Raw genomic sequence first — 72089 nt, forward strand, 5'->3', positions numbered from 1 at the left:
CCTTTTCTCCACACCCTCTCCAGCATTGAACGCTTGTAGACTTTTGGATCACAGCCATTCTGACTGCTGTGAAATGGTACCTCATTGTGGTCTTAATTTGCATTTCTCTGATAATGCGTGATGTCGAGCATCTTTTCATGTGTTTGTTAGCCATCCATATGTCTTCTTTGGAGAAATGTCTGTTTAGTTCTTTGGCTCATTTTTTGATTGGGTCGTTTATTTTTCTGGAATTGAGCTGCATAAGTTGCTTGTATATTTTTGAGATTAGTTGTTTGTCAGTTGCTTTATTTGCTATTATTTTCTCCCATTTCAAAGGCTGTCTTTTCACCTTGATTCTAGTTTCCTTTGTTGTGCAGAAGCTTTTAATTTTAATTAGATCCCATTTGTTTATTTTTGCTTTTATTTCCAGTATTCTGGGAGGTGAATCATAGAGGATCCTGCTGTGATTTATGTTGGAGAGTGTTTTGCCTATGTTCTCCTCTAGGAGTTTTATAGTTTCTGGTCTTGCATTTAGATTTTTAATCTATTTTGAGTTTATTTTTGTGTATGGTGTTAGAAAGTATTCTAGTTTCATTCTTTTACAAGTGGCTGACCAGTTTTCCCAGCACCACTTGTTAAAGAGTTTCTCTTTTCTTAATTGTATATTCTTGCCACCTTTGTCGAAGATAAGGTGTCCACAGGTATGTGGATTTATCTCTGGGCTTTCTATTTTGTTCCATTGATCTATATTTCTGTCTTTGTGCCAGTACCATATTGTCTTGATGACTGTGGCTTTGTAGTAGAGCCTGAAGTCAGGCAGGTTGATTCCTCCAGTTCCATTCTTCTTTCTCAAGATTGCTTTGGCTATTCGAGGTTTTTTGTATTTCCATACATATTGTGAAATTATTTGTTCTAGCTTTGTGAAAAATACCGCTGGTTGCTTGATAGGGATTGCATTGAATCTATACATTGTATTGGGTAGTATACTCATTTTCACTATATTGATTCTTCCAATCCATGAACATGGTGTATTTCTCCATCTATTAGTGTCCTCTTTGATATCTTTCATCAGTGTTTTATAGTTTTCTATACATAGCTCTTTAGTTTCTTTAGGTAGATATATACCTAAGTATTTTATTCTTTTCATTGCAATGGTGAATGGAATTTTTTCCTTAATTTCTTTTTCTACTTTCTCATTATTAGTGTATAGGAATGATGGTGATTGCAGCCATGAAATTAAAAGACGCTTACTCCTTGGAAGAAAAGTTATGACCAACCTAGATAGTATATTCAAAAGCAGAGATATTACATTGCCAACTAAGGTCCGCCTAGCCAAGGCTATGGTTTTTCCTGTGGTCATGTATGGATGTGAGCATTGGACTTTGAAGAAGGCTGAGCACCAAAGAATTGATGCTTTTGAACTGTGGTGTTGGAGAAGACTCTTGAGAGTCCCTTGGACTGCAAGGAGATTCAGCCAGTCCATCCTGAAGGAGATCAATCCTGGGATTACTTTGGAAGGAATGGTGCTAAAGCTGAAGCTCCAGTACTTTGGCCACCTCATGAGAAGAGTTGACTCATTGGAAAAGACTCTGATGCTGGGAGGATTGGGGGTAGGAGGAGAAGGGGACGACCGAGGATGAGACGGCTGGATGGCATCGCGGACTCAATGGACGTGAGTCTGAGTGAACTCCGGGAGATGGTGATGAACAGGGAGGCCTGCGTGCTGCGATTCATGGGGTCGCAAAGAGTTGGACACGACTGAGTGACTGAACTGAACTGAACTAACTGAACTGAGGAATGCAAGGGATTTTTGTGTGTTGATTTTATATCCTGCAACTTTACTATATTCTTGATTAGCTCTAGTAATTTTCTGGTGGAGTCTTTAGGGTTTCCTATGTAGAGGATCTTGTCATCTGCTAACACTGAGTTTTACTTCTTCTTTTCCAATTTGGATTCCTTTTATTTCTTTTTCTGCTCTGATTGCTGCGGCCAAAAATTCCAGAACTATGTTGAATAATAGTGGTGAAAGTGGGCACCCTTGTCTTCTTCCTGACTTTAAGGGAAATGCTTTCAATTTTTCACCATTAAGGATGTTTGCTGTGGGTTTGTCATATATAGCTTTTATTATGTTGAGGTATGTTCCTTCTATTCCTGCTTTCTGAAGAGTTTTTATCATAAATGGATGTTGAATTTTGTCAAAGGCCTTCTCTTCATCTATTGAGATAATCATATGTCTTTTAATTTTCAATTTGTTAATGTGGTGAATTACATTGATTGATTTGCAGTTATTGAAGAATCCTTGCATCCCTGGATTAAAGCCCACTTGGTCATGGTGTATGATCTTTTTAATGTGTTGTTGGATTCTGATTGCTAGAATTTTGTTGAGGATTTTTGCATCTATGTTCATCAGTGATATTGGCCTGTAATTTTCATTTTTTGTGACATCTTTGTCAGGTTTTGGTATTAGGGTGATGGCAGCCTCATAGAATGAGTTTGGAACTTTACCTTCCTCTGCAATTTTCTGGAAGAGTTTGAGTAGGATAGGTGCTAGCTCTTCTCTAAATTTTGGTAGAATTCAGCTGTGAAGCCATCTGGACCTGGGCTTTTGTTTGCCGGAAGATTTCTAATTACAGTTTCAATTTCCATGCTTGTGATGGGTCTGTTAAGATTTTCTATTTCTTCCTGGTTCAGTTTTGGAAAGTTGTACTTTTCTAAGAATTTATCCATTTCTTCCACGTTGTCCATTTTATTGGCATATAATTGCTGATAGTAGTCTCTTATGATCCTTTGTATTTCTGTATTGTCTGTTGTTTTCATTTCTAATTTTATTTATTTGATTTTTCTCTCTTTGTTTCTTGATGAGTCTGGCTAATGGTTTGTCAATTTTATCTATCCTTTCAAAGAACCAGCTTTCGGCTTTGTTGATTTTTGCTATGGTCTCTTTTGTTTCTTTTGCATTTATTTCTGCCCTAATCTTTAAGATTTCTTTCCTTCTACTAACTCTGGGGTTCTCCATTTCTTCCTTTTCTAGTTGCTTTAGGTGTAGAGTTAGGTTATTTATTTGACTTTTTTCTTGTTTCTTGAGGTATGCCTGTATTGCTATGAAGTTTCCCATTAGCACTGCTGTTATAGTGTCTCACAGGTTTTGGGTTGTTGTGTTTTCATTTTCATTCATTTCTATGCATATTTTGATTTCTTCTGTGATTTGTTGGTTATTCAGCAGCATGTTGTTCAGCCTCCATATGTTGGAATTTTTAATAGTTTTTCTCCTGTAATTGAGATCTAATCTTAATGCATTATGGTCAGAAAAGATGCTTGGAATGATTTCGATTTTTTTGAATTTATCAAGGGTAGATTTATGGCCCAGGATGTAATCTATCCTGGAGAAGGTTCCATGAGCACTTGAGAAAAAGGTGAAATTCATTGTTTTGGGGTGGAATGTCCTATAGATATCAATTAGGTCTAATTGGTCTATTGTATCATTTAAAGTTTGCATTTCTTTGTTACTTTTTTGTTTAGCTGATCTGTCCATAGGTGTGAGTGGGGTATTAAAGTCTCCCACTATTTTTGTGTTATTGTTAATTTCCCCTTTCATACTTTTTAGCATTTGTCTTACAAATTGTGGTGCTCCTATATTGGGTGCATATATATTTATAATTGTTATATCTTCTTCTTGGATTGATCCTTTGATCATTATGTAGTGGCCTTCTTTGTCTCTTTTCACAGTCTCTGTTTTAAAGTCTATTTTATTGGATATGAGTATTGCTACTTCTGCTTTCTTTTGGTCTCTATTTGCGTGGAATATCTTTTTCCAGCCCTTCACTTTTAGTCTGTATGTGTCCCTTGTTTTGAGGTGGGTCTCTTGTAGGCAGCATATATAAGGATCTTGTTTTTGTATCCATTCAGCCAGTGTTTGCATCTTGGTTGGGGCATTCAACCCATTTACATTTAAGGTAATTATTGGTAAGTATGATCCCGTTGCCATTTACTTTATTGTTTTGGGTTCAGGTTTATACACCCTTTTTGTGTTTCCTGTCTAGAGAATATCCTTTAGCATTTGTTGGAGAGCTGGTTTGGTGGTGCTGAATTCTCTCAGCTTTTGCTTGTCTAAAGCTTTTGATTTCTCCTTCATATTTGAATCAGCTCCTTGCTGGGTACAGTAATCTGGGTTGTAAGTTTTTCTCTTTCATCACTTTAAGTATTTCTTGCCATTCCCTCCTGGCCTGAAGAGATTCTATCGAAAGATCTGCAGTTATCCTTATGGGAATCCACTTGTGTGTTATTTGTTGTTTTTCCCTTGCTGCTTTTATTATTTGTTCTTTGTGTTTGATCTTTTTTAATTTAATTAATATGTGTCTTGGGGTGTTTCACCTTGGGTTTATCCTATTTGGAACTCTCTGGGTTTCTTGGACTTGGGTAATTATTTCCTTCCCCATTTTAGGGAAGATTTCAACTATTATCTCCTCAAGAATTTTCTCATGGTCTTTCTTTTTGCCTTCTTCTTCAGGGAGTCCTATAATTCGAATGTTGGAGCGTTTTTATTGTCCTGGAGGTCTCTGAAATTGTCCTCATTTCTTTTAATTCGTTTTTCTTTTTTCCTCTCTGATTCATTTATTTCTACCATTCTATCTTCTATTTCACTAATCCTATCTTCTGCCTCCGTTATTCTACTATTTGTTGCCTCCAGAGTGTTTCTGATCTCATTTATTGCATTATTCATTATATATTGACTCTTTTTTATTTCTTCTAGGTCCTTGTTAAACCTTTCTTGCATCTTCTCAATCCTTGTCTCCAGGCTATATATCTGTGATTCCATTTGATTTCAATATTTTGGATCATTTTCACTATCAGTATTTGGAATTCTTTCTCAGGTATATTTCCTATCTATTTCTCTTTTGTTTGGTTTGGTGGGCATTTCTGCTGTTCCTTTCCTGCTGGGTATTCCTCTGTCTCTTCATCTTGGTTATATTGCTGCGTTTGGGGTGGCCTTTCTGTATTCTGGGAATTTGTGGAGTTCTCTTTATTGTGGAGTTTCCTCACTGTGGGTGGGGTTGTATCAGTGTCTTGTCAAGGTTTCTTGGTTAGGGAGGCTTGTGTTGGAGTTCTGGTGGGTGGAGCTGGATTTCTTCTCTCTGGAGTGCAATGAAGTGTCCAGTAACTGGTTATGAAATGTCAGTGGTTTTGGAGTAACTTTGAGCTGCCTGTATATTGAAGTTCAGGAGTGTGTTCCTGTGTTGCTGGAGAATTTGCATGGTATGTCTTGCTCTGGAACTTGTTGGCCCTTGGGTGGTGCTTGGTTTCAGTGTAGGTAGGAGGTGTTTGATGAGCTCCTATCGATGAATGTTCCCTGGATTCAGTTCTCTGACTCTCTCAGGATTTGGACTTAAGTCTCCTGCTTCTGGTTTTCAGTTTTATTTTTACAGTAGCCTCAAGACTTCTCCATCTATACAGCACCAATGATAAAATATGTAGGTTAAAGATGAAAAGTTTCTCCACATTGAGGGACAGCCAGAGAGTTTCACTGAGTTACATGGAGAAGAAAAGAGGGAGGGGGTAGTTAGAAGTGACTGGAATGAGATGAGGTGGGATCAAAAGAGAAGAGAGCAAGCTAGCCAGTAATCACTTCGTTATGTGCACTCCACAGTCTGGACTGCTCAGAGATGTTCACGGAGTTCTACAGGGAAGAGGAGAGCGAGGAAGTAGACAGAGGTGGCCAGGAGGATAAAAGAGGGAAATGAAAAGGAGAGAGACAGATCAGCCAGTAACCAGTTCCCTAAGTGTTCTCCACCATCTGGAACACACAGAGATTCACAGAGTTGGGTAAAGAAGAGAAGGGGGAGGGAGGAGACAGAGGCCACCTGGTGGAGAAAAAGGAGAGTCCAAAGGAGGAGAGAGTGGTCAAGCCAGTAATCTCACTCTCAGCTAAAATTGGGTACTGAAGATTGGGTTTTTAAATGTACAAAATTGACAACAAATACCAAAAAGCAAAGATTAAAAATCTAGAGTAGAGGTTGGATTTTCAAAATTACAATATTAAGGAAAAGAAGAAGAAGAAGGAGAAAAAAAAGCCACAAGAATTATTTAAAAACAACAACAACAACCTCAAAAATATATATATATACGGTGTTTGCTTTAAAAATAGGGTCTTTTTTTTGAAAAGTAATAGTATGTTATAAAAATAAAAATTAAAAGAGAAATAGAGGACTTAAAATTTTTAAAAAGTTAAAAAAATACAAAGAAGAAAAAGAAAAGAAGAAAAACAATCACGCAACAACATCAACAACAACAAGAAAAGAATGATTGTAAAGATAGTAAAGATATATCTGGGACTTTCTCTAGTGTTGTGGGCATTGTGGGGTCTCTTCCAAGGCGGTTCCGTCTGTTTAACTTCTTCTCTTTGCTGGTCTCTTCAATGTCTGATTTCTGCCCTGACACAAGGGGGGCAGTAGTAGACACATTTTTTTTTTTAGACTCACTTGTTCAGTCGTGCTGTGGGGAAGGAGGGATGCTGCAAACAAATAATACTGGCATGTGCTCGCAGTGTCTCAGCCACGCTGGGCCTGCCTCTGCTCATGGCTCATACCACTCAGGCTCTACATTGCTCTGCCAGGAACCGTCTGAGGCCGCCCTAGGCTTGGCACTCAGGTAGCCCTCAGAGGCGCAGATTTGGTTGGGCCTGCATTTTGTGCCCTTCCCAGGTCCGCGTAGCTCAGGTGTTTGGTGAGCCTGGTCACTGTGACTTAACGCATTTCCTGTCCCTGCAGCTCAGTTTTCTGGGTGTACTGCTGGCATCCCTTCTCAGGAGGATGGTGACTGTCCAGAACCCCAAGAAGTCTCAGTTAGCAAAGAAGCCTGCTTGCAGTTTGGTAGATAATCTCTCTAGGGTTGCGATGGCCCACTTCCAGCCCTTCTGGCTCTGGCTGCCTGTCACCGGAGGGGCATGGTCTGCAGCCGGCTATTTCTGTTCCATCCTTTGTTATGTGCACGGTCCTGGCGGTGTCTTATGTTAGAGCTTTTTGCGTGATAGCTATCCCACACTCTGGTTTGCTAGCCCAAGTTAGTTCTCCCTGGTTACTATAGGGCGTTCCAGCCCGATTCTTAAAAAGCACTGCAGCCTGCACCTCCCTGCCCAGCCCCCACTTGCTAGTGGCGGATGCAGGCGTCTGCGCTGTTTCTCAGCTGGGGGAGTTACTGTTGGTCTCGTAATCTGTTGGTTTTAATTATTTATTTATTTTTCCTCCCTGTTATGTTGCCCTCTGTGCTTCCAAGACTTGCCACAGACTCGGCAGTGAGAGTGTTTCCTGGTGTTTGGAAACTTCTCTCTTCCTAAGACTCCCTTCCCGGGACAGGACTCCCTTCCTGGGACAGAGCTCCCTTCCCAGGACAGAGCTCCCTCCCTACCTCCTTTGTCTCTTTTTTTGTTTTCTTTTTGTTTTTTTATATATTTTTTCCTACCTGTTTTTTAAGACAATGATCTGTTTTTCTGGGTGTCTGATGTCCTCTGCCAGCATTCAGAAGTTATTTTGTGGAATTTACTCAGCGTTGAAATGTTCTTTTGATGAATTTGTGAGGGAGAAAGTGGTCTCCCCATCCTACTCCTCGGCCATCTTAGGACCGCCCTCTGACTGGTTTTGTTTGGCAGATTTAGCCGTCATATTCATTGGTTTATAACTTTTTATCTTCATCAGTAATTGTACCTTTTCTTTTACATGATGTTCCTTTATCCTGTTAGCACTTTCAATCTTAAATTCTCCTTCTTTACATTGTTATTGCAAAATTTATGTTCCTTTTAGTTTTGATTACCTTGGAGTGACCATGCCAATCCTCTTTTTTTTTTTTTTTTTAAGGAATTATTTTCTTTCTCTTTTAGATCTGGTATAAGTTGCTACTTATGCTTGAAGTTCAGGAATTTTTCCAGGATATGTGAAGACTCATCTTATCAGCCCTGTGAGGAACTTATTCACCTCTTTAACTATGAAGAATTTATCTTTCCTCCACTAAGAGAAAATTTCTCATATTATTGAATTGTTACCTCTTCTCCATCCTTTCCTTTATCTCTATTTGGGATTCTTATTAATTGCATACTAAAACGTCTGGGGTGGTACTCAAATGGTTTTGGATTTCATCATGATTTCCAAATCTTTATAATTAATTTTTGTGTTTAGAGATTTGGAGAAGGAAATGGCAGCCCACTCCAGTATTATTGCCTGGAGAATCCCAGGGATGGAGGAGCCTGGTGCGCTGTCGTCTATGAGGTCACACGGAGTTGGACACGACTGAAGCGACTTAGCTGCACTAGCAGCAGCAGAGATATTTGTTACTCAGGGTTTTCCTACCGGTTGTTTCTGATCTCAGCTGTGCCTACTCTCCCTTTCAATATCTCTCCAGAAACATAAATAGAAAATCATTTGATTTTGTTCTCAAAAGAACTTTCTGTTTTATAATTAAATACTTTTACCCCCATTTATTTAGTTAGTTAGTTAGTTAAGGTTGCCATCTGCTCTTTGAAGGAGTTCTTTTTTGATTAAAGCTACCATTTTGGGTGATCAGACCCATCACTCTCTTTCTGACTTCTGGGCTCACCACACTTTATTGTTATTTTGCCACTTACTCATGAATCTCTTATTAGGGTTTTCTTGATAGCTCAGTTGGTAAAGAATCTGCCTGCCTTGGAGGAGACCCAAGTTTGAGTCCTGGGTTGGGAAGATCCCCTGGAGAAGGGGAAGGCTACCCACTCCAGTATTCTTGGGCTTCCCTTGTGGCTCAGCTGGTAAAGAATCTGCCTGCAATGTGGGAGACCTGGGTTTGATCCCTGAGTTGGGAAGATCCCCAGGAGAAGGGAAAGGCTACCCACTCCTGTATTCTGGCCTGGAGAATTCCATGGAGTGTAGAGTTCATGGGGCCGCAAAGAATCAGATATGACTGAGCGACTTTCACTGATGCACTGACATGAATCTCTTACTTTTAGTACCCAGCTTTAAGTATGTATTTAGTATCTATCAAAAGCTCCCAGCAAAAATCATATTTATCAGTGAAATGTAAGAGGAATTCCCATCAAAATCTTAAACCAAGCAGAGGCCATTATCAAGGTCACTATATTGGTGATAATAGCTAATATAATAAAACAAGAAAAGAATTAAATCACATTGGTTAGAAAGGAAATGACAAAACTGGCATTGCTAACACACGATATCATCTGCCCTCAAAATTTGAATAGAAATCAAAATATCATTACAACTGAGAAGAGAATTTGTCAAGGTGGTCAAATGTAAGATTTAACATACAAATCTTAGATACTATTCATGAACAGTAATAAATATTCTTAAATGTCTAGAAATAAATCTGCCAGGTGATAACAATACAGTATATAAAAAGATAACTCTACCAAAATGAAAAGTGGATGAATATACAAAAGAACATGCACAAATTTTAGAAGAGAAAATTCAATGTTGTAAATATTCCACTCTACACATTATTCCTTAAATTCAATACAATAATAAATAAAGTCTACATTGGTGTTTTCATATGAATTTTTATATAAACTTGAGAAAATACATTTAAATTTCATCTGGAAGAGGAAAAACACAAACAAAAAAGTATAGCCAATATAATTTGTTGTGTTTTAGTTGCTACATTATGTACGACTTTTTGCTACTCCGTGGACTGTAGCCCACCAGGCTCCACTGTCTGTGGGATTTCCCATGCTAGAATACTGGAGTGGGTTGCCGTTTCCTTCTCTAGGGTATCTTCCCAATCCAGGAGTCCAACCCACATGTCCTGCATTAGCAGGCAGACTCTTTATCTCTGAGTCACCAGGGAAGTCCTAGCCAATACATGTTGTTGTTGTTGTTCATTCGTTAAATTGTGTCCAACTCTTCATTACCCAGTAGACTGCAGCACATCAGGCTTCCCTGTCTTCCACTATCTCTCATAATTTGCTCATTTATGTCTATTGAATCGGTGATGTTATCTTACCATCTCATCCTTTGCTGCCCTCTTCTCCTCCTGCCTTCAATCTTTCCCAGCACCAGGGTATTCTTCTGGCTCTTTGCATCAGGTGGCCATAGTACTGGAACTTCAGGCTTACCATCAGTCCTTCCAGTGAACATTTGGGGTTCACTGGTTTGACTGGTTTCATCTCCTTGCTATCCAATGGACTCTCAAGAGGCTTCTCTAGCTCCACAATTCAAAAGCATCATTTCTTCAGCATTCAGCCTTTTTATGGTCCAACTTTCACATCTGCACATGACTACTAGAAAAACAATACCTTTGACTATATAAACCTTTGTTGACAAAGTGATATAAACCCAATGTATTATTTTCTTTAAACAAACAAACAAAGTAATTAGTAACTTGTCTGGCCTGATAACAAACTTTACTCTAAATCTACAGAATAAAAGCAATGTGACAATAATTTCAGAAAATACAAATTAAAAAATCAAATAGGCTGAATGATCCAAATGCAGACCTGTTTTCAATGGGAAAGTTAATATATAATAAGTATGACATTTAAATCAAAGGGATAAATTGTTTAGTAAAATGTACTGAGATTGTTAATTTTGCATTTGGAAGAAAGATAAATTGTTAATTTTTTAAAATTTATTGGAGATCAGTTTCCCTAGGAAGGAATTTTCAAGACAGATTTGTTGGCAAGAAGTTTATTGAGGATTTGCTCTCTGGATCAGTACCTGAGGGGTATGAGAAAGAAGCAGCAGTGGGCAAGGAAGAAACTGGGCTGCAATTTAGTCTCAGTGGCTTTGGCCAACCCTAAGTGGAGCCTCTGAAGCTGAGTATCCAGCACTGAGGTAGGAAGAAAGTGTACTACACAGGGATCAGTCATTGGATGCACGCTGCTCCTGGAAAGGGGGCGTGACCCTGAGCAAGGCAGCTCTCCCCAGCTGAGGGCAAGTATTTCATGGAGAGCTGACACCACAATATTCACAAAATGAATTCCAGGTGTACCTAAAAACTATCTGTAGGAAATAAAATATGGAATGTGAATTTTTTTAAGTAGAATATATTTATAATCCTAGGGTAAGAAGGTCTTTCTAATGATAGATTGATTAGCTGACTTAGAGTTGAGAATGTCTATAAACGTATTATAACACAAAGAAAACCAAAGGACCGATTGGAGGAAAACATCTGCAGTGTATTTTAATGAAGGCATGGTGTAAGGGATATAACAAAAAGTAACATTACTTTCTCTCCCAGTGGACATATTAAAGATGATTTAAATAGGAGAAGCTTTTATGGGTATCATGACTTTTCTGTACTATGTTCATGTTAAGTCAAAAACACATTCTCATTTTGGTCCAAGATATTAAGACTTCAAACTTCTCTCTTAGATTTCTCCTGCTCCTCCTCTGCCTTTATGGAGTCCCAGCTCTTAGGGAAGGGAATATGGTTGTGGTTTTAGACCCTGCATGATGGTAAAGTGGAAAATTAAGAAAGGAATGGTAAAAGGATAGAGCAGGGAAGTTCCTGTTTAGCTAGGGGTGGCCTCTGTCACAGCTAATGTCTCGTACTCTGGGTCTGATGTGTTTGAAGGAGACCCTCCTGGGAAATTTGGTGTGGTCTTTGGAAACCAGGATGATCCTCCCCAACCCCAACCATACCTTTTATGACTCTCTGGTCCATACTTCCAGTAACTGGCAGACCCCTCCTCAGGGGTCACACAGGTGGACTCCCACCTCCCTGTAGCCCTGTGAGTGGGAAGAAGTTATTCTTCCAATGCAGCCCTTTATATTCTCTCTCTTTTCCATCTCTCACCTTCTGTACATCTTGAGCAGGAGACAAACAGCAGTCATATTTTTCCTAACTGCAGCCTTACAGGCAGCATTGCTCACTTAGATGTGAGGAGAAAACAGAACCATTTACCCAGGGTCAGGGTTGGGCAGGAATGGAACTCACATAAGAAGCTCTCCTAAGAAATCCCTTACAAACCTCTCTGCCCATCTTCTCAACTCCTGTGGATGAGGTTGGGTGTATGTGTTTCAAAATGGACTCTCTTTGAAAACATCCCTTCACAATACATAATAGAAAAATGATTAAATCTAGAACATATAAAGAGCATCTACAAATCAACCAAATTAGAGAAGACAAATATAAAAGGGCAATTAAGGGAAGAAAAGGTTCTCAAACTCACTGATAATCACCAGAATAGAATTTAACCCAACTAATGCTTGGATTATCAGAAACAAAGAAATTCAAAGAATCTAGCTGGACAAACATGTAGGAGAATGAATAGTCTCATTTATACCAGTGATGAGTTGTCAATTTGACAAGAATTATTAAAATATAGAGTATAATTTGACTATATTATTTAAATTTTAAGCCCTCATACCCTTCAATGTAGCAACTATATCAGAAGTGACTGTATTAAGTTTTCCCAATAACGAGTGAAAATGACTATCAGAGATCAGGAAAATATGTAGAGCATAAAAGAGATTTTTTTGAGGGTACATATCTAGTTTGTTACTATCAAAGTTCTATCTGTAGCGTATGCTTTACTGAAATTTCTATAAGAATGTATTCCTGTAATACTATGTACTTAAAATATTTTAAGAGATTATAAAAGTTTATTATTGTTTTATAATAACTTAAGTACAACAAATTCAACATTTATTTCATAAGACATAAAATGATGTTATCAGTACACTCTTGCTCTATTCCAGGCTACTGGCTTCAGAGAATATAAACAACACGTTTTTCATGATCCTTTTATTGCAGGCAAATGATTTTTAAAATAGAAGAATTAGAAAAGCAAGACATTTCTTTAAGCCCAGTAGGTTTCCCAATTTCACTTGGCCATTACCTATATTGCCTTAAGATTATAAACACCAGATACAAGTGGCCAATAAACACATGAAAAAAATTCTCAGTATCATTCAAATGCAAATCAAAACTACAATGAGGTATCACCTCACGTCAATCAGAATGGCCATCATCATTGAAACATCTACAAGTAATAAATGCTGGAGAATCTGTGGAGAAAAGGGAACTCCCCTGTGCTGGTGGTGGGAATGTAAATTGATATAGCCACTATGGACAACAGTATTGAGATTCCTTAAAAAACTAGGAATAAAACAACCATGTGACTCAACAATCCCACTACTGCATATATACCCTGAGAAAACCATAACTGAGAAAGACACATGTACCCCAGTGTTCGTTGGAGCACTGTTTACAATAACTAGAATGTGGAAGCAACCTGGATTCCCATCAACAGATGAGTGGATAAAGAAGATGTGATGCATATATACAGTGGAATATTATTTAGCCTTTAAGAAGAATGACTCTGAGTCCATTTTAGTGAAGTGTTTGAACTTAGAGCCTCTAATATAGAGTGAAGTAAGCCAGAAAGAGAAAAATATCAAATATTAACTCATATCTATGGAATCTAGAAAAACAGTAGTAGTCAAAGTATTTGCAGGGAAGGAATGGAGACACAGATGCAAAAACAGACTTGTGGACACAGTGGGGTGAGGACAATGTAGGATGAATTGAGAAAGTAGCATTGACATATATACACTATCACATGTTAAAATAGATGGCCAATGGGAAGCTGCCATATAACAGAGGGAGCCCAGTCTGGCACTCTGTAATGACCTAGAAGGGTGGGATGCAAGGGAGTAGGGAGGCTCAAAAGGAGTGGATGTATGTATAATTATGACTGATTTGCCTTGTTGTACAGCAGAAACCAGTAAATATTATAAAGCAATTATTCTCCAATTAAAAAATAAACATCATATACAACTCGAATTCCACAATTAAAATAGTTTCTATAGACCTAAAATGGAGAGCTAATCTATGTTAAAACCATCTTCTAATTAAGAAGGGTCTGTAGAGCTCATTTCTCCTTTCTTAGAGTTGTTTTCTAAGAGATCCTGGGCCTCACAATCATGTTTTACTACAGGATCCTGTTCAACCTGTTTCTAAACTTGATTAAATCTGAATGACCCAAGATCTATAATCGGACTATGTCTTCATGGGTGAGCTTGAGGGACACAAGAGATTCAGGACAGGTTGCTTGAACAGAGAACAGAGAAGCTCAAGAGAGAAAACAAACTAAGACATGTATTCAGAAGGAGGCAAACCATTCTGCAAAGACAAGGGTAAGATTAAAGTGGACACACAGAGAGAGGCTGAGAGGGAAATAGAGAACAGTTGCCTGGGTTCATAGTGATTTTCCTTGTGTTAGAAATAATCACAATTAGTAGTGACACTGGACTTCTGGGTGGCTCAGATGGTAAAGAATCTGCCTGCAATGCAGGAGGTGCAAGAGGCTTGAGTGCAATACCTGGGTCAGGAAGATCCCTTGGAGAAGGGAATGGCAACCCACTCCAGTATTCTTGCCTGGAGAATTCCATGGACAGATGAGCCTGGTGGGCTACAGTCCATGAGGTCTCAAAGAGTCGGACATGACTGAGCAATTATCACTTTCACTTTCTGTAGTGATACTGAGCTGGCAGTTGTTCTAACTATTTTACACATGCTGTCCTCTCTCTTTCAATTCACATAACATAAGATGACCAAATACTCTTCAGTACAGTTCAGTTCAGTCGTTCAGTCACGTCCAACTCTTTGCGACCCATGAATTGCAGCATGCCAGGCCTCCCTGTCCATCACCAACACCTGGAGTTCACTCAGACTCATGTCGATCGAGTCCGTGATGCCATCCAGCCATCTCATCCTCGGTCGTTCCCTTCTCCTCCTGCCCCCAATCCCTCCCAGCATCAGAGTCTTTTCCAATGAGTCAACTCTCGCATGAGGTGGCCAAAGTACTGGAGCTTCAGCTTGAGCATCATTCCTTCCAAAGAAATCCCAGGATTGATCTCCTTCAGAATGGACTGGTTGGATCTCCTTGCAGTCCAAGGGACTCTCAAGAGTCTTCTCCAACATCACAGTTCAAAAGCATCAATTCTTCAGCACTCAGCCTTCTTCACAGTCCAACTCTCAAATCCATATATGACCACAGGAAAAACCATAGCCTTGACTAGACGGACCTTAGTCGGCAAAGTAATGTCTCTGCTTTTGAATATACTATCTAGGTTGGTCATAACTTTTCTTCCAAGGAGTAAGCGTCTTTTAATTTCATGGCTGTAGTCACCATCTGCAGTGATTTTGGAGCCCCAAAAAATAAAGTCTGACACTGTTTCTACTGTTTCCCCATCTATTTGCCATGAAGTAATGGGACCAGATGCCATGATCTTTGTTTTCTGAATGTTGAGCTTTAAGCCAACTTTTTCACTCTCCTCTTTCACTTTCATCAAGAGGCTTTTTAGCTACTCTTCACTTCCTGCCATAAGGGTGGTGTCATCTGCATATCTCAGGTTATTGATATTTCTCCTGGCAATCTGTATTCCAGCTTGTGTTTCTTCCAGTCCAGTGTTTCTCATGATGTACTCTGCATAGATGTTAAATAAGCAGGGTGACAATATACAGCCTTGACATACTCCTTTTCCTATTTGGAACCAGTCTGTTGTTCCATGTCCAGTTCTGACTGTTGCTTCCTGACCTGCATACAGATTTCTCAAGAGGCAGGTTAGGTGGTCTGGTATTCCCATCTTTTGAAGAATTTTCCACAGTTTATTGTGATCCACACAGTCAAAGGTTTTGGCATAGTCAAGAAAGCAGAAATAGATGTATTTCTGGAACTCTCTTGCTTTTTCCATGATCCAGCGGATGTTGGCAATTTGATTTCTGGTTCCTCTGCCTTTTCTGTGAGTATGGTTTCAGTGTGTCTGCCTTCTGATGCCCTCTTGCAACACTTACCACCTTACTTGGGTTTCTCTTACCTTGGCATGGGGTATCTCTTCACGGCTGCTCCAGCAAACCACAGCCACTGTTCCTTACCTTGGACAAGGGGTATCACCTTACTGCCACTGTTCCTGACCTTCAACGTGGGATAGCTCCTCTAGGCCCGCTTGTGCCTGCGCAGTCGCCACTCCTCAGGTTGCTCCTCTTGGGCCCCGGCCCAGGCCTCAGGAGTGGGTGGCTCCTCAAGGTCACTGCCCCTGGCCTTGGACGCGGGGTAGCTCCTCCTGGCCACCGCCCCGACCTTGGACGCAGGGTGTCTCCTCCCGGCCACTGCCCCTGACCTCAGACGCCGGGTAGCTCCTCTTAAAATCCTGAAAGATGATGTTATGAAAGTGCTGCACTCAATAGGCCAGCAAGTTTGGAAAACTCAGCAGTGGCCACAGGACTGGAAAAGGTCAGTTTTCATTCCAATTCCAAAGAAGGGCAATGCCAAAGAATGCTCAAACTACCACACAATTGCATTCATCTCACATGCTAAAAAAGTAATGCTCAAAATTCTCCAAGCCAGACTTCAGCAATAGGTGAACCGTGAACTCACTGATGTTCAAGCTGGTTTTGGAAAAGGCAGAGGAACCAGAAATCAAATTGCCAACATCTGCTGTATCACGGAAAAAGCAAGAGAGTTCCAGAAATACATCTATTTCTGCTTTCTTGACTATGCCAAAGCCTTTGACTGTGTGGATCACAATAAACTGTGGAAAATTCTGAGAGAGATGGGAATACCAGACCACCTAACCTGCCTCTTGAGAAATCTGTATGCAGGCCAGGAAGCAACAGTTAGAACTGGACATGGAATAAGAAACTGGTTCCAAATAGGAAAAGAAGTACGTCAAGGCTGTATATTGTCACCCTGCTTATTTAACATCTATGCAGAGTACATCATGAGAAATGCTGGACTGGAAGAAACACAAGCTGGAATACAGATTGCCGGGAGAAATATCAATAACCTGAGATATGCAGATGACACCGCCCTTATGGCAGGAAGTGAAGAGCAGCTAAAAAGCCTCTTGATGAAAGTGAAAGAGGAGAGTGAAAAAGTTGGCTTAAAGCTCAACATTCAGAAAACAAAGATCATGGCATCTGGTCCCATTACTTCATGGCAAATAGATGGGGAAACAGTAGAAACAGTGTCAGGCTTTATTTTTTGGGGCTCCAAAATCGCTGCAGATGGTGACTACAGCCATGAAATTAAAAGACGCTTACTCCTTGGAAGAAAAGTTATGACCAACCTAGATAGTATATTCAAAAGCAGAGACATTACTTTGCCGACTAAGGTCCGTCTAGTCAAGGCTATGGTTTTTCCTGTGGTCATGTATGGATGTGAGAGTTGGACTGTGAAGAAGGCTGAGTGCTGAAGAATTGATGCTTTTGAACTGTGATGTTGGAGAAGACTCTTGAGAGTCCCTTGGACTGCAAGGAGATCCAACCAGTCCATTCTGAAGTGGAGCAATCCTGGGATTTCTTTGGAAAGAATGATGCTCAAGCTGAAGCTCCAGTACTTTGGCCACCTCATGCGAGAGTTGACTCATTGGAAAAGACTCTGATGCTGGGAGGGATTGGGGGCAGGAGGAGAAGGGAACGACCGAGGATGAGATGGCTGGATGGCATCACGGACTCGATCGACATGAGTCTGAGTGAACTCCAGGTGTTGGTGATGGACAGGGAGGCCTGGCGTGCTGCGATTCATGGGGTTGCAAAGAGTTGGACACGACTGAGTGTCTGAACTGAACTGAACTGCCTTTTCTAAAACCAGCTTGAACATCGGGGAGTTCTCGGTTCACATATTGCTGAAGCCTGGCTTGGAGAATTTTGAGCATTACTTTACTAGCATGTGAGATGAGTGCAATTGTGCAGTAGTTTGAGCATTCTTTTGCATTGTCCTTCTTTGGAATTGGAATGAAAACTGACCTTTTCCAGTCCTGTGGCCACCGCTGAGTTTTCCAAAATACTCTTAGCAACCTTACAAATGGAAAAAGAGTTTATCTATGAATGGTCTCAGAGCTCCCAATGAGAAGAGCAACAATTTTAACCCAGGTGAATGACTCCAGAGCCTAAGTGTGCTCTCTCTTTCTCTCTCTTTTAACTTTTTACTCTATTCTTTTCCCCAAGTTTTTATTTTGAAAAGTACTTCTTTGTTGCTAATATTTTCTTTAGGTTGTTTTTGCCCCCAATGATGTAATGAAGATAATATATTCCATTTAGTTGTCAGATTACTTTCAGTATAATTTAGTTCAGTAGCTAAGTCACGTTGGACTTTTTGTGTCCCCATTGACTGCAGCACAGCAGGTTTCCCTGTCCTTCAGTTTCTCCTGGAAAGTGAAGTCGCTCAGTTGTGTCTGACTCTTTGCGACCCCATGGACTGTAGCCTTCCAGGCTCCTCTGTCCATGGGATTTTCCAGGCAATAGTACTGGAGTGGATTGCCATTTCCTTCTCCAGGGGATCTTCCCAACCCAGGGACTAAACCCAGGTCTCCTGCATTGTAGACAGATGCTTTACTGTCTAAGGAGTTTGCTCAAAATCCTATCCATTGAGTTGATGATGCCATCAACCATCTCATCCTCTGTCATCCCCTTCTCTTCCTGCTGTCAATCTTTCCCAGCATCAGGGTCTTTTTCAATGAGTTGGCTCTTCTTATCAGGTAGCAAAAGTATTGAGTCTCAGCTTCAGCAGAAGTCCTTCCAATGAATATTCAGGGATGATTTTCTTTAGGATTGACTGATTTGATCTCCGTGCTGTCCAAAGGACTCTCAAGAATCTTCTCCAACACCACAGTTGGAAAGCATCAATTCGTTGGCATTCAGCCCTCTTTATGGTCTGATTCTCACATCTGTGCATGACTACTGGAAAAAACATAGCTTGAACTATAAGTACTTGGATGCAATCTCAAAAACGACAGAATGATCTCTGTTCATTTCCAAGGCAAACCATTCAATATCACGGTAATCCAAGTCTATGCCCCGACCAGTAACGCTGAAGAAGTTGAAGTTGAACAGTTCTTTGGGGACCTACAAGACTTTCTAGAACTAACACCCAAAAAAGATGTCCTATTCATTACAGGGGACTGAAATGCAAAAGTAGGAAGTCAAGAAACACCTGGAGTAAAAGGCAAATTTGGCCTTGGAACAGGGAAAGAAGCAGGGCAAATGCTAATAGAGTTTTGCCAAAAGAACGCACTGGTCATAGCAAACACCCTCTTCCAATAACACAAGAGAAGACTCTACACATGGACATCATCAGATGATCGACACTGAAATCAGACTGATTATATTCTTTGCAGCCAAAGATGGAGAAGCTCTATACAGTCAACTATAACAAGACCAGGAGCTGACTGTGGCTCAGATCATGAATTCCTTATTGACAAATTTACACTTAAATTGAAGAAAGTAGGGAAAACCACTAGACCATTCATGTATCACCAAAGTCAAATCCCTAATGATTATACACTGGAAGTGAGAAATAGACTTAAGGGACTAGATCTGATAGACAGGGTGCCTGATGAACTATGGATGAAGGTTCGTGACATTGTACAGGAGAGAGGGATCAAGACCATCCCCAAGAAAAAGAAATGCAAAAAAGCAAAATGGCTGTCTGAGGAGGCCTTACAAATAGCTGTGAGAAGAAGAGAAGTGAAAGGCAAAGGAGAAAAGGAAAGATATTTGAATGCAGTGTTCCAAAGAATAACAAGGAGAGATAAGAAAGCCTTCCTAAGCAATCAATGCAAAGGAATAGAGGAAAACAATAGAATGGGAAAGACAAGAAATCTCTTCATGAAAATTAGAGATACCAAGGGAACTTTCTATGCAAAGATTGGCTCAATAAAGGGCAGAAATGGTATGGACCTAAGAGAAGCAGAAGATATTAAGAAGAGGTGGCAAGAATACACAAAAGAATTGTACAAAGAAAGATCTTCACAACCCAGATAATCACGATACTCTGATCACTCACCTAGAACCAGACATCCTGAAATGTGAGGTCAAGTGGGCCTTAGGAAGCATCACTATGAACAAAGCTAGTGAAGGTGATGGAATTCCAGTTGAGCTCTTTCAAATTCTAAAAGATGATGCTGTGAAAGTGCTGCACTCAATATGCCTGAAAATTAGGAAAACTCAGCAATGGCCACAGGACTGGAAAAGTAAGTTTTCATTCCAATCCCAACCAAAGGCAATGCCAAAGAATGCTCAAACTATGGCATAATTGCAGTCATCTCATACGCTAGTAAAGTAATGCTCAAAATTCTCCAAGCCAGCCTTCAGCAATACATGAATCATGAACTTCCAGATGTTCAAGCTGGTTTTAGAAAAGGCAGAGGAACCAGAGATCAAATTGCCAACATCCGCTGGATCATTGGAAAACCAAGGGAGTTCCAGAAGAACATATATTTCTGCTTTTTGACTATGCCAAAGCCTTTGATTGTATGTATCACAACAAACTGGAAAATTCTGAAAAAGATGGGCATACCAGACTACCTGACCTGCCTCTTGAGAAACCTGTATGCAGGTCAGGAAGGAACAGTTAGAACTGCACATGAAAAAACAGACTGGTTCCAAATAGGAAAAGGAGTATGTCAAGGCTGTATATTGTCACCCTGCTTATTTAACTTATATGTAGAGTGCATCATGAGAAACACTGGGTTGGAAGAAGCACAAGTTGGAATCAACATTTCTGGGAGAAATATCAATCACCTCAGATATGCAGATGACACCACCCTTATGGCAGAAAGTGAAGAAGAACTAAGGAGCCTCTTGATAAAAGTGCAAGAGGAGACTGGGAAAGTTGGCTTAAAGCTCAACATTCAGAAAACTAAGATCATGGCCTCTGGTCCCATGACTTCATGGCAAATAAATGGGGAAACAGTGGACAGTGTCAGACTTTATTTTTCTGGGTTCCAAAATCACTGCAGACGGTGATTGCAGCCATGAAATTAAAGGACACTTACTCCTTGGAGGGAAAGTTATGACCAAACTAGACAGGATATTAAAAAGCAGAGACATTACTTGGCCAACAAAAGTCTGTCTAGTCAAGGCTATGGTTTTTCCAGCAGTCTTGTATGAATGTGAGAGTTGGACTATAAAGAAAGCTGAGTGCAGAAGAAGTGATGTTTTTGAGCTGTGGTGTTGGAGAAGACTCTTGATAATCCCTTGGACTGCAAGAGGATCCAACCATTCTATCTAAAGGAGATCAGTCCTGGGTGTTCATTGGAAGGACTGATGTTGAAGTTGAAACTCCAATATTTTGGCCACCTGATGCGAAGGGCTGACTCATTGGAAAAGACCCTGAGGCTGGGAAAGATCGAAGGTGGGAAGAGAAGGGGATGACAGAGGATGAGATGGTTGGATGACATCACCCGATCAATGGACATGGGTTTGTGTGGACTCTGGGAGTTGGTGATAGACAGGGAGGCCTGGCATGCTGTGGTTCATGGGGTCACAGAGTTGGACATGACTAAGCAACTGAACTGAATTGAACTGAACTGACTATAAGGTCCCTATAGTGATGTCTCTGATTTTTAATACACTGTTAGGCTTGTCAGAGAGGCTTCCTAGGTGATGCTAGCTGTAAGAACCTGCCTGCCAATAGAGGATTGTCCCCTGGGTGTGGACAATCTCCTGGAGGAGGAAATGGCAACCGACTCTAGTACTCTTGCTGGAGAATCCCATGGACAAAGGAGCCAACAGTCCTTAGGGTCACAAAGAGTTGCACATGACTGAAGCGACTTGGCACAAGCACAGGTAAGCTGGGTTTGTCATATCTTTTTTTCCAAGTAGCAAGCATCTTTTAATTTCATGGCTGTAGTCCCCATCCACAGTGATTTTGCAGCCCAAGAAAATAAAGTCTGGCACGGTTCCGATTTTTTTCTTAATCTCGTCTGCTTCTGTTAGGTCCTTACCATTTCTATTCTTTTTGTGCCCATCTTCACATGAAATTTTCCCTTGGTATCTCTAATTTTCTTGAATAGATCTCTAGTATTTCCCATTCTATTGTTTCCCTGTTTGTTTGCATTGTTCAGTTAAGAAGGCTGTCTTATCTCTCCTTGGTATTCAGTTTACTTAAGTCTCCTTAAATACAAAAAATAGTGTCTGATTTTTAAGGTGTTTTGTTTTGTTTGACCTTTGCCCCATGCCTTGTCGCAGTTATCTACTGTTGCCCAACAAGCTACCCTACAACTCAGTGGTTTAATGCCAGTATACAGCCACCATCCTTTAATTATGGTCACATACTGCCCGTCAGAATCATGGACAGAGCACAGTGAGGATGGCTTGTCTTTGCTCTGTGATGCCTGATGTCTCATCAGTTATCTGGCTACATGCTGGGATCATCTGAAGGTTTCTTCACTCATACATCTGCTACTTGAACTGTTATGATTCAAAGACTGGACTCAGCTGTGGTTGTCAATTGGCACACCTACATGTGGCCTTGCCATATTGCTTAGCCTCCCTTACAACATGGCAGCCTCAGAGGAGTTAGGCTCCAGATTTAACACCAGTGTTCTAGCACTACATTGTAGAAGCTGCAAAGCCCTCAGTGACCTTGCCTCAGAAGCCACATAGTGTCACTTCTGATCTACTGTACTGATCAATACAGAAGAAGGTACACAGATTATCTACCTTTTAATGGGAATAGTGTCAAAGAATTTATACCATGTTTTAAACCAACAGAATATCATTAATCTCTTTGAAGAATCCAAACTGCTTAAATGCATTTCTAACATCATGACATATTGATTCTTTTGCAAATTGTGCTATTAATACTAGCTCTCAACTTTTCTTTTATAATTCTAGTTTGGAGCAGGTTTTGGTTAGTTAAGTTAAAATAGCTCTAAAACAGTTAAACAATAAGGGACATATTTCAAAATTTTTAATTACATTGAATCCTAAGTTGGTTGTGTTGGTAGCAAGCAGGAGGGCCTTCAACAAAACTGCCTTTTACTGATGAAAGAAAAAGACTATGTATGACTTTCATTTCCTCTTACCCACATCACTAAATCGAAGCAACGTATAACACCTGTAAACTCAGAAAGACCATTGACCCATACCACCTCATAGTATGCACCATGCGCACTGCGACATGCTATGGAAAGCAAGAGTGGTGTGCTGTTCTTCTAAAAAGTGAAAACAAAATGTACTTTTCAACAAACCAAGAACAATTTTTAAATAAGGTTTTTGTGTGCTCAGTTGTGTCTGATTCTTTGCAGACCCATTGACTCTAGCCCATCAAGCTCTTCTGTCCATGGAATTTTCCAGGCAAGAATACCGGAATGGGTTGCCATTTCCTACTCTAGGGGATCTCCCCAACCCATGGATCAAATTCATATCGCTGGTGTCTCCTGCACCATCAGGTGAATTCTTCACCCCTGTGTCACCAGGGAAGCCCTATTGATAAGTTTATTAATGTATAATTTACATATAATAAGATGCACTCTTTCTTGATATGCCATTCTATGATTTTTGACAAATTAAAATATATGATCCCAGTCAGATAACTACTACAACAATTATGTTGTTGAATAATCCCATCACTTCAAATGATAATCTACTGTGCCTTTATAGTCAGCTCGTTTCATCCATTTCCAGCCTTTGGCAACCACTGATCCCATTTCTGCATAATCTTTCATATATGTGGAGTCACTTACCATAATGTATTTGAGATTCATCCAGTTGTATTTATCCATAGCTCATTATCTTCTCTTGCTGTGAAGTATTCTATTGTAAGACTATCAGTTCAGTTCAGTTGCTCAGTCGTGTCTGACTCTTTGCGACCCCATGAACTGCAGACTATACCACATTTAAAAAAATCTATTCACCCAATGAGGAAAACTTGGGCTGATTTCAATATACAGCATTTGAAAAATAGCAGAAAAGAGTTAAAATGTATCTTGTCATAGAGTCTTTAACTTCTCAACTGTCTTCATATTTCCAGGTTATTTTGAGTTTTTTACTAACAAAAGTTAAAAATAATAAATCTGATGGTAACCATGCAAGTTTGGTGGGGAACAGTGGTCTCTTTCTAATCAATTGTTTTCTCATTGAATTTCTTCTGGTTTAATGTAGTTGCTCTTGCTTCCCAACCAGCGTGTTTATGGAGAACATCGAAAGATGATTATATTTCAATGGAGAGCAGCTGGCCTCATAGCAACTGGATGACAAAGGGATTATCCAAGTGTATAATTTGTAAAAATTGGGTCAGAAGTCAGATTTGGGGATGGAACATCCTCTCTGGCTGATGTTTAAGGCTCAGTCCTTGATGATGCTGTTGATTAGGCTATCATGAGCTTTCTGCAGGCAGATAGTGAACAGTCAAGGGCAGTGGGAGGCCCCTTGGAGAAAGAACATGAATATTTCTGCTTTTCCCATTATCTGGCTCCTTCTCAGCAATAACTCAGTGAGTCATTGCACATGGTGTGCAAGATTTCAATAGGTTAGAAATGAATTTTAAATCCATTAAAAATGAGCCTGTATCTACATTGTCTCCATGACCCCTTGCCTTTAAAACAACTGAGAACAATGCTGTCTCACTGATTTTCTCCTGCTACTGTACCATTTGCATAAAACAGGGGTAGCACAAACACTTCCCTGTCAACTCCACACAATGTGCTTGCCCAATTCTCTAATTTCACTGTCAGTGAAGTAATCTTTTCTCCTTTGTTCAAAGGCTCTCCAAATCACTGTAAGTAATGCCAATGCACACTGAATTTAAGTTAACTCATACTTGTGCCTTTCCCACTAACTTTGAATCTGGTTAAAAACAAAAACAAAAAACAAGACCTAAAAAATTAGAGATGAGTCCTGGAGTGAGTCACTCACTACTCAAGCTCTCTGATTTTGTGACAGCCAATATTTCTAAAAAGAAGAAAAATAATAGGAAAAGAAAAATGTTACCCATCATGCTTAAAGCTTCAAGTTAGATGGTTTTTTAAAATTTATTTTCAGTCCTTTTCATTTTATAATACTTCTTTGCCTTAAGGAGTTTCAATCAAAAGCCTAAAATGAGTCTCAACTTAGATTTACCTGTCATCCATCTGTTTTCTGTTTTTCTCTCCCAAGTAGCTCCCATTGATACTGTCTCAGTAACTTTCATCAGCCGTGTGCTGGTTATATGTGACTAGACATTCAGAGTTATCCACAGATACTTCAACTAGGGACCACAAAATATACACTTATTTGTCTACAGTGTTCATTCTTTAATTGGAATATAATTGCTTTACAATGTTGTATTCGTTTCTGCTGTAGAAGAAAGTGAATCAGCCATACGAATACCCAAACGCTTCCTCTTCACCTTCCCTCTCCCTCCCCAGGCCATCCCTCTAGGTCAAAAGAGCACTGAGCTGAACTTCCTGTGGTTTATAGCAGCTTCCCACTGGCTATCTATTTTACACATGGTATACACTGTTCATATTTGCACAATGACTGTGAATGAAAGCAGATTTTATTATTTTCATCATCCATTAGACTGGTAGTTTTAAATAAGTACTTAACCAAATGTATTGCTTCATGGATCAGAGCTTTGTCATGGTGAAGGGTTTTGCATAACTCAATGAAGATATGAGCCAGGCCATGCAGGGCCACCTAAGACAGACAGGTCATAGTGAAGAGTTCTGACAAAACGTGGTCTACTGGAAGAGGAAAAGGAAAACCACTCCAGTATTCTTTACACAGAACTCCATGAAAAGTATGAAAAGACAAAAATATGTGATGCCAGAAGATGACCCCCATAGGTTAGAAGGTATCCAATATGCTACTGAGGAAGAGTAAAGGGCAATTGCAAATAGCTCCAGAAAGAAGAAGCAGCCAGGCCAAAGTAGAAATGATGTTCAGTTGTTGATGTGTCTGGTGGTGAAATTAAAGCTTGATGCTGCAAAGAACAATATTGGATAGGAACTTGGAATATTAGGTCCATGAATTAAGGTAAATTGGGCATGGTCAAGCAGGAGATAGCAAGAATGAACATCAACATCATAGGAATCAGTAAACTAAAATGGACAGGAATGGGCAAATTTAATTCAGATGACCATTACATCTATTACTGTGGACAAGAATCCCTTGGGGAAAATGGAGTAGCCATTATCATCAACAAAAGATTCCAAAGTGCAGTATTTTGGTGCAAACTCAAAAATGACAGAATGATCTCAGACCCTTTCCAAGGCAAACCGTTCAGCATCACAGTAATCCAAGTCTATGCCCCAACCACCTATGCTGAAGACAGATGTTGACTGCTTCTATGAAGATTTACAAGGCTTGCTAGAACTAGCACCAAAAGAGATATCCTTTTCATCACAGAGAATGTGAATTCAAAAGTAGGAAATCAAAAGATACATGGAGTAACAGGCAAGTTTGGCCTAGGAGTACAAAATGTAGCAAAATGAAGGGCAAAGGCTAACAGTTTTGTCAAGAGAACACACTGGTCAAAACAAACATTCTTTTTCAACACAAGAAAAGGCTACACATGGACATTACCAGATGGTCAATATCAGAATCAGATTGATAATATTCTGTGCAGCCAAAGATGGGATATCTCTATACAGTCAGCAAAAATAAGGCCTAGACTTGACGGTATCTCAGATAATGAGCTCCTTATTGAAAAAATCAGGCTTAAGCTGAAGAAAGTAGGGAAAACTACTAAGCAAATCAGGTATGACATAAATCAAAACCTTTATGATTATATACTGGAGGTGATGAATAGACTCAAAGGATTAGGTCTGGTAGATAGTGTGCGGTAAAGAACTATGGATGGAGGTTCATAGCACTGTACAGGAGGCAGTGATCAAAACCATCTCAAAGAAAAAGAAATGCAAGAAGGCAAAGTGGTTGTCTGAGTAGGCTTTGCTGAGAAAATTGAAGTGAAAGGCAAGGGAGAAAGGGAAAGATATACGCAATTGAGTGCAGAGTTCCAGAGAATAGCAAGGAGAGATAAGAAGGACTTCTTAAATGAACAATGAAATAATGCAAAGAAATAGAGGAAAACAATAGAATGGGAAAGACTAGAGATCACTTCAAGAAAACTAGAGCTATCAAGAGAACATTTCATGCAAGGGTGGGCATGATAAAGGACAGAAATTGTAAGGACCTAACATAAGCAGAAGAGATTAAGAAGAGGTGACAAGAATACACAGAAGAGCTATACATAAAAGGTCTTAATGACCTGGGTAACCAGGATGGTGTGGTCACTCACCTAGAGCCAGACATACTAAAGTGTGACGTCAACTGGGCCTTAGGAAGCATGACTACCAGCAAAGATAGTGGAGGTGATGGACTTCCAGTTGAGCTGCTTAAAATCCTGAAAGATGACGCTGTTAAAATGCTGCACTCAATATGCTAGCAAATTTTGAAAACTCAGCAGCTACAGGACTAGAAAGGGTCAGTTTTCATTCCAATCCCAAAGAAGTGTAATGCCAAAGAATGTTCAAACTACCATGAAATTGTTCTATTTTCACATGCTAGTAAAGTTATGCTCAAAATCCTTCAAGGTAGGCTTCAGTAGTACATGAACTGAGAACCTCCAGATGTACCACCAGGGTTTAGAAAAGGCAGAGAAATCAGAGATCAAGCTGTTAACATTTGTTGGATCATAGCAAAAGCAAGGGAATTCCAAAAAACTTCTGCTTTATTGCCTATGCTAAAGCCTTGACTGTGTGCATCACAGAAAACTGTGGAAAATTCTGAAAGAGATGGGAATACCAGACCACCATATCTGAAGGTCCAGAAGCAACAGTTAGAACTGGACATGGAACAACTCACTGGTTCCAAATTGGGAAAGACTACAAGGCTGTATATTGTCATCTGCTTATTTAACTTATATGAGGAGTACATCATTCATAATGCCAGGCTGAATGAATCACAGGCTGGAATCAAGATTGCCAGGAGAAATATCAACAATCTCAGATGTGCAGATGATACCACTCTAATGGCAGACAGAAAAGAGGAACTAAAGGGCCTCTTTAGTTGAGGTGAAAGAGGAGAGTGAAATGAGGAGAAGTGATGAGGGTGAAAGAGGAGAGTGAAAAAGCTGGCTTAATGCTCAACATTAAAAAAACAAAAATCATGGCATCTGGTCACATCACTTGATGGCAAATAGACATGGAAAAAGTACAAGGAAATCAAACGTGTGATCCTAAAGGTAATCAACCCTGAATATTCATTGGAAGGACTTGTGCTGAAGTTGAAACTAAAAGTTTGAACACATAATGGGAAGAGTCAACTCATTGGAAAAATCACTGATGCTGGGAAAGATTGAGGGCAAGAGGAGAAGGAGTGACAGAGGATGAGATGGTTGGATGGCATCACCGACTCAATGCACATGAATCTGAGCAATCTGAGAGACAGTGAAAGGCAGAGGAGCCTGTCGAACAATGGGGTCACAAAGGGTCGCACATGACTTAGCAACTGAACAGCAACTACTACTAACTGTGTATAAGTGAAAGTGAAAGTTTTAGTCGCTCAATTTTGTCCACCTCTTTGTGCTCCATGGACTGTAGGCTGAGAGGCTCCTCTGTTCATGGTATTTTCTAAGCAAGAATTCTAGCGTGGATTGCCATTTTATATTCCAGGGGATCTTCCCTACCAAGGGATCGAACCTGGGTCTCCTGCACTGCATGCAGATTCTTTACCATCTGAGCCACCACAGAAGCCCAATTGTCAATAATTATATAAATATGTATCTATATTTATGAAATGTTTATCTAATGAATGTACAGATGTACAGGCATACATATGTGTATGTTTAATGCATAATGTCTGTATAACTTTTGACATGAATGTAAGCTTGTGGGATTCCCATGACGGAACCTTCAGTGACTCATGGTACCTGCAGGTCTCTGACATCGTCCCTTCCTTTCTTTCACTTGCTTACTTTACTTTGACCTGTAGGCCTCTTAGTTTCTTAAACATATCAAACTAATCCCCTCATTCTGGTCTTTGTCCTGGATGTCCTCCATACTAGGAAGCTCTTCCTCTGATGCAAGCGGCACCAACTCCCTCATGTCTTGAATATTTCAGCTGAGCATCACACACTGAGAAAGACTTTTCTTTGCCAACTGAACAGAGCTACCCATTCATTCTAGTTCTTTTTTTGTTTCTCTTGAATTTTCCTTTCTTCCTAAATGTACTGCCAGTCCTCTGCAGCAGGGGTGGGTCCTCTAATGGCTCCCCCTTCCCATGTCTTCCACTTTGTGGGGTTCCCACTCCGAGAATACAATCTTTTCTGTCTGGGTCTTCCTCTGGCTACAAATCATGCTTAGCATGCACAAAGGAGCTGGCCAAAGGGCCGTGTGTTCATGTCCTATGAACAGCCCTCAACCAATGATGGCTGAAAGGTAATGGGCTGCGGGGGACGACCCGTGAAGGGTCGAATCCTGGGAGCTGCTCCGCAGGTATGCGGAGCCTTAGGCGTTGACCTAAGCTCCCTGTCCCGCCACCCTCAAGAATTTTTACAGCCCTTAAGGCTCCAGGCCGTCTTGCTCCAGGAGGTCTGGCTCTTGCAACATGTCTTAAAAGATAGATTACTTATGCATACATTGGTAGGGGTCTGGTGATAGTATTTTGAGATTAAAGAATAACCCTGTACATGTCTTAAGTCACGTACTTTACCCTATAAATACCGTGGCCTAATAAAGGAAGGCATCAGACATAGTGGGTCTGATCCTCTCAACCCCATCTTTTCTCTCTCTCTTATTTTTCCACGCAGGGACGCTCCGTTTCTCTCCCCTTGCAGGTGCGACTCTTGCTTGTGCTGGCCGCGGCAGGTGGCGCCCAACGTGGGGCCCGAGATCGACAGCTTCTCCTCGCCACTGCTCATATTAAGTCGAAAAGAGTGAGTATATAGGTATACTAGCGACTATCAAGGAAGGAGCAGTAAGGTATATCGTTGAGAGTATAAATATGGGACAGACGCATAGTCGTCAACTCTTTGTACATATGCTATCTGTAATGTTAAAACACTGGGGAATTACTATTTCTAAACCTAAATTAACCAATTTTCTTTCATTTATTGAAGAAGTTTGTCCTTGGTTCCCCAGAGAAGGCACGGTGAGCTTAGAGACGTGGAAAAAGGTAGGGGAACAAATTCGGGCTCATTATACTTTACATGGCCCTGAAAAGGTTCCTGTAGAAACTTTATCTTTTTGGACACTAATTCGGGATTGCTTGGATTTTGATAATGATGAATTAAAACGTTTAGGAAATTTATTAAAACAGGAAGAAAATCCTCTTCATGTTCCTGATTCGGAGCCCACGTATGCTGTTCCCAAGGGAATTAAAGGTGACCCTCCCTTTTGTAACTTGTCGCGTCCGCCAGATAATGATGATTCACTTTCCTCCACAGATGAGGCAGAATTAGATGAAGAGGCTGCTAAATACCATCAAGAAGATTGGGGTTTTTTGGCACAAGAAAAGGGGGCGTCAACATCTAAAGATGATTTGGTTGAATGTATAAAAAATCTCACTGTTGCCTTGCAGAACTTAGGAATTAAGTTTCCTAGTAACAGTTTAAAATCCCCTTCTGCTCCCATTCTCCCTCCTGCCTATGCTCCTTCCGTAGTTGCTGGTCTCGATCCCCCTCTGGGGCCTCCTCCTCCTCCTCCATCTGAGATGGTGTCTCCGCTACAAAAGGCATTGAGACAAGCACAACGACTTGGTGAGGTTGTCTCCGATTTTTCCCTTGCTTTTCCTGTCTTTGAAAATAATAACCAGCGTTTCTATGAAGCACTGCCTTTCAAGCAATTGAAAGAGTTAAAGGTCTCTTGTTCACAATACGGTCCTACCGCTCCATTCACTATTGCTATGATAGAAAATCTGGGTACTCAAAATCTACCCCCAAATGATTGGAAACAAATAGCTAGAGCTTGTCTTTCAGGGGGAGATTATTTATTATGGAAATCTGAATATTTTGAACAGTGTGCCCACATAGCTGATATTAATCGGCAGCAAGGTATACAAACCTCCTATAAAATGTTAATTGGTGAAGGCGCTTTCCAGGCTACTAATACTCAACTTAATTTTTTGCCTGGTGCATATGCACAAATATCAAATGCAGCCAGACAGGCATGGAAAAAACTTCCTAGCTCCAGTACTAAGACAGAAGATCTTTCAAAAGTCCGACAGGGACCTGATGAGCCTTATCAGGACTTCATGGCACGACTTTTAGATACTATAGGTAAGATAATGTCAGATGAAAAGGCTGGGATAGTATTGGCAAAACAATTGGCTTTTGAAAATGCTAACTCTGCCTGTCAAGCTGCTTTATGACCTTATAAAAAAAAGGCAGATCTGTCTGATTTTATTCGTATTTGTGCTGACATTGGACCCTCCTACATGCAAGGCATTGCTATGGCAGAGGCATTACAAGGAAAAAACATTAAAGAGGTACTTTTTTAGCAACAAGCCAATATCTCCTTTTTTGGTCTTACTACGCAATATCCTATGTGCTTTTCTTATCAATTGCAACATCCTCACTGTATACAGGTGTCAGCGGATATATCATATCCTCGAGTGACTATTTCTGGCATCGATGAAAAAACCGGGAAAAGATCGCACCGTGACGGGGCGGGACCTCTCGACATTCCGTTTTGTGACAAACATCTAAGCATCCGCATAGGAATAGACACTCCTTGGACTTTATGTCGAGCCCGGGTTGCGTCGGTGTACAACATCAACAATGCCAATACCACTTTTCTATGGGATTGGGCACCTGGAGGAAAGCCTAATTTTCCTGAATATCGAGGACAGCATCCACCCATTCTCTCTGTAAACACTGCTCAGATATTTCAAACAGAACTGTGGAAACTTTTGGCTGCTTTTGGTCATGGTAATAGTCTATATTTGCAACCCAATATCAGTGGGAGTAAATATGGTAATGTAGGAGTTACGGGATTTTTATATCCCCGAGCTTGTGTCCCTTACCCATTCATGCTGATACAAGGCCTTATGGAAATAATATTGTCATCAAATATTTATCATTTAAATTGTTCTAATTGCATACTTACCAATTGCATAAGAGGTGTTGCAAAAGGAGAACAAGTTTTAATAGTAAAACAACCTGCTTTTGTAATGCTACCTGTTGAAATAACTGAAGCTTGGTATGACGAGACTGCTTTAGAATTGCTACAACGCATTAACACGGCTCTTAGCCGCACTAAAAGAAGTGTGAGCCTGATTATTCTGGGTATAGTATCCTTAATCACCCTTATAGCAACTGCTGTTACTGCTTCTGTATCTCTAGCACAATCCATTCAAGCTGCTCATGCTGTAGATTCCTTGTCATATAATGTTACTAAAGTAATGGGAACACAAGAAAATATAGATAAAAAATTAGAAGATAGATTATCAGCTTTATATGATGTGGTTAGAGTTCTAGGAGAACAAGTTCAGAGCATTAGCTTTCGCATGAAAATTCAATGTCATGCTAATTATAAATGGATTTGTGTTACAAAAAAGGCTTATAATGCATCTGACTTTCCTTGGGATAAGGTGAAAAAACATCTACAAGGAATTTGGTTTAATACTAATGTTTCTCTAGATTTATTGCAATTACATAATGAAATTCTTGATATTGAAAATTCTCCTAAAGCTACTTTAAATATTGCTGATGCTGTTAACAATTTTGTGCAAAATTTATTTTCTAATTTCCCTAGCTTGCATTCACTATGGCGAAGCATAATTGCTGTGGGCGCGGTTTTGACTGTTGTGCTTATCGTGATTTGTTTGGCTCCTTGTTTTATTCGTAGTATTGTTAAAGAAGTTTTACATGTCAAAATTCTGATACATAAAAACATGTTGCAACAGCGACACCTTATGGAGCTTTTAAAAAATAAAGAGAGGGGAGATGCGGGGGACGACCCGTGAAGGGTCGAATCCTGGGAGCTGCTCCGCAGGTATGCGGAGCCTTAGGCGTTGACCTAAGCTCCCTGTCCCGCCACCCTCAAGAATTTTTACAGCCCTTAAGGCTCCAGGCCGTCTTGCTCCAGGAGGTCTGGCTCTTGCAACATGTCTTAAAAGATAGATTACTTATGCATACATTGGTAGGGGTCTGGTGATAGTATTTTGAGATTAAAGAATAACCCTGTACATGTCTTAAGTCACGTACTTTACCCTATAAATACCGTGGCCTAATAAAGGAAGGCATCAGACATAGTGGGTCTGATCCTCTCAACCCCATCTTTTCTCTCTCTCTTATTTTTCCACGCAGGGACGCTCCGTTTCTCTCCCCTTGCAGGTGCGACTCTTGCTTGTGCTGGCCGCGGCAATGGGCCACGGGGTGGGACCACTTTGAGCTGTACTTTGTGACAGAGCAGCACTGAGCCCCAGTTGCCCAGAGCACTAACAGCTCTTCAGTATACTCTTGCCTGTTTTCCTTCCCAGCTAACATCTTTCACGTAGGCCATTCATCCCATGTACTTGTTTCAGATCTGTTTCTGAGACATCTGACCTGAAACATTCTATAAAGCAGAATGTAAACCTCACTAAAAGCAGGAAACATCTGAAACTATTTATCATTATATTCACACCCCACACCCCTCACCCTGCCCCATCTCACACTCAAGATAGATATTTGTTGAATGATAAGGGATTACATTTGTATGCACATCTATGCTGTAGGACATGATTTGTATATTAAGAGGCTTTGCCATTGACCCTAGGATCTGCCTATCTCCCAATATAAAAAAAGTTCTTTATTGCCTGGGGCCTAAGTATTGAAGAGAAAACAAAAGCATACAGAGGAAATGAAACAACAGTGGGGGATTTAGGGGATTCTAAGTTGATATTTAAAATGTGTCTGAGAAATTGATTTGATTTTTCAGAGGAGGACTTTTTTGAGAGAGAAGAGGCTGTTTGAACATTCACCTTGTAGGAGAGGTCCAGCTACATGGCAGGGAGTGAGGACCAGGGATCAGGGGACCTAGGAACTTCCCACTCCACCATCATCCTGTGGTATTTCTCCACCAAACTTTTTCTGCTTCAACTTAGAGAGGAAAAGGGACAATTGGATACCTGGAGAATATCAGTGGCTTTAATAAAGTCATATGTTACTATCATTCACTCCAAAATAGTTATCATGAACTTCCCTGGTGATTAAGAATCCACCTGTCAATGCAGGAGACACAGGTTTGATCCCTGGTCCAGGAAGACTCCATACACCAAGGAGCAACTAAGCCTGTGCACCACAGCGATGTGCTCTAGCCCCCATGCTTCACAACAAGAGAAGCCACTGCGATGAGAAGCCCACTCATGGTAAATAGAGAGTAGCCCCCACTCACCGCAACTAGAGAAAGCCTGCTCGTAGCAATGAAGACCCAGCATAGCCAAAAATAAATAAATATTTTTTAAAAACAAAAAATAGTTATCATACACCTATTGTATATTTCCAGGAAATGTTTTAGGCTCTGAGGTTATTGCCATGAACCAACAACAAAAAACTCTTGGTCTGATAGAGCTTAGGTTTGAGTGGGGAGAGGCAGTTCAATGAGCAACATTTTAAACAGCATAGATAAGAATTTCAGTGATGAAAATAAATGTAAGAGAGTAGGGAGAAATGTTGTGTTTTATATGTGGGGGTGAGGGCAAGTCATTCTGATAAGAAGATATTTGAGCAGAAGCATAGAGGAAACGAGGAAGCGAGCTCTGCAGATACCTTTGAGGGACAGCTCCAAGCAGAAGCCATGAGGCTCAGTGCAGAAGTCATGCGTCCTGCTTGGCAAGTTTAAGCAGCTGCCAGAAGACTTGAGTCTGGGGGATGGAGAGTGAGATGCTGGGTGACAAAAGACAGAGCAAAGACCCTCTGGTGTGGAATGAAACTCTCCGTTATTTTCAAATTATCTTTATTTGACTTCAAGTCAATTAATTTGACAATCGTGAATTAATAGAGGAGTGAATGTATGATGAAGTTGCTTCATGGTCACAAAATGGCTGCTTTCCTCCAGCCTCAGGCCGCAAACTTAGGAAAAATAGCAAATGTTTACTTTTATACATAAAATTTCATTTGAAAAATGACAAGCATGTTAAAAAGTGCAAAGATCATGTTTGCAAATAGATGAATTTTCCCAAACTGAACATATCTGTGCAATAAATATCCAGTGATGGTGGTTAGTTGCTTAGTCGTGTCCTACTCACTGCAACTTGGACCGTAGCACACTAGGCTTCTCTGTCCATGGGATTTCCCAGGCAAGAATATCGGAGTGGTTTGCTTTTCCTTCTCCGAGGAATCTTCTTGACCCAGGGATTGAACCCAGGTCTCCTGTATTGCAAGCAGATTCTTTTCACTGACTGAGCCACCTGAAGAAATAAATGTGACTCAGCTTCCCAAAGGTAACCATTATTCTAACTTCTAGCATTATCCATTGCTTATCTCTTTTGAACGCTCTATAAATGGGATAAAATAATATGTATTCTTTAGTATCTGATATGTTTTGTTCAACATTATTCTGTAAGATGCATCTGTGTCATGGTATGTAGTTATATTTTGTTCATTTTGTTTGCTGGGTGTGAATTATTTGAGTTGAACAAACTGTAACTCATTTATCCATTCTGATATTGGTGGGCGTTTGTAGTTTTTAGTTTGGACTGCTACAAATAGTGCTTCTATGAACATCTTTATATCTTTTTGGTACACATCTTTGTGTCTGTTTAACTAGGAGTTGAATTGCTAGGTTAAAGAAAAGGCATTATTTTTCAGCTTTAGTAGATTTTGCCACATGGTTTTCCAGAGTGATGGAACAATTATTTTTTCTCCTTAAAGCAATGTGTTAGAATTTCTACTGATTCATATCAGACCACTGATAATGTCTTTGTCTTTAATTGGGGATTTGCAGTATAGTTGCTTTACAATGTTGTGTTAGTTTCAGCTGTGCAAGGAAGTAAATCAGCTGTGCATATATCTCCTCCCTCTTAAACCTCACTTTAGCCATTTTATGTCAAAGTATTGAACTGTAGTTTTCATTTCTCTTCTGTTGGTGATTAATGAAGTTAGCACTTTATATTTCCATTGGCAATTAAATGTTTATGTTTTAAAGGCTGCTAATAATTCATCCTACAAGTAGTTATGGGAATTATAAATGAAGACAATAATAGCATCTATACCACAGAGTGGTCAATAATTGCATGAAAGGATCCATGTTCAAACAGTCAATATGACACCTGGCAGAGAGTAAGAGCACAATTAACATTATATATTAATGTCAGTATTTTATCTGATAAACAAAGAATAGCCTAAAAATGTAATGATCTTTGCTGCTAAATATTCCATTTGAAGATGAAATCCAGAGTCACTGCTGAGTGAAAAAAAAAAAACCTGAATCACTTTCATGGAGCTAATAAAAATGAATGGGCACTGGAACAGAAATAAATTAATCAAAGTCACTTCAGACACTGCACTATTTTTGTTTCAATGATAAATATAATCTTAAATGTCTAAGTGAGGGCCAAAATAATGACATTAAAAGGTTTTATCTTTGACAGTGTATATGTACTGTAATTTGACTTTTGACATATTTCATTGACCCAGATATTTTTATCATTGGTCTATGAATGAATAATATCTATAAGATACACTGATAATACTCAGCACAATTAATCTGAGGCTTATTTTCATAATTGTCACCTTTTGATATCAGTTGAACTGTTAAGTGGAGTCTGGACTGCACTAATCTACTGCATAGGTAGATTAAACAGAAATTGACATGGAGAAACTTTAATAGCAAACTAGCATATGATGTAAACCTTAAAAGATGAGTAGGATATATTGGAGCTGAAGGCAAGAAGAATATATCAAGTCATTAAAAAATAACAATGAAAAAACTGACAAAATATTGTATATGTAATGTTCAGAGGATCATAAGGTCTGGAAACACAGGTACACAAAAGGTAGTAGAGGAATGCAGGCTGCAAAGATGATGGTGGATCTTGACTGTCTTTCTGGATTTTATTTTGTAGCCTTTAGGGACTAGGGAAATGATTTTGAATTGAAAAAAAGATGTGCATATAATCTGGGAAGGAAACTTTAAAACTTTGAAAAAAAATGGATGAAATCCATTAAGTTGGTAGCAAGAAAACCAGAAAGACTTTTGCAAGAGTCAGTATATGATGTGAGCCTGACTATAGGTTCAGTTCAGTTCAGTAGCTCAGTCGTGTCCGACTCTTTGTGACCCCATGAACCACAGCACTCCAGGCCTCCTTGCCCATCATCAACTTCCAAAGTTTACCCATACTCATGTCCATTGAGCCAGTGATACCATCCAACCATCTCATCCTCCGTCATCCTCTTCTCCTCCTGCCCCGAATCTTTCCCAGCATCAGGGTCTTTTCAAATGAGTCAGCTCTTCACATCAGGTGGCCAAAGTATTGGAGTTTCAGCTTCAACATCAGTCCTTCCAATGAACACCCAGGACTGATCTCCTTTAAGACAGACTGTTTGGATACTCTTGCAGTCCAAGGAACTCTCAAGAGTCTTCTCGAACACCACAGCTCAAAAGCATCAATTCTTCGGTGCTCAGCTTTCTTTATGGTCCACCTCTCACATCCATACATGACCACAGGAAAAACCATAGCCTTGACTAGACGGACATTTGTTGGCAAAGTAATGTCTCTGGTTTTTCATATGCTGGTGAGAGAGAAAAGGTGAAAGGGTTGATTCATTTGAAGTATATTCTTGAAACAAGCTTGATTACATTTGATGACCTGTTGAATGAAGAGAATGGAAGAGTGGTCTAAAATTACACTGAGGATTTTCGGTTACTACTAGTACTTCTGTGCAAAAAAGATCTTCATGACCCAGATAACCATGATGGTGTGATCCTCACCTAGAGTCAGACATCCTGGAATATGAAGTCAAGTGGGTCTTAGAGCATCACTACGAACAAAGCTAGTGAGGTGATGGAATTCCAGTTGAGCTATATCAAATCCTGAAAGATGATGCTGTGAAAGTGCTGCACTCAATAGGCCAACAAGTTTGGAAAACTCAGCAGTGGCCACAGGACTGGAAAATGTCAGTTTCATTCCAATCCCAAAGAAAGGCAATGCCAAAGAATGCTCAAACTACATGCTAAAGTAATGCTCAAAATTCTCCAAGCCAGGCTTCAGCAATACATGAACCATGAACTCCCTGATGTTCAAGCTGGTTTTAGAAAAGGCAGAGGAACTAAAGATCAAATTGCCAACATATGCTGGATCATCAAAAAAGCAAGACAGTTCCAGAAAAACGTCTCTTTCTGCTTTACTGACTATGCCAAAGCCTTTGACTATGTGGATCACAATAAACTGTGGAAAATTCTGAAAGACACGGGAATACCAGAACAGCTCACTGTCCTCTTGGGAAATCTGTATGCAGGTCAGGAAGCAACAGTTAGAACTGGACATGGAACAACAGACTGGTTCCAAATAGGAAAAGGAGTACGTCAAGGCTGTATATTGTCACCCTGCTTATTTAACTTATACGCAGAGTACATCATGAGAAGTGCTAGGCTGGAGAAAGCACAAGCTGGAATCAAGATTTCTGGGAGAAATAGCAATAACCTGAGATATGCAGATGACACCACCCTTATGGCAGAAAGTGAAGAGGAACTAAAAAGGCTCTTGATGAAAGTGAAAGAGGAAAGTGAAAAAGTTGGCCTAAAGCTCAACATTCAGAAAACTAAGATCATGGCATCTGGTCCCATCTCTTCATGGCAAATAGATGGGAAAGCAGTGGAAACAGTGTCAGACTTTATTTTGGGGAGCTCCAAAATCACTGCAGATGGTGATTGCAGCCATGAAATTAAAAGACGCTTACTCCTTGGAAGGAAAGTAATGACCAACCTAGATAGCATATTCAAAAACAGAGATATTACTTTGCCAACAAAGGTCCATCTAGTCAAGGCTATGGTTTTTCCAGTAGTCACGTATGGATGTGAGAGTTGGACTGTGAAGAAAACTGAGCACTGAAGAATTGATGCTTTTGAACTGTGGTATTGGAGAAGACTCTTGAGAGTCCCTTGGACTGCAAGGAGATCCAACCAGTCCATTCTAAAGGAGATCAGTCTTGTGTGTTCATTGGAAGGACTGATGCTGAAGCTGAAACTCCAGTACTTTGGCCACCTCATGTGAAGAGTTGACTCATTGGAAAAGACCCTGATGCTGGGAGGGACTCGGGGCAAGAGGAGAAGGGGATGACAGAGGATGAGATGGCTGGATGGCATCACTGACTTGATGGGCATGAGTTTGAGTAAATTTCAGGAGTTGGTGATGGACAGGGAGGCCTGGCGTGCTGCAATTCATGGGGTTGCAAAGAGTCGGACACGACTGAGCAACTGAACTGAACTGAACTAGTACTTTCTAATTTTACAAAGTCTTAATAGGACTGCATGGTCCAAATTTGGGAAGAAGACAATGAGTTTACTGTGAGACTTTTTAATCTTATAATTTAATTCCTTTGAATTTATTTATTTATGAATTTATTTATTTATTTATTTTTATTTTTTACTTTATTTTACTTTACAATACTGTATTGGTTTTGCCATACATTGACATGAATCCACCATGGGTGTACATGCAATCCCAAACATGAACCCCCCTCCCACATCCCTCCCCACAACATCCCTCTGGGTCATCCCTGTGCACCAGCCCCAAACATGCTGTATCCTGCATCGGACATAGACTGGCAATTCGATTCTTACATGATAGTATACATGTTTCAATGCCATTCTCCCAAATCATCCAACCCTCTCCCTCTGAGTCCAAAAGTCCGCTATACACATCTGTGTCTTTTTTGCTGTCTTGCATACAGGGTCATCATTGCCATCTTTCTAAATTCCATATATATGTGTTAGTATACTGTATTGGTGTTTTTCTTTCTGGCTTACTTCACTCTGTATAATCGGCTCAGTTTCATCCATCTCATCAGAACTGATTCAAATGAATTCTTTTTAACGGCTAACACTCCATTGTGTATATGTACCACAGCTTTCTTATCCATTCATCTGCTGATGGACATCTAGGTTGTTTCCATGTCCTGGCTATTATAAACAGTGCTGTGATGAACATTGGGGTACATGTGTCTCTTTCAATTCTGGTTTCCTCTGTGTGTATGCCCAGGAGTGGGATTGCTGGGTCATATGGCAGTTCTATTTGCAATTTTTTAAGGAATCTCCACACTGTTCTCCATAGTGGTTGTACTAGTTTGCATTCCCACCAACAGTGTAGGAGGGTTCCCTTTTCTCCACACCCTCTCCAGCATTTATTGCTTGCAGATTTTTGGATTGCAGACATTCTGACTGGTGTGAAGGGGTACCTCATTGTGGTTTTGATTTGCATTTCTCTAATAATGAGTGATGTTGAGCATCTTTTCATGTGTTTGTTATCCATCCGTTGTCTTCTTTGGAGAAATGTATATTTAGTTCTTTGGCTCATTTTTTGATTGGGTCCTTTATTTTTCTGGAATTGAGTTGCATAAGTTGCTTGTATATTTTTGAGATTAGTTGTTTGTCAGTTGTTTCATTTGCTATTATTTTCTCCCATTCAGAAGGCTGTCTTTTCACCTTGCATATATTTTCCTTTGTTGTGCAGAAGCTTTTAATTTTAATTAGATCCCATTTGTTTATTTTTGCTTTTATTTCCAGAATTCTGGGAGGTGGATCATACAGGATCCTGCTGTGATGTATGTCGGAGAGTGTTTTGCCTATGTTCTCCTCTAGGAGTTTTATATTTTCTGGTCTTACATTTAGATCTTTAATCCATTTTGAGTTTATTTTCATGTGCGGTGTTAGAAAGTGATCTAGTTTGATTCTTTTACAAGTGGTTGACCTGTTTTCCCAGCCACTTGTTAAAGAGATTGTCTTTACTCCATTGTATATTCTTGCCTCCTTTGTCAAAGATAAGGTGTCCATATGTGTGTGAATTTATCTCTGGGCTTTCTATTTTGTTACATTGGTCTATATTTCTGTCTTTGTGCCAGTACCATACTGTCTTGATGACTGTGGCTTTGTAGTAGAGCCTGAAGTCAGGCAAGTTGATTCCTCCAGTTCCATTCTTCTTTCTCAAGATTGCTTTGGCTATTCGAGGTTTTTTGTATTTCCATACAAATCTTGTAATTATTTGTTCTAGTTCTGTGAAAAATATCACTGGTAGCTTGATAGGGATTGCATTGAATTTGTAAATTGCTTTGGGTAGTATACTCATTTTCACTATATTGATTCTTCTGATCCATGAACATGGTATATTTCTCCATCTATTAGTGTCCTCTCTGATTTCTTTCATCAGTGTTTTATAGATTTAATAAAAGCTATATATGACAAACCCACAGGAAACATTATCCTCAATGTTGAAAAATTGAAAGCATTTCCCCTAAAGTCAGGAACAAGACAAGGGTGCCCACTTTCACCTCTACTTTTCAACATAGTTCTGAAAGTTTTGGCCACAGCAATCAGAGAAGAAAAAGAAATAAAAGGAATCCAAATTGGAAAAGAAGAAGTAAAACTCTCACTGTTTGCAGATGACATGATCCTCTACATAGAAAACCCTAAAGACTCCACCAGAAAATTACTGGAGCTAATCAATGAATATAGTAAAGCTGCAGTATATATAATCGACACACAGAAATCCCTTGCATTCCTATACACTAATAATGAGAAAGTAGAAAAAGAAATTAAGAAAACAATTCCATTCACCATTGCAATGAAAAGAATAAAATACTTAGGAATATATCTATCTAAAGAAACTAAAGACCTATATATAGAAAAATTCCTTTGAATTTATTAATGCAATGAGAATATTGATAAAAAATGTATTATCAAGATCAGAGCATTTGTCGGGGAAATAATAAAATATAGGAAGAAGCAGAAAAGTATACATAAAATATGGGGTAAATTCATTAGACAAACAAATCTGGACATTGAAACAATAGAGATTCTATATTGATGACACGTTTTATGATAGACATCTAAAACATACTTAGATTTCTCTGTGAATACAAAAATTCTCCTTCATGATATCTTCATTCCAAAATCCCAATTGCATGGCGAGTCATCAACACCATAAAAAATGAGTAATTAAGGGAAATCATATTAAGTAATTTACATATTTTTGAATGCTCTTATATGGGAAACTGGAGGGCACAAACAGAACCTTGTGCACCAGGACCCAGGAGAAAGGAGCAGATCTTCAAGAAACTGATCCAGACTTGCCTGTGAGTGTCCAGGAGTCTCCAGTGGAGGTGTGGGTTGGTGATAGCCTGCTGCAGGGTTGGGGGCACTGAGTGTAGCAGTACATGCAAGGGATCTTTTGAGGGAGGGCACCATTTTCTTCATTACCTCCACCATCGTGTGTGAAGTGAAGTTGCTCAGTCGTGTCCAACTCTTTGCGACCCCCTGGACACCAGGCTCCTCTGTTCATGGGATTTTCTAGGCAAGAGTACTGGAGTGGGTTGCCATTCCCTTCTTCAGGAGATCTTCCTGATCCAGGGATTGAACCCGGGTCTCCCACATTGTAGGCAGATGCTTTACCGTCTGAGCCACCAGGGAAGTCCCACCATAGTTTGGCCCCAGGTAAATAACAGCAAGGGAACACAGCTCCAACCATCAACAGAAAATTAAGATTTACTGAGCTTGGCCCTGCCCAGGAGACCAACACCCAGTCCCCTCAGTCAGTCTCTTCCACCAGGAAGCTTCCATGAGCCTCTTATCCTTCTTGATTAGAGGGCAGATGGACTGAAAACCACAACCACAGAAAACTAACCAATCTAATCACATGGACCACAGCCTTATCTAACTCAGTGAAACTATGAGTCATGCCGTGTAGAGCCACCCAGTACGGATGGGTCATGGTGGAGAGTACTGACAAAATGTGGTCCACAGGAGAAGAGAATGGCAAACCACTTCAGTGTTCTTGCTTTGAGAACTCCATGAATAGCATGAAAAGACAAAAAGATAGGACACTGAAAGATGAACTCCCCAGGTTGGTGGTGCCCAATATGCTACTAGAGATCAGTGGAGAAATAACTCCAGAAAGAATGAAGAGACAGACCCAAATCAAAAACAACACCCACTTGTGGATGAAACTGGTGATGGAAGCAAGGTCCAATGATTGTATAGAGTAATATTGCATAGGAACCTGAAATGTTAGGTCCATGAATCAAGGCAAATTGGAACTGGTCAAACAGGAGATGGCAAGAGTGAACATTGACATTCTAGGAATCAGCAAACTAAAATGGACAAGAATGGGGGAATGTAACTCAGATGACCATTATATCTACTACTGTGGGCAAGAACCCCTTAGAAGAAATGGAGTAGCCACCATAGTCAATGAAAGAGTCTGAAATGCAGTACTTGGATGCCATCTCAAAAATGACAGAATGGTCTCTGTTTGTTTCCAAGGCAAATCATTCAATATCCAAGTCTATGCCCCAACTAATAATGTTAAAGAAGCTGAACTTTAATGGTTCTATGAAGAACCTTGAACAAGACCTTCTAGAACTAGTACCCCCCCCAAAAAATGTTTTTTTTTTTCATTATAGGAGACTGGAATGCAAAAGTAGGAAGTCAAGAAACACCTGGAATAACAGGCAGATTTTGGCTTTGGAGTACAGAAAGAAGCAGGGCAAAGGTTAATAGAATTTTGCCAAGAGGACGCACTGGCCATAGCAAACACACTCTTCCAAAAACACAAGAGAATACTCTACACATGGACATCACCAGATGGTCAACACTGAAATCAGACTGATTATATTTTTTGCAGACAAAGATGGAGAAGCTCTATACATTCAGCAAAAACAAGACTGGGGGCTGATTGTGGCTCAGATCATGAACTCCTTATTGCCAAATTCACATTTAAATTGAAGAAAGGGAAAACCACTAGACCATTCAGGTATGACCAAAATCAAATCCCTAACGATTGTACACTGGAAGTGAAAAATAGACTTAATGAACTAGATCTGATTGAGAGAGTTTCTGACAAACTATGGATGGAGGTTTGTGACATTGTACAAGAGACAGGGATCAAGATCATCCCCAAGAAAAAGAAATGCAAAAAAAGCATAATGACTGTCTGAGGAGTGAAAGGCAAAGGAGAAAAGGAAAGATATACCCATTTGAATGCAGAGTTCCAAAGAATACCAAGGAGAGATAAGAAAGCCTCCCTCAGCTTTCGCCTCAGTCTCGAGCGCTAGCTGGCAGCCACGCGTACGTGCTCAGGGATTAGTGGCCGCCATCGACGGTGCTTAGGTTCCTCTGGGCTCGTCTGTGCCACTCACTCGCCACACACTCCGCCGTCATAAGCCGCCACCATGGTAAAGCTCGCAAAGGCCGGGAAAAATCAAGGTGACTCCAAGAAAATGGCTCCTCCCCCAAAGGAGGTAGAAGAAGATAGTGAAGACGAGGAAATGTCAGAAGATGAAGACGATGAGAGCAGTGGAGAAGAGGTTGTTATCCCTCAGCAAAAAGGCAAGAAGGCTACCACAACTCCAGCAAAGAAGATGGTGGTTTCCCCAACAAGAAAGGTTGCAGTTGCCACACCAGCAAAGAAAGCAGTTGTCACCCCTGGCAAAAGGGCAGCAGCTATGCCAGCCAAGAAGACAGTTCCACCTGCCAAAGCAGTGGTAACACCTGGCAAAAAGGGAGCCGCCCCCGGCAAAGCATTGGTAGCAACCTCTGTAAGAAGGGAGCAGCCACCCCAGGCAAGGGAGCAAAGAACGGCGAGAATGCCAAGAAGGAAGACGGTGATGAAGAGGATGAAGATGACAGTGAGGAGGAAGACGATGATGACGAAGAGGAGGATGAGCCAGCAGTGAGGAAGGCAGCTGCTGCTTTTGGCCCTACTCTTGCCACAGATGATGAGGATGACGAGGATGACGAAGACGATGATGATGATGAGGAGGAGGAGGAGGAGGAGAATGAAGATGACTCCGAAGAAGAACCTATGGAGATTGTACCAGCGAAAGGAAAGAAAGCTCCAGTAAAAGCTGCTCCTGTGAAAGCTAAGAGCACTGCTGAAGATGAAGATGAAGAGGAGGAGGAGGAGGAGGAGGAAGAGGAGGAAGAAGAAGAGGAGGAAGAGGAAGAAGAGCCTATCAAAGAAGCACCTGGAAAACGAAAGAAGGAAATGGCCAAACAGAAAGCAGCTCCTGAAGTCAAGAAACAAAAAGTGGAAGACACAGAACCAACTACGTCTTTCAATCTCTTTATTGGAAACCTGAACTTCAATAAATCTGCTCCTGAATTGAAAACGGGTAACAGTGATCTTTTTGCTAAAAATGATCTTGCTGTTGTCGATGTCAGAATTGGTGTGTCTAGGAAGTTTGGCTATGCGGATTTTGAATCTGCTGAAGACCTGGAAAAAGCCTTGGAACTCACTGGTTTAAAAGTCTTTGGCAATGAAATTAAACTAGAAAAACCAAAGGGAAAAGACAGTAAGAAAGATCGAGATGCAAGAACACTTTTGGCTAAAAATCTGCCTTACAAAGTTACTCAGGATGAATTAAAAGAAGTGTTTGAAGATGCTGTGGAGATCAGATTAGTCAGCAAGGATGGAAAGAGCAAAGGGATTGCTTATATTGAATTTAAGACAGAAGCTGATGCAGAAAAAACCTTGGAAGAAAAGCAGGGAACAGAGATAGATGGGAGATCCATTTCTCTGTACTACACCGGAGAGAAAGGTCAAAGTCAAGACCATAGAGGTGGAAAGAATAGCACTTGGAGTGGTGAATCAAAAACCCTGGTTTTAAGCAACCTCTCCTATAGTGCAACAGAAGAAACACTTCAGGAAGTATTTGAGAAGGCAACTCATATCAAGGTGCCCCAGAACTAAAGTGGCAAATCTAAAGGGTATGCATTTATAGAATTTGCTTCATTTGAAGATGTTAAAGAAGCTTTAAATTCCTGTAATAAAAGGGAAATTGAGGGCAGAGCCATCATACTGGAGTTGCAAGGACCCAGGGGATCACCTAATGCAAGAAGCCAGCCATCCAAGACTCTCTTTGTCAAAGGTCTCTCTGAGGATACCACAGAAGAGACGTTAAAGGAGTCCTTTGATGGCTCTATTCGAGCAAGGATAGTCACTGACCGGGAGACTGGATCCTCCAAAGGGTTTGGTTTTGTAGACTTTAACAGCGAGGAAGATGCCAAAGCTGCCAAGGAGGCCGTGGGAGATGGTGAAATCGATGGAAACAAAGTCACTTTGGACTGGGCCAAACCTAAGGGTGAAGGTGGCTTTGGTGGCCGAGGAGGAGGCAGAGGTGGCCGAGGTGGCTTTGGTGGCAGAGGCCGGGGAGGCTTTGGAGGGTGGGGAGGCTTCCGAGGAGGCAGAGGAGGAGGAGGAGACCACAAGCCACAAGGAAAGAAGACGAAGTTTGAATAGTTTCTTCTATCCCTGTCTCTCCCTCTTCCATTTGAAAGAAAAGGACTCTGGGGTTTTTACTCTGTTACCTGATCAATGGCAGGGCCTTCTGAGGACATTCCAAGACAGTATACAGCCCTGTGGTCTACTTGGAAATCCATATAGATAACATTTCAAGGGAGATAACCCTGTTGGTGTTGACTGGATATTCGTATAAACTTTTTAAAAGAGATGAGTGATAGAGCTAACCCTTATCTGTAAGTTTTGAATTTATATTGTTTCTTCCCATGTACAAAACAATTTTTTTTCCTACAGAGTTGTTGTGTTTTTTTTTGTTTTGTTTTTTTTTTTTTTTTTTTGCGTTGGGGGGTGTAAAGGAAAGCAGAATGTTTTATCATGATTTTTGCTTCAGCAATTTTGGGACAGATTAAAAGTCCTAGAACTTTGAAAAAAAAAAAAAGAAAGAAAGCCTTCCTCAGTGATCAGTGCAAAGAAATAGAGGGAAACAACAGAATGGGAAAGACTAGAGATCTCCAAGAAAATCAGAGATACCAAGGGAACATTTCATGCAAAGATGGGCTCGATAAAGGACAGAAATGGTATGGACCTTACAGAAGCAGAAGATATTAAGAAAAAGTGGCAAAAGTACACAGAAGAACTGTACAAAAAAGATCTTCATGACTCAGATAATCATGATGGTGTGATCACTCACCTAGAGCCAGACATCCTGGAATGCGAAGTCAAGTGGGCCTTAGGAAGCATCACTACGAACAAAGCTAGTGGAGGTGATGGCATTCCAATTGAGCTCTTTCAAATCCTGAAAGATGATGCTGTGAAAGTGCTGCACTCAATAGGCCAACAAATTTGGAAAACTCAGCAGTGGCCACAGGACTGGAAAAGGTTAGTTTGCATTCCAATCCCAAAGAAAGGCAATGCCAAAGAATGCTCAAACTACCGCACAATTGCACTCATCTCACACACTAGCAAAGTAACGCTCAAAATTCTCCAAGCCAGGCTTCAGCAATATGTGAACCGTGAACTTCCAGATGTTCAAGCCAGATTTATAAAAGCCAGAGGAACCAGAGATCAAATTGACAACATCCGCTGGATCATTGAAAAAGCAAGAGAGTTCCTGAAAAACATCTATTTCTGCTTTACTGACTATGCCAAAGCCTTTGACTGTGTGGATCACAATAAACTGTGGAAAATTCTGAAAGAGATGGGAATACCAGACCACCTGACCTGCCTCTTGAGAAATCTATATGCAGGTCAGGAAGCAACAGTTAGAACTGGACATGGAACAACAGACTGGTTCCAAATAGGAAAAGTACGTCAAGGCTGTATATTGTCTCCCTGTTTATTTAACTTATATGCAGAATACACCATAAGAAATGCTGGGCTAGAGGAAGCACAAGCTGGAATCAAGATTTCTGGGAGAAATAGCAATAACCTCAGATATGCAGATGACACCACCCTTATGGCAGAAAGTGAAGAAGAACTAAAGAACCCCTTGATGAAAGTGAAAGAGGAGAGTGGGAAAGTTGGCTTAAAGCTCAACATTCAGAAAACAAAGATCATGGCCTCCAGTCCCATCACTTCATGGCAAATAGATGGGGAAACCATGGCAGACTTTTTTTAGGGGCTCGAAATTCACTGCAGATGATGACTGTAGCCATGAAATTAGAAGGTGCTTACTTCTTGGCAGGAAAGTTATGACCAACCTAGACAACATATTAAAAAGGAGAAACACTACTTTGTCAACAAAGGTCCACCTAGTTAAGGCTGTGGATTTTTCAGTAGTCATGTATGGATGTGAGAGTTGGGCTATCAAGAAAGCTGAGTACCGAAAAATTGATGCTTTTGAACTGTGGTGTTGGAGAAGACTCTATGAGTCCCTTGGACTGTAAGGAGATCCAACCAATCCATCCTAAAGGAAATCAGTTCTGAATATTCATTGGAAGGACTGATGCTGAAGCTGAAGCTCCAATACTTTGGCCACCTGATGCGAAGAACTGATTCATTAAAAAGACCCTGATTCTGGGAAAGGTTAAAAGTGGGAGGAGAAGGGGATGACAGAGGATGAGATGGTTGGATGGCATCACCAGCTCAATGAACATGAGTTTAGGTTAACTCCGGAAGTTGCTGATGGACAGGGGGACCTGGCGTGCTTTATCCATGGGGTCGCTAAGAGTCAGACATGACTGAGTGACTGAACTGAACTGAAATGATATGGGAAAGGAGATCTTCCAAATAATTTGTCTTTTTATTATTTTATTAGTGCTTGTATCACTGTAGTTCATTCCTCTGAAAGATAATTTTAAATTTCTTAACTGTTTCAGGGATTGTTCTAAGCACTTGGATATAGGAATGCATACAATCGACCTCAAATCTTAATCTTTCTCAAGAACCTTTGTGCGGTTGGTTATCCAAAAAGTAATCCTACCCCCAAAATTAACATTAACTTATCTGTTTGTTTATACTCTTCCTCCCATTATCAAAGGTAACCACAGCCAAAAACACCCACGATTGTAATAATGTACAACCTGCAACAGACTTGGCAATCACAACGGGCAGTGTGATATCTAATAGAGATAAATTGGCATTGAGATTTCAGTACAACTATGTTAACTGTAAAATGCAAATAAACATTTAAAGTGCCTCCAGTGATTCAGTAAATGAAGTCAGTATTTTGTGAGTATGTATTAATCTATGTGCATGATTGCTCCAATTTTTCTCATCGTGAGAGCTTTAAACTTACACTGTTCATTTTCCCAAAAAGGACAGTGAGTCCTTAAAACAATTATTTAACTAACCTCTGAGTGAACTGACTCTGCTGTCATTGTGAAAATTTGGATGTTCTCATTGTATTAATAGGCTTTGGCTCATTTCTCTTCTTTACTTTCATCTTTTAAGTCTGGATCTTATTCTAAGTGGTCTCCTTTACAAAAATATAAAAGGCATATTTTGTTTGTTTGTTTGTTTGAGAGAACAGAATTTATTAGCATTCGAGTTGCTGTTAGAACAGCGGGCCTGCTTAAGGGAAAACAGACCCCTTTCGAGGGCTAGCAGCCCATTTCAGTGGTAAAGAACCTCCTAACCAATGCAGGAGGTGCATCCCTAGTTCAGGAAGATACCTGGAGTATAAAATGGCAACCTTCTCCAGTATTCTTGCCTGGAAAATTCCACAGACAGAGGAGCCTAGCAGGCAACGGTCCATGGGTCACAAAGAGTCAGACTTGACTGAGTGACTGAGCACAGACACACACACAGCCAATTTCATAGCCCAAGACAGATAAAATTCCTACTGGAAGGATGTCATTAGGTGATTGGTTAGGATGCTATACTTTAAATAAACTGCATTGCTGCTTTTTATTATTATTTCCCCTTTGAATTTGATTCTGGAATTCTACACAGTTAAGTCATAAAATACAAGGCACTGTGGAGACTTCACTGTCAGAAATCCCCATATAAAATATAGACTCACACTATTAAAACTGGCTGATGCTTTATCTTAGTCCCGGAAAAGTTCCCAGGATTTGAAAATAAATATATACTTTCTTCAATTGTCACTAAAAATCAAAATATTTACAAACAGGATGTTAGTAAATACTTATTTTAAAATCATATTCAGACATACTTTTATCCTAGTTGAACTATGGCCTCTGTGTGTTGTAAATCTTGCCTTGAAATTCATTAGTATTGCTACTTATTTTGGGCTGCTTTAACTAACACAGTTCAAGGCTCACAGATGTAAACGTTGCCTAAAATACTAAAATGTAACTGAAATAAGACAAAACATTTCAAAATAGCCATCTGAAAGAAATCTAGAATTTAAGAGGATATTCTCACCTTGAATGAGCACTATTTTAGACTTAAAAGATTCTGTTCATTGTATTTATAGATTTTACAGATGTCTTGAAATATGTGTTTTTCCTCTGAGAGAATATAAAGAAAGCCAAATATCTACCAGAAGTCTTGAAAAAGCAAGTAAAAAAAAAAAAAAAGAAAGAAACTATGTGAAGAGGTTAAAAAAAATAAATAAAAATAAAATAAAAGTGATGAATAGATTTTTTATTTTTATTAATGCCAACTAGTTTCTCTTGAAAAGATTCCAGCAGGGGAAATCATAAAATAAAACTATAAATAAGATAGCTTGCTAAATGTATTTTGCATTGAAAGCTTCTTCTATAGTGTGTTAGTCATACATTAACTACATAATCTATTCCTTGTCACTACATAATCCACAATCTTCGGATTAGATCTTGAATCTTTTTATACATTATACCTCCAAGATTTTATTTGGGGTATTGGCTTAATTTTTCAAAACACATGATTAAGTTGGCTTATCTGCATGTTTATTTTTAACACCACACTGATGCTTTTGAACTGTGGTGTTGGAAAAGACTCTTGAGAGTCCCTGGGACTGCAAGAAAATCCAACCAGTCCATTCTGGAGGAGATCAACCCTGGGATTTCTTTGGAAGGAATGATGCTAAAGCTGAAACTCCAGTACTTTGGCCACCTCATGCAAAGAGTTGACTCATTGGAAAAGACTTTGATGCTGAGAGGGATTGGGGGCAGGAGGAGAAGGGGACGACTGAGGATGAGTTGGCTGGATGGCGTCACTGACTTGATGGACATGAGTCTGAGTAAACTCCAGGAATTGGTGATGGACAGGGAGGCCTGGCGTGCTGTGATTCATGGGGTTGCAAAGAGTTGGACATGACTGAGCGACTGAACTGAACTGAACTGAACTGAAGTATGTCTTTAGAGGCTTAGATGTGATTGTTTCATGAAAAATACTGAACAGTTTTGAGTAAAGGAATGGCATGCAGAACATTTCTCTCTCTTTACTGGAGTTCAAAGTTTATTTCTCACCTTACTGAAGTTTTGAATTTATTTGTCACTCTACTGAAGACTGCAAGATATAAACAAATTTTTTTAAAAATTAACTGCCAAGAGTGCAGTGGAGATGAGCAACATTTTGGTATTTCTTTGAGCAAAAGTCAATCGTGTGAATAGAGCTTCCATAGTCTTCAAAAACAAGTGGCTTTCAAGTGTTGTTCAAAATAGCTGAAAAATATTGAGGAACGTACATTTTGGCCATGACTTGGGATTTTAATAGTGAGCTAAAAGCTTCCCTGGTGGCTCAGACAGTAAAGCGTCTGTCTGCCTGTAAGGTGGGAGACCCAGGTTCAATCTCTGGGTAGGAAAGATCTCTTGGAGAAGGAAATGGCAAACCATCCCAATACTCTTGCCTGGAAAACTCCATGGACGGAGGAGCCTGGAAGGCTGTACAGTCCATGGGGTTGCAAAGGGTTGGACATGACTGAGCTACCTCACTTTCACTTTTAAAACTATCCTAGTCTTGTAAACAGTCAGATTGGTTGACCAAAGCTGCCAGGAAGGTGTTCCTTAGTTTATGGCTCCTGCAAGACCACCATATTTTGAGGCTGCGGGACCTAGATAAGTAGCAATCCAGTTACTTATTTCCATAGTTTGCATCACTGGAGAAGGTAACAGGCTTTCAGCTGGGCATGGGAGGTGGTGGCCAGGAAAAGTCACTTTTATTTTCAGAGAACACTGAGATGTATAACAATTGACAGAAACTCTCAGACTTGGTTTTTACCAAGGCAAAAGAAACATTTTCAGTTTTTAAATGGCAAATAGGTAAAATTCAGTGAATGGTCATGGATGCATTATTTTAGAAGCTTTTGATAAATATTGCATAGCTCAAAAATACATTTCTACATTCTTAATTTTTAAAAATTATTATTTCTAATAGAAAAGCTTCTAATGCTACTACTTATTGTTCATTTTATATTGGCTTCCTTCTTATTTTGTAAGGACCCCAACTCTTTTTATTAAAATCAAAGACAAGCACATTTATAATTCTTAGGTGTTAAACTTTGAGAACCATCCATTTCCTTTATTTAAGGCTAACAAGATAAGCAAATTACTTTTGGATTTCCACTAAGTGTTAGGTACTGGGCTATAGATATATACATCAAGATGTGAGAAAATGGGTGCACCAATGTATAAATAATATCACAAAGGAAAACATGGCTGTTGCTAATAACTGGTACAGACAATAAGCACTATGTGGATTTAAAGGAGACAGATTTCTTGATGGTAGGCAGTCAGAGAAGGTCTTATGGGGCAGGAGAGAAAGCAGAAACTAAAGAGAAAATAGATAATTAATATATGTTGTGACAATTTTCTGTGATAGTGGTACATATATAAGAATTTTGGCATCGTTGATAAGAGAGGTCTTGTAGGATTAAATCTTTAGTGAATCACATTATTTCTCATTTGTATTTATTCTAGGACATCCTGAGACACAACTGGATTGTGGAGCAGATGTCACCACTATGCTGTTACACCTGGATCAACTTCCAAATATACTTCTTGCATTCAAATCTTTGTAACTGAGTCTGCTAATGCAGGAACCCAGATGAAGAGAGATGGGATGGGTTATGTTTAATTGATTTAGTGTTAGCTGATGGAGTCATGTTTGAGTAGTGCCATGTATATACATATAAGTGATAGAAATTGCTAAAGAACAACTTACCGAAATGCAATCACTTTTATTAACTTTCTGTCTTAAGATGCTAAGTGCTCTGCTCTATCTTCACCAAAAAATTTAGAATAATATTATATTTTGTGGATCAAGGATATTTCATTTTATCTCATTATCTTAAAATTGAATCCTACTAAAAGTGATTTTTAAATGTAAAAAGATGTAATCTGAAAAAAACATACAATTCACATTGTGTTGCTTTTTTTTTTTTTTTTTTTTGGTCCAGACATTACGAGCTTAAGGTGGAACATGGTGACAGAAGGATAATACTATTGGTGATAATATTCTTTTTTTTTTTTTTCAACAACCACCAATTTATTCTCAGTATGAATCTCAGAAGACTTCGGATACAGCATTTGTTTTTTTTTGTTTTGTTTTTTTTTTAATTTTGATGACTAAATTTTTATTTATTTTTTTTTTACTATTTTCTTTTAATTAATTTTTTTAATTTAATTTTAAAATCTTTAATTCTTACATGTGTTCCCAAACATGAACCCCCCTCCCACCTCCCTCCCCATAACATCTCTGTGGGTCATCCATGCACCAGCCCCAAGCATGCTGTATCCTGCGTCAGATATAGACTGGCGATTCAATTTTTACATGATAGTATACATGATAGAATGCCATTCTCCCAAATCATCCCACCCTCTCCCTCTCTCTCTGAGTCCAAAAGTTCATTATACACCGCTGTGTCTTTTTCCTGTCTTGCATACAGGGTCATCATTGCTATCTTTCTAAATTCCATATATATGTGTTAGTATACTGTATTGGTGCTTTTCTTTCTGGCTTACTTCACTCTGTATAATCGGCTCCAGTTTCATCCATCTCATCAGAACTGATTCAAATGAATTCTTTTTAACGGCTGAGTAATACTCCATTGTGTATATGTACCACAGCTTTCTTATCCATTCATCTACTGATGGACATCTAGGTTGTTTCCATGTCCTGGTGATTATAAACAGTGCTGCGATGAACATTGGGGTACATGTGTCTCTTTCAATTCTGGTTTCCTCGGTGTGTATGCCCAGCAGTGGGATTGCTGGGTCATAAGGTAGTTCTATTTGCAATTTTTTAAGGAATCTCCACACTGTTCTCCATAGTGGCTGTACTAGTTTGCATTCCCACCAACAGTGTAGGAGGGTTCCCTTTTCTCCACACCCTCTCCAGCATTTATTGCTTGCAGATTTTTGGATCACAGCCATTCTGACTGGTGTGAAGTGGTACCTCATTGTGGTTTTGATTTGCATTTCTCTGATAATGAGTGATGTTGAGCATCTTTTCATGTGTTTGTTAGCCATCCGTATGTCTTCTTTGGAGAAATGTCTATTTAGTTCTTTGGCCCATTTTTTGATTGGGTCGTTTATTTTTCTGGAATTGAGCTGCATAAGTTGCTTGTATATTTTTGAGATTAGTTGTTTGTCAGTTGCTTCATTTGCTATTATTTTCTCCCATTCAGAAGGCTGTCTTTTCACCTTGCATATATTTTCCTTTGTTGTGCAGAAGCTTTTAATTTTAATTAGATCCCATTTGTTTATTTTTGTTTTTATTTCCAGAATTCTGGGAGGTGGATCATACAGGATCCTGCTGTGATGTATGTCAGAGAGTGTTTTGCTATGTTCTCCTCTAGGAGTTTTATAGTTTCTGGTCTTACATTTAGATCTTTAATCCATTTTGAGTTTATTTTTGTGTGTGGTGTTAGAAAGTGATCTAGTTTCATTCTTTTACAAGTGGTTGCCCAGTTTTCCCAGCACCACTTGTTAAAGAGATTGTCTTTACTCCATTGTATATTCTTGCCTCCTTTGTCAAAGATAAGGTGTCCATATGTGTGTGGATTTATCTCTGGGCTTTCTATTTTGTTCCATTGATCTATATTTCTGTCTTTGTGCCAGTACCATACTGTTTTGATGACTGTGGCTTTGTAGTAGAGCCTGAAGTCAGGCAAGTTGATTCCTCCAGTTCCATTCTTCTTTCTCAAGATTGCTTTGGCTATTCGAGGTTTTTTGTATTTCCATACAAATCTTGAAATTATTTGTTCTAGTTCTGTGAAAAATATGGCTGGTAGCTTGATAGGGATTGCATTGAATTTTTAAATTGCTTTGGGTAGTATACTCATTTTCACTATATTGATTCTTCCGACCCATGAACATGGTATATTTCTCCATCTATTAGTGTCCTCTTTGATTTCTTTCATAGTGTTATATAGTTTTCTGTATATAGGTCTTTAGTTTCTTTAGGTAGATATATTCCTAAGTATTTTATTCTTTTTGTTGCAATGGTGAATGGAATTGTTTCCTTAATTTCTTTTTCTACTTTCTCATTATTAGTGTATAGGAATGCAAGGGATTTCTGTGTGTTGATTTTATATCCTGCAACTTTACTATATTCATTGATGAGCTCTAGTAATTTTCTGGTGGAGTCTTTAGGGTTTTCCATGTAGAGGATCATGTCATCTGCAAACAGTGAGAGTTTTACTTCTTCTTTTCCAATTTGGATTCCTTTTATTTCTTTTTCTGCTCTGATTGCTGTGGCCAAAACTTCCAGAACTATGTTGAATAGTAGCGGTGAAAGTGGGCACCCTTGTCTTGTTCCTGACTTTAGGGGAAATGCTTTGAATTTTTCACCATTGAGGATAATGTTTGCTGTGGGTTTGTCATATATAGTTTTTATTATGTTGACGTATGTTCCTTCTATTCCTGCTTTCTGGGGAGTTGTTTTTTTTTTTTTTTTAATCATAAATGGATGTTGAATTTTGTCAAAGGCTTTCTCTGCATCTATTGAGATAATCATATGGTTTTTATTTTTCAATTTGTTAATGTGGTGAATTACATTGATTGATTTGCGGATATTGAAGAATCCTTGCATCCCTGGGATAAAACCCACTTGGTCATGGTGTATGATCTTTTTAATGTGTTGTTGGATTCTGATTGCTAGAATTTTGTTGAGGATTTTTGCATCTATGTTCATCAGTGATATTGGCCTGTAGTTTTCTTTTTTTGTGACATCTTTGTCAGGTTTTGGTATTAGGGTGATGGTGGCCTCATAGAATGAGTTTGGAAGTTTACCTTCCTCTGCAATTTTCTGGAAGAGTTTGAGGAGGATAGGTGTTAGCTCTTCTCGAAATTTTTGGTAGAATTCAGCTGTGAAGCCGTCTGGACCTGGGCTTTTGTTTGCTGGAAGATTTCTGATTACAGTTTCAATTTCCGTGCTTGTGATGGGTCTGTTAAGATTTTCTATTTCTTCCTGGTTCAGTTTTGGAAAATTGTACTTTTCTAAGAATTTGTCCATTTCTTCCACGTTGTCCATTTTATTGGCATACAACTGCTGATAGTAGTCTCTTATGATCCTTTGTATTTCTGTGTTGTCTGTTGTGATCTCTCCATTTTCATTTCTAATTTTATTGATTTGATTTTTCTCTCTTTGCTTCTTGATGAGTCTGGCTAGTGGTTTGTCAATTTTATTTATCCTTTCAAAGAACCAGCTTTTGGCCTTGTTGATTTTTGCTATGGTCTCTTTTGTTTTTTTAGCATTTATTTCTGCCCTAATTTTTAAGATTTCTTTCCTTCTACTAACTCTGGGGTTCTCCAATTCTTCCTTTTCTAGTTGCTTTAGTTGTAGAGTTAGGTTATTTATTTGACTTTTTTCTTGTTTCTTGAGGTATGCCTGTATTGCTATGAACTTTCCTCTTAGCACTGCTTTTATAGTGTCCCACAGGTTTTGGGTTGTTTTGTTTTCATTTTCATTAGTTTCTATGCATATTTTGATTTCTTTTTTGATTTCTTCTGTGATTTGTTGGTTATTCAGAAGTGTGTTGTTCAACCTCCATATGTTGGAATTTTTAGTAGTTTTTCTCCTGTAATTGAGATCTAATCTTAATGCATTATGGTCAGAAAAGATGCTTGGAATGATTTCGATTTTTTTGAATTTATCAAGTTTAGATTTATGGCCCAGGATGTGATCTATCCTGGAGAAGGTTCCATGAGCACTTGAAAAAAAGGTGAAATTCACTGTTTTGGGGTAAAATGTCCTATAGATATCAATTAGGTCTAATTGATCTAATGTATCATTTAAAGTTTGCGTTTCTTTGTTAATTTTCTGTTGATTTGATCTGTCCATAGGTGTGAGTGGGGTATTAAAGTCTCCCACTATTATTGTGTTATTGTTGATTTCCCCTTTCATACTTGTTAGCATTTGTCTTACATATTGCGGTGCTCCTATATTGGGTGCATATATATTTATAATTGTTATATCTTCTTCTTGGATTGATCCTTTGATCATTATGTAATGGCCTTCTTTGTCTCTTTTCACAGCTTTTGTTTTAAAGTCTATTTTATCAGATATGAGTATTGCCACTCCTGCTTTCTTTTGGTCTCCATTTGCATGGTATATCTTTTTCCAGCCCTTCACTTTCAGTCTGTATGTGTCCCTTGTTTTGAGGTGGGTCTCTTGTAAGCAGCATATAGAGGGGTCTTGTTTTTGTGTCCATTCGGCCAGTCTTTGCCTTTTGGTTGGGGCGTTCAACCCATTTACGTTTAAGGTAATTATTGATAAGTATGATCCAGTTACCATTTACTTTATTGTTTTGGGTTCGGGTTTATACACCCTTTTTGTGTTTCCTGTCTAGAGAATATCCTTTAGAATTTGTTGGAGAGCTGGTTTGGTGGTGCTGAATTCTCTCAGCTTTTGCTTGTCTGTAAAGCTTTTGATTTCTCCTTCATATTTGAATGAGATCCTTGCTGGGTACAGTAATCTGGGCTGTAGGTTATTTTCTTTCATCACTTTAAGTATGTCTTGCCATTCCCTCCTGGCCTGAAGAGTTTCTATTGAAAGATCAGCTGTTATCCTAATGGGAATCCCCTTGTGTGTTATTTGTTGTTTTTCCCTTGCTGCTTTTAATATTTGTTCTTTGTGTTTGATCTTTGTTAATTTTATTAATATGTGTCTTGGGGTGTTTCGCCTTGGGTTTATCCTATTTGGAACTCTGTGTTTCTTGGACTTGGGTGATTATTTCCTTCCCCATTTTAGGGAAGTTTTCAACTATTTTCTCCTCAAGGATTTTCTCATGATCTTTCTTTCTGTCTTCTTCTTCTGGGACTCCTATAATTCGAACGTTGGAGCGTTTCATATTGTCCTGGAGGTCTCTGAGATTGTCCTCATTTCTTTTAATTCGTTTTTCTTGTCTCCTCTCTGATTCATTTATTTCTACCATTCTATCTTCTATTTCACTAATCCTATCTTCTGCCTCCGTTATTCTACTATTTGTTGCCTCCAGAGTGTTTCTGATCTCATTTATTGCGTTATTCATTATATTTTGACTCTTTTTTATTTCTTCTAGGTCCTTGTTAAACCTTTCTTGCACCTTCTCAATCCTTGTCTCTAGGCTATTTATCTGTGATTCCATTTTGATTTCAAGATTTTGGATCATTTTCACTATCAATATTCGGAATTCCTTCTCAGGTAGATTCCCTACTTCTTCCTCTTTTGTTTGGTTTGGTGGGCAACTCTCCTGTTCCTTTACCTGCTGAGTATTCCTCTGTCTTTCATCTTGGTTATATTGCTGCGTTTGGGGTGGTCTTTTTATATTCTGGTAATTTGTGGAGTTCTCTTTATTATGGAGCTTCCTCACTGTGGGTGGGGTTCTATCAGTGGCTTGTCAAGGTTTCCTGGTTAGGGAGGCTTGTGTTGGAGTTCTGGTGGGTGGAGCTGGGTTTCTTCTCTCTGGAGTGCAGTGGAGTGACCAGTGATGGGTTATGAGACATCAAAGGTTTTAGAATAATTTTGAGCTGCCTGTATATTGAAGCTCAGGGGAGTGTTCCTGTGTTGCTGGAGAATTTGAGTGATATGTCTTGTTTTGGAACTTGTTGGCCCTTGGGTGGAGCTTGGTTTCAGTGTAGGTATGAAGGCATTTGATGAGCTCCTATTGCTTAATGTTCCCTGAATTCAAGAGTTCTCTAATGTTTTCAGGCTTTGGATTTAAGCCTCCTGCTTCTGGTCTTCAGTTTTGTTTTTACAGTAGCCTCTAGACTTCTCCATCTATACAGCACCGATGATAAAACATCTAGGTTAAGGATGAAAAGTTTCTCCACATTGAGGGACACTCAGAGAGGTTCACTGAGTTACACGGAGAAGAGAAGATGGAGGGGGTAGTTAGAGGTAACTGGAATGAGATGTGGTGAGATCAAAAGAGGAGAGAGCAAGCTAGGCAGTAGTCACTTCCTTATGTGCGCTCTATAGTCTGGCCCGCTCAGGTATTTACGGAGTTATACAGGGAAGAGGAGAGGGAGGAAGTAGACAGAGGTGACCAGGAGGATAAGAAAGAGGAATGAGAAGGAGAGAGACAAATCCTGCCAGTAACCAGTTCCTTAGGTGTTCTCCACTGTCTGGAACACACAGAGATTCACAGAGTTGGATAGAGAAGAGATGGGGGAGAAAAGAGACAGAGGCCACCTGGTGGAGAAAAAGGAGAGTCTATAGGAGAAGAGAGTGGTCAAGCCAGTAATCTCGCTCTCAGGTAAACTTGGGTCGTGAAGTTTGGGTTTTTAAATGAACATAATTGACAACAAAAACCTAAGAGCAAAGGTTAAAAATCTAGAGTAGAGGTTGGATTTTCAAAAATACAATATTAAAGAAAAGAAGCAGAAGGAAAAAGCAGGAAAGAAAGAAAGAAAAAAAACCAAGAATTATTAAAAAAAAACAAGCAAACAAAACAAAACAAAACAAACAAACAAACAAAAACCCCACCAACAACCATCCAAAGGCTATATATGGTGTTTGCCTTAAAAAAAAAAAAAAAGTCTTTTTTTTAAAATAGTAATAATAGGTTATAGTAATAAAAATTAGAGGAGAAATAGAAGACTTAACAATAAAAAAAAAGTTAGAAAAAAAAAGAAAAAAAAAAGGAATGATTTTAAAAATAGTAAAAATATATCTGGCCCTTCTCTGATGTTTTGGGCCATGTGGGATCACTTCCAAGGTGGTTCCCTCTGTTTAACTTCTTCCGTTTGCTGGTTTTTCAGGCTCACTAGTTCAGTCGCACTGTGGGGAGGGGGGATGCTGCAAACAAATAGCACTGTCGTGTGCTCACAGTGTCTCAGCCCCGCTTGACCTGTCCCTTCTCGCGGCGCACAAACCGCTCCGGCTCTACGATGCACAGCTGGGAAACGTCTGGGGCCGGCCCTAGGCTGCGTGCACTTCCCGGTCCAAGCCGCTCAGGTTTGGCACTCAGGCAGCCCTCAGAGGCACAGATTCGGCTGGGACTGCGCTTTGTGCCCTTCCCAGGTCCGAGTAGCTCAGGAGTTTGGCGAGCGTGATCGCCGCGGCTTGTCACCTTTTCTGCCGCTGCTGCTCAGCTTTCTGGGTGGACCGCTGGCGTCCCCCGTGGGGCAGGTTGTGACCGTCCAGCACCCCCAGAAGTCTTAGCAAAGAAGCCCGCTTGCAGTTAGGTAAGTAAAGTCTCTCCGGGTCTGCAATTGCCCCTTTCCAGTCCTTACGGCTCTGGCTGCCTGTCCCCGGCGGGGGATGGTCTGCAGCCGGCTTTTTCCGTTCCGTCCTTTGTTCTGTGCTCGGTCCTGGCGGCGTCTTATGTTCGAGCTTTTCATGCTGTAGCTATCACACAGTCTGGTTTGCTAGCGCAAGTTAGATCGTTCTGGTTGCGCGTGGGGCGTTCCTGCCCGATTCTTACAAAGCACTGCAGCCCGCGCCTCCCGCGCGTCCCTGCCCTGCCCCCACTTCCCAATGGCGGATGCAGGCGTCTGTGCTGCTTTTCCGCTGGGAGAGTTACTGTTGGGCTTGTAATCTCTTGATTTTAATTATTTCTTTATTTTTCCTTCCTGTTATGTTGCCCTCTGTGTTTCCAAGACTCGCCACAGACTCGGCAGGGAGAGTGTTTCCTGGTGTTTGGAAACCTCTCTTCTTAAAATTCCCTTCCCAGGATGGGCTTCCCTTCCCGGGACGGAGCTCCCTCCCCACCTCCTTTGTCTCCTTTTTCGTCTTTTATATTTTTTCCTACCTGTTTTTGAAGACAATGGTCTGCTTTTCTGGTTGCCTGATGTCCTCTGCCAGCCTACAGAAGTTGTTTTGTGGAGTTTGCTCAGCGTTGAAATGTTCTTTTGAGGAATTTGTGAGGGAGAAAGTGGTCTTCCCGTCCTATTCCTCTGCCATCTTTATGCTCCTCCTCTGGTGATAATATTCTGTGGTAAGTGAGCCATTAACATGAAGGGAAGGCTGTTTCCCATGTGTATGATTTGTTTCATAGTCTTTATCTTTTAGCCAGTGGATTTCCAGGTAATCACAAATTTCATTTTATAGGAATGATATCAGATTCCACTTAGCAACACTATTAGGTTTATATATTTTTGGTGAAATTCTAATAATTCTCTCATCTCATGTTAGAAGAAAGGAAGTAGAATTAAAGACAGAAGCTATTACAGGGGCCGACCTGAGAAGGCATGTTCAGTGGTCTTACTTAGTTATAACCTAAGGATTATAGATTACGCAACAGGTAGAAAATGGACTTTTATCAAATTATATTCCCAAATTATATTTACTTACCTAGTAAAGCTCATATTCATTTCAAGTCACTCTTATTACCTGCACTTTGCAGCTCTCTTGACATTAGCACACACAGAAGTAGTATACAGTGAACAGTCTAAGCGCTGGCAAACAAATCACTCATTCAAATGACCAAGATGATAAAAAAGTAGAATGTGACTTCTGCCCTCAAAAAAAGAAAGGAGGAGAGGATGATCTATAAAAAGTGTGATGACTTCATTCTTATCCCTGGAACATATTCCTGTCAAAAACTAGATTGATTTCCTCCTTAGCTGTAAAATGTAATGCCTGCCTCAAATCAAATTGTAAAGAAACAATTTGTAAATATTAGTGACTCTTGCATAGCATAACCTAATTAAACAAATTACCTTTAGAAGTAAGCTGAGTCTGTCAGAGGCCCAATTTTTACAGAAAATGAAATTAAGAAGCTCTCCTAAAATCTCAAAGCTGATAAATCTGGATCTAGAAACTGCCCTTTACCATTATGGGATGGCTAAGGAGAAGTAGGACCCAGGACAAATGTGACCTAAGGTCTGTTTATTCGAAAAACTGGAGATTGAGAACTTGAAGTTCTGCCCTCATAAGCAGCTGCAACATTTTTGAACAGAGAAGAAACTAGTGTTAAATTCATTAGAATATTCATAATTTATGTACTAGTATCCAATTTACAAAAAGAATAAAAATTCAAAACAGACACTGTTATTAGACTTTGAGAATATAAGTAAGTATTTTTACTTTCTTTGCTGTGTCTTTGTTCTGGAGCCAATCACCTATATTTTGTGGGAAACACAAACAAGTGAAGGGAATCTCATTCCAGAAACTCTGCTCAGTTATTTTTCAACCTTTCATTACTTAGGTCAATCTTGAAAGCAAAATCTCATCTGATCATATGGCAGTTTCTCTGTTAATGAATTAACTGTGATGACATCTAAATAGTCATCAAAGGGACCATAGCTCATATTTTTATTTAGTTCCCATTCTTCTTCTGTTTACTCACCTATGTCTTTGAAATATAAGTAACTGGGAAGGAACAACCCAAGAATGCATTTTTAATCTTTTATTGATATTATGTAGTTCTTGTGTAAAGCAACAGAAAGTAATAAAACTGTGCCAAATCTACTGATTAAGCTGTATCAGAATTTTCATAAATTCAGGTAACTCTGTCTAGCAGGAGCTATACACGTGTCAAAGAAAAAAGCATATTAAAATAATTTAAAGTAGGAACAATTATGTAGGTCTTGTGGGCTTCTCTGGTGGCTCAGAGTTTAAAGCATCTGCCTCCAATGCAGGATAGCCGGGTTCGACCCCTGGGTTGGGAAGATCCCCTGGAGAAGGTAATGGTAACCCACTTCAGTATTCTTGCCTGGAGAATTCCATGGATGGAGAAGCCTGGTAGGCTACAGTCCACGGGGTCGCAAAGAGTCGGACACGACTGAACAACTTCACTTTCACTTTCTCTTTCTCTCCTGGTAACTTTCTTCCCGCTAGTGACAGGAAGACTAGTCATCTCTACTCAGGAGTATGTCTCAAATTGCCTATGGTATCAACAAATGACAGAGGGCCGAAAACTGAGCCCTGGGACGGAAATGAACTAGGTAATGACACTTAACTTAGTGCCTTTGTCACAATGTCACATGAAGAGAAAAAATACATAATAAGTTTAAAAGTTGTAGAAAATAAGCACTTACAAAATATATGTCCATTCATGATTTTTAAAGAAAACAGTTCACTAAAACTGGAGTAGAAGACAATTTTAAGTTCTGCCAAAAATTAAAAAACAAAATCTAAAACTAGATTAAACATCATTCTACATGAAGCAACATTTAAAATACCCTCTTAAAATTAATTATAATGATCTCTGGCATCTTTACTTTTACATATTATATTGGAGGTCTTGTCTAGTGCAGTAAGAGAAGAAAAAAAGAGACACATAAGGATTTGAAAGTTAAGAACTGCATTTTTCACTGTTCACATGGGATGCTTGTTTCACTGTTTGCATGGGTCACAGAAACCACAAAAAATTCACAAACATATTATTAGATGTAATAGAGTTGCAGCTCAGCTGGTAAAGAATCCACCCGCAATGTAACAGATCCTAGTTCAATTTCAGGTTTCTCGCATTGCAGGCTGATTCTTTACTGTGTGAGCTATAAGAGAAGCCCTTAAATACCTAGGAAACATAATTAAAGAAAAAGATACCATATACAATAATGTCAGAGAATACCAAGGACCTTTGTTTGAATAAATCAAACAAAGGATACGCATGACCACCACAGAGAAAATTATAAAATTGCATTGAGATAAACCCGTGGTGTTGGAAAAGACTCTTGAGAGTCCCTTGGACTGCAAGGAGATCCAACCAATCCATCCTAAAGGAGATCAGTCCTGGGTGTTCTTTGGAAGGACTGATGCTAAAGCTGAAACTCCAATACCGAAGAGTTGACTCATCGGAAAAGACTCTGAAGCTGGGAGATATTGGGAGCAGGGGGAGAAGGGGACGACAGAGGATGAGATGGCTGGATGGCATCACTGACTCGATGCACATGAGTTTGGGTGAACTCCGGGAGTTGGTGATGGACAGGGAGGCCTGGCATGCTGCAGTTCATGGGGTCGCAGAGAGTCGGACACGACTCAGCGACTGAACTGAACTGAACTGAAACCAAAGAAGTTCTAAATAAATGGAGAGATTTTTATGATTAAATTGTTGTTATAAATATTCTAATCCACCCCCACCCCAATTACCTATAGAGTTAATGCAATTCCAGTTAAGATCTTAACAGAGCTTTTCCTGGAAACAGATAAGATACAGCTTCAATTTACAGGGAAGTATAATAGGCTGGGAATACTCAGGACTTGTTTGAAAATTCCTTCTGAAGCAGAAAGAGCCAGCTTGCTGTACCAGGAATCCACATATATTTTGAAGCTATGGAATTTAAAACAAGGAGGTAATGACACAGGAAGAGGAATATTAAATGATGAAATTTAACAAAAATGCAGACAGAGGCCTTAGTAAGCAATGAACTTTGGTCTATAACAGGTGAGAAATGGATAGATTGTTCAATAATAGAACTAGGTAAAGTGGTTGGTTATTTGGAAAATAATGAAGTTGAATTTCTATCTCATATCATATTTAAAAAATGAACTCCTGCTGGATTAAAGTCTTGAATGTTTGAAAAAGGTTGAAAGTTTGAAAACCATCAGTAACTATGTTTTAAATATTGGGTCAGGGAGAGAAAATCAAAGGAAATTAAGAACATAGGATTTGGGATAATGGTTATCTATGTCAATGAGAGGTAAAGGTGGGAAGGGAAGGGATCCTCTTTAGATAGGTTATGATCAAGAGTTTAGCTTTTGGACTTCCTTGGCGGTCCAGTGGTTAAGAATCTATCTGCCGATGCAGGGGAGATGAGTTCAATCCCTGGTCTGAGAAGATTCCACATACTGCAGGGCAAATAAACCTGTGTGCCATAACCACTGAGGTCATGCTCTAGAGCCCACGAGCTGCAAATCCTTAGCCCTTGGGCAACAACGCCTGAAGCCTGTGTGCACCAGAACCCACTTATCTCTGGAATAAGATAAACCACTGTTATGCCCAAGTTGCGAAATCTCCCAATGACCACCAGGGAGCCGATATCCGATGCAAAAGCAAGAGAATTTTTATTACCAAGCTCGAGCTGGGGCTCCCACCATTACCGATGCAGCAGCTATAGGGAGGAGCCCCAGGTTTTGGATTACATTGCTTATATAGGGAGTGTTCATGAAGAAAAATGAATTTCTAGGTAGGGAGACGTCTGATTGGTTACTTTCTTTCGAAGGGTTGTGTGTTGGTTTCTGATTGGTCCCCATTACCTAGGTAGACCACAAGTTCCTGAACGTTAAGTCAGGAGATTCTGGTCTGGGGTCCGATTGGCTCGTGGGTGGTGGGGTGAGGTCAGGGAATTTCCAAAGGCTCTTTTCCCAGAACCTTACAAAATGGAGTTTTTCTGTAAACAAAATGGAGTAGCTTAGATTCTTCACCACAACAGTGAGAACCCTGAGCACTGCAGCTAGAGAGAAGTCCCTGCTCAGCAAAACTAGAGAAGGCCTGTGCACGGCAACAAAGGCCCAACAGAATAAGCAATTTTTTTTTTAAGTTTAGCTTTGGTTTTGGTGTGTGTGTTAATTCCTCAGTCGTGTCCGACTCTTAGTGACCTCGTGGACTGTAGCCCACCAGACTCCTCTGTCCATGGAATTCTCCAGGCAAGAATACTGTAGTGGGTTGTCATTTCCTTCTCCAGGAGATCTTCTGGACCAGGAATTGGACCCAGGTCTCCTGTGTTTCAGGCAGATTCTTTACCATCTGAGCCACCAGGGAAACCCCACTCTTTTTGGTAGTTGGCTGATTTATTAAGTAAACAATATAGCCACAAAGGTAAGCTGTACATGAGAGTGTCACAAATCTGGGTTTGTGATTAATCCAATTCTAAATAATCAAGGTCTTAATACAAAAAATAATACTTTGCCATTTTAAATATTTTTATGCTTTATAATTCAGAGTATATTAGCAAAGGAAACATTATAATCATACAATGCTTATAAGCATGGACTTCAAAGTCAAGAAGACATTCTAATTTTGTCATTTCAGCCTAGAATGCTAGTTTGTTACCAATTCTAAAGCCTCAGTTTCCTTATCTGGAAAAAGGGTATCCAAAATTTTGTCTTATGAGATTTAAAATAGGAACATGAGATCACTGATGCCACTGATACCCAAATATTTCATAAAAGTTTTCCAAATAGAAAAAGACAGAGAATGGTTATCTCTGGGTAGAAGAAAAAGCACATTCCACAAGCATATGTTTTCTTGGGACTGTGGTCTATTACCTCTAAAATTTCATCTAATTTTGACTATTTTAGGTCCTCTTTATAAAATGGTTTAAATTACTTATTAGCAATAATAGGGAAAAATAAAATTGTGACAGAAGACTCAGCAAGAACTCAATTTATGAATGTGTGTGTGTGTGTCTGCATGTAGGGATCAAACCTGCATCTCCTGCATTGGCAGATGGATTTTTTACCACTGAGCCACCTGGAAAGTCCCAAGAGGTGGGTACATGCTGCAGATCGAATCCTTGGAGACCTAACTTAAGAGATCCTAGCATCAATCTGAACATGGGAAGAATATATTATAAGCCTTTGCAGGACCAGGAGAATCCCAGCACAGCATAGCTCAGTGGATTGGTGCATTTTCCACCAAGAACAAACACCAGCAAGAACCAAATTAGAGTTTAAGGTCCCATTATTCCTACCCACACAGGAGAGGAAGTTTGAGCTCCATAGCTCTTTAATGTTCATGAAGCCACAAGGATTTGATTCTACAGCTTCAATAAAGAGGGCCTGACACACATTTTAATTTAATTTCAAGCAATAAATTAAAATGAGACTCCTTGTACTTGCATTTTCATGGAATAATTCTTATCTGTTTCTGTCCAATTAATAAGAGAAATTATGCTGACTCAGTCTTCCCATACCAGAAAACTGGGTCAAACTGAAGAGAGCAAATACCTTATACAGGCAATGTCCTTTTCCCATTTTTGTAAGCCAATATTGTGAAAACCCAGATTTACTCAAACAGAAGATTTGGATTATATATATATGTGTGTGTGTGTTAATATACATATATAATCTTTATAAAAGATAATTCAAAATGGTAACAAAAATTACTGTCTAAATAAATTTGAATAAATAATCTGAAACAAAAGCTATATAAGCCCTTTTTGGAGAAAAGTTGTTTTAAAAAATTAAAAAACCAAAAGAAAGACCTTATGAAATGGTGAAATAAATCCTGGATGAAATAATCCAATATAAAAAGATTTCCATTCTTTTTGTTTCTAACCATAACAGAGAATATAGTCAATTCCAATAAACAGTAAACACAGTTTATCAAATAGTTTGAAAAACTTATTTTAAGATGTATAGAAGAGGAAAAGTAATGGAATAACTAAGATCATTTTGAAAAAGTAGAAGAAAGATGACTTGCCTACCAATTATCAAGATGTATGATAAAGATACCATAACTAAGATAATTTTTTTTAAGTGTAGCAGTGGTACTTAAATAAATAAATAAACTGAATAAAACAAAAGGAAACAAAATCATGCATGGGACATTGATATGAGAAAAAAAATAAGGATTTGAAATTCTGAGTGGCAGGATGAATTAGCATATTTGGTTTCCTATATGGAAAATATAATCCAAAATTCATATCAAAAATATGCTAAGTGGGTAAAGACTAACTTTGAAAAAAGTGAACCTATAACAGTATTATCTTTTCTACCTCAGAATATAGAATGATTTTTTATTATAGAGTTAAAGGAAAATTTAAAACCGTAAACAAGTCATTATTCAAAGCAATAGATTGACAGGTTGAATTACATCATAATTAAAAGCTTCTGTACAAATAAGACATCGAAGTAGGTAATTTCTAGTAGGGTCCCCAAATATTCATTTACCCTGGTATTCATGACCTTGGGTAATCCGCTCCCCTGAAGTAGCTTGCTTCTAACCAACAGTAAGCCCCAAGATACAGGCAACTCATTTCTATGATTAGATTACTAAATGTTCTGACAACTGTCAGAAACTGTTCTGACAACTGTGCCGGTACTTTCTCTCCCTTGATTGCTTTGATGAAACAAGTTGCCATGTTGCCTTTTCAACAGCCAGAAAAGAAGTTAGTCCCTTACTCCAGCCCAAAGGGAACTGCATATTTTTGCCAAAAATCATATCAGTGGGCGGAGTCTTCTTCAGCTGGTCCTTCAAATAAGACCCTGACCCTGTGTGACGTCTTGATTGTAGCTTTGTCAGTTCTGCATGAAGGCACATCTAGATTGCTGATTCACAAAATTTGTAAGATAAAACACATGTGTAGTTTTAACCTAAGTTTGTGGTCATTTGTTTTACAGTAATAGATAACTATACAGATACCATGAACAAACAGACTTGAGTCCAAGTGAGACAAGACATTATAACACACATAACAGTCAAAGATTTAGTACTGTATTCAGAAAGCATAGTACATATGAAAGTTATATCAATTAACATAAAAATAATCACTCAAAATGTGCAAATGAAATGATCAGGCACTTCACAGAATGGAAACCTGCATTGATAGTAAACAAATGAAACTGGTTATTTTTGCTAACATTCAGGGAAATAAATGAAACTTAAAGAACAAGTAATATCTTATACCTATTTGATTGACAAAATCTTTACAAGTTTGATAAAGTCAAGTATGGCCTGAGTATGTAAAAATGATAATTCATATGCTCTGTTGGTAAAAGTGTAAGTTATCACAACTGCTGTGGAAATCAGTTTAGCACCATTTTGTAAAAATTAAAATATGCATAGCTAGGAAACAGGATTGCCATTTCTAGGTGTATTCTCAGGAAGATATGAACAAAGATACATATTTTGGGCTTTTCTGAAATAACGAAAATAGAAAACAGCCCAACTGTCCATCAGTAGCCAAATGTTATAGTTATGCTTTGAAATTATATGTTAAAACATCAAAAATAATGAGATAAATAAAAATATATAATAGTAATTCTATATTATTATTTGAAAAATGACCAAATATATACCAAATTCATGATAACCATCACCTTGGAAAGGAGAGAAGAAAGTGATTCCAGGAGAAACCAATAAAAATTTTATTATTTTATTTTTAGGCCTATTTTTATTATTTCTTTAGACACATTATTATTAATATAAAATATAATCATGCTTAAATGTGGGGTGAATGATATAAACATTTTTTCTTATCCTTCTATTTTATATTATTTTTCAAAATTAAAAATAAAAATGATTCTGTGTGGCAATTGTTTCTCTGTGAATAATGTTAGCCCAAGAGAGTAACAGGAGCTTCCTAGTGGCTCAGTTGATAAATAATCTGCCTGCAATTCAGGGTACCCAGATTCGATCCCTGGGTCGGGAAGATCCCCTGGAGAAGGGAATGACAACCCACTCCAGTATTCTTGCCCAGAGAATTACGTGGACAGAGGAGCCTGGAGGGCTACTGTCCATGGGTTGCAAAGAATCAGACATGACTGAGTGACTAACACTTTCACTTTCTTCCAAGAGAGCAAGAGATTTTCAGAAAACTGCCTAAATTAATATACATGACAACATTTCTCACTGCTGTCAGTAAAAATGTCTATGATGAAAACTCCTTGCTTTGAAATCTTATCACATGTCACATCTCAGGCTGGAAAGCTGATGTGAGTTGGACTATTTGTTGCAGGGTTGGACACAATTAAATGACTAACACTTTCCACTTCTCTTCACATATAAATAAACAAAGAAACTCAAAGACATATAATCCTCACTATCAGCTTTTTAAATTTAACTGATAGCTTTCTAGTTCATTGCTGTAATCTGATTACATGTAATATCACAAATTTCAGGTTAACAAATCACTCCAAATCTTAGTGGTTTAAAACAATAATCACTTGTTACTTTGCATGGATGCAGCACTCATCTTAGTAGGTCTGCTGATCTTGGCCGGGCTCACTCATGTGTCTGATGTCAGCTTCTGGGTTGGCTGAGTACTGGATGATGCAACATGTCTTCAGTGGGACAGCTCAGGTCTAGCCACATGTCTCATCCTCTGAAACTTAATCCACACGTGTTCTTGAAGTCGTGCAGGGGTCCAAGAAACAAAGTGAAATACCCAAGTGCTTTTTCAAAGCTCTGTTTGGGTCAATAACTACCTGTCCAAAGCCACAATCAGTGGAGGCAAGCACTACCACAGATACAAGGAAGTGTGAAAACTTCAGGATATTAGTAAGACTCATCTACCATACATACTTATAAGTACTCATGGTTTTTCTTGTAGCCCTATAAGAAAATTTACTATATTGGTCAACTTCAAAAACCATTTTATTATTATTCAGTTTGTGACTCTACGTTATTTGTGGTACAAATAACATTCTTTATTCAGTTCCCGGACTGTTACATTTTATTCCCCACTGTTAATAATAGAAGTTCTGAAGTGAGTTTACCCAGCTCCACAATTCCAGGAATCTCCTGTTCATAAATATCAAACAGACAGAGAGAAAGTAGACCTATCCACTTTGGCCTTACTTGTTGGAGGGATGCTGGCTGTCAGTAGAAGTTCCAACTTCCAATTTTGAAGCAAGCATGATTGGTAGGGTTACACTTCCGAGCTACATTTTCCTCAAGATTGAATTGAGATCATGATGGGAGGCTTGGTGTTCTTATTCAAACATTTTCTCCAGGTGTCATTAGACTCAGAATATTGGAGAGAGACTTGCTGTTGGATGCTCTTTGATGAAGACCCTAGGAAACCCTACTGAGAGTAAGCAAATGGATAATTTATGTGCAACTCACAAATCAAACATGGTTTGTAGGCCTACAAGGATTTTTAAATAAGAGTTTCAGGACAGAATTTATCAGAAGCAGCCTTATTGCATACTTGGAAGAGATAACCGAGGTTAGTCAGCTTCTGGCTTTTACATTTGATATAATTCAGATGACTGTGATTTTGCCAAAGTTATAAATAACCAACAGAACCGTGAAACACATTTTATCGTGAAGTGTAAGTTTTACGTCTTCTACTTTGGTAAATTTTACAAATGCCAACTAGAAGCAGCCATTAGGGAGAAAACCCATGGACCCAAATAACTTTTTCTTCCTACTCTCTTGAGTGACCCTTTATATACGGAAAAAAAAATACATTACCATTATTTTAAAGGACTGAAGTGCAGCAGTCAGTCCTTTAAAAGCATATACAAATACTTCTAGAAAACATGAGACATTACACAAGAATGCAACTCAAAGCAGAATCAGTTCCCAATATTTAGGGAATTGATTTCAACATGTAAAGAATTGTGAACTCGTATAAGTTTGTCCCCAATAATTAATAATACACTTGGCAAAAATTATTTTTAAAAAGTAAAAAGAAAACGGCTGAGACCAACCAACCATTGGCAACTTTATACGGTCAGGAAAAGCAGTAACTCTTAGGATGCTTAATAGTGAATTAGGCCTGTGTTTTTTTTTAAAAAAATCTAGCAAACAGAATCCAACAACGTATTAAAAAGATCATGTATCATGACCAAGTGGACTTTATCCCAGGAATGCAGGGATTCTTTAATATCTACAAGTGAATCAATGTAATACACCACATTAACATATTGAAAGATAAAAACCATATGATCATCTCAATAGATGCAGAAAAAGCCTTTGACAAAATTCAACATCCATTTATGATAAAAACTCTCCAGAAAGCACGAATAGAAGGAACATACCTCAACATAATAAAAGCTATATATGACACACCCACAGCAAACATCCTCAATGGTGAAAAATTCAAAGCATTTCCCCTAAAGTCAGGAATAAGGCAAGGGTGCCCACTCTCACCACTATTATTCAACATAGTTTTTGAAGTTTTGACCACAGCAATCAGAGCAGAAAAATAAGTAAAAGGAATCCAGATTGGAAAAGAAGAAGTAAAACTCTCACTGTTTGCAGAAGACATGATCCTCTACATAGAAAACCCTAAAGACTCCACCACAAAATTACTAGAGCTAATGGATGTGAGAGTTGGACTGTGAAGAAGGCTAAGCGCTGAAGAATTGATGCTTTTGAACTGTGGTGTTGGAGAAGACTCTTGAGAGTCCCTTGGACTGCATGGAGATCCAACCAGTCCATTCTGAAGGAGATCTACCCTGGGATTTCTTTGGAAGGAATGATGCTAAAGCTGAAGCTCCAGTACTCTGGCCACCTCGTGTGAAGAGTTGACTCATTGGAGAAGACTTTGATGCTGGGAGGGATTGGGGGCAGGAGGAGAAGGGGATGACAGAGGATGAGATGGCTGGATGGCATCACG

General features: G+C 39.3%; 1 protein-coding gene and 1 pseudogene across 1 annotated transcript; both read left to right on the plus strand.

Moving 5' to 3' along the window:
- The first annotated feature begins 29108 nt into the window (after positions 1-29108).
- On the plus strand, positions 29109-32631 carry LOC138091603 (endogenous retrovirus group K member 13-1 Env polyprotein-like). Its single transcript, XM_068987515.1, has 3 exons — positions 29109-29162; positions 29986-30135; positions 31165-32631. Exons 1-3 carry the CDS (start codon positions 29109-29111, stop codon positions 32629-32631), a joined length of 1671 nt encoding a protein of 556 aa, XP_068843616.1.
- An 11401-nt stretch (positions 32632-44032) lies between these two features.
- Positions 44033-46169, plus strand: LOC138091877 (nucleolin-like; annotated as a pseudogene).
- The last annotated feature ends 25920 nt before the right edge of the window (positions 46170-72089 follow it).

Source organism: Capricornis sumatraensis, chromosome 15 (assembly GCF_032405125.1).
Source record: "Capricornis sumatraensis isolate serow.1 chromosome 15, serow.2, whole genome shotgun sequence".
Classification (NCBI taxonomy): Eukaryota; Metazoa; Chordata; class Mammalia; order Artiodactyla; family Bovidae; genus Capricornis; species Capricornis sumatraensis.

Excerpts from the sequence above, each read along its gene's own strand:
- LOC138091603 (XM_068987515.1), top strand. The coding sequence starts at position 29,109 with ATGGGCTGCGGGGGACGACCCGTGAAGGGTCGAATCCTGGGAGCTGCT. Across the intron at positions 29,163-29,985 it reads TCCTGGGAGCTGCTCCGCAG|GAAGAAAATCCTCTTCATGT; the intron begins GTATGCGGAGCC and ends TTATTAAAACAG. Across the intron at positions 30,136-31,164 it reads AGGCAGAATTAGATGAAGAG|CAACAAGCCAATATCTCCTT; the intron begins GCTGCTAAATAC and ends GTACTTTTTTAG.